The following is a 72,089-nucleotide window of genomic DNA, read 5'->3' as shown; positions in this document are numbered from 1 at the left end:
ATCTTTAAATTTAGTTAAATGTAGTGAACTGTTACGCCAAATCCTGCAATTAGTGGCTTCAGTGTTTCATCCTCGTTTGAATTGAAAGAAATGGCGCAGGCGTGTTGAATTATTATCAAAACAAACTAAAGAATACAAACCAAAAGCAAAGGGACAACAAGAAGGAATTTTTTTCCAGTGATAGCCGAGGAAGCATTCAACAAACGCCAAGATTTTATTTCACTTTCTTCGATATAAAATACTAGACTATTTTAAAAGAAATCAATTCATCTGTGTTCTGAACAATTTCCTCATGAGAAATAAAACCATAATGAATTTGTAAAAAATGGATATGTGACACCTATCATTCAGAATTCTCAATTTGAATTACACTACTATTACATTAACATTTTAAATCCTTGGTAACTGAATATTTACCTCCTTATGTGCAGCAAATGCTATTCTCACCTCCAGTTTCAAAGTATACTACAAGCATTGAACTGATGGTCTGGAAAGATGGATTTTTCATCCATTTTCTGATTGATGCCTTTGTTTTTCATTGTTCGCCCCTGAGCCATCATATCAAAAACTCAATGAAACCTGTCACCAGCAGATGCCCTGATTTCAGAGTAAAATCAGAGAGATCCCTGGTTGGATTGAGTATGGTTTTACTGCTAATAATCCCCATTCCTGACTGAGTTCCTCCTGGAAGCAGAAGCTCTTTTTTGTTACAACAGTTCCATGTCTGTTTTCCAATGCATGGTGTGGAAAGATGTTCCAGCCATGAAAGTATGTCTCTAGGACACATCTTTTCAATTCCATAGGTCTGTCTGAAAGAGCCGGGGTGATTGGGAGAGAATTAAAATAGATAGAATAGAATAGAATTATGGTTGACAGAAATTTACTGCAATTGCTTTTCTGCCTTTTTGCCTTTTCACTGCAAAATGTTCAGTGTCACTATTACTGATTACTGATAATAAGCCAGATAAGCAGAAAGGAACTTTAAAAACAAGGTAATACTTTGATGTACACCAAGTGCTTGATGGACAATAGCAGAGGATCAATTCAAGAAAGGGTTGATGGTGAATAACTGTGAAAATAACACCTTTAGTGCTTTCTTATAGGAATTTCTTATTCTTATGGAAAAGAAATTAAAATTCCCATCAACCACATAATTGTATATTATATATGTAATTTTATAATAATAATAATTACATAATATTATGCTAACAGCTATTCTGTCAGCTCTTGAAAATTATTAGAAAGAATTTAAGTTCCTATTCAATTTTACACCTTCATTACCTTAATTTTGAAATTAAAGTGAAGTTTTGAGACCTTTTATATTCCTTGTTTACTTGTTTCTAAAATGTCTATTTTGCATATTTTATACAATAGTTCAAATTCTCAGTTATTATACAATCGATTAAAATCATAATCAGACAGGGGGAGACAATGAATATATCTTTATTTTATATATAAAAAACAGCATTACTATGTTACAGTATCTTTGCTGTGATAGAATACCTTTTGTTGGAATTTTATTGAGCTGTGGCCATTGTCTTTAACATATAGAGTAGCTTGTTGACAAACATACTTGGTAAAACATTCTGTAAGGACAGATGTACAGTACACAAACTGCGCGGTTCTTGAAACTCAAAATTTTCAAGACTAATTAAGTTATGCTCCAAAAATCTCTAGGTGTCTCTTGGATTAAGTACAGCTCTTGCTTAATTAGAGTTGGAATAATTTTACTTCGAAAAGAGAAGAGAGAATTTTTGTTTATTACAGCAAAAATGACTAATCACTTTTTGTTTTACATAGGCTCATGATTTCCATTGGTATAAAGAACTAATCTTGGAGTGCAGATGTGATAAAACACTGAAGACTTAAAAATCCCAATGTTATTGTTACACACTAATTGCTCATGCGTGTTTGTTTAAACGAAAGGTTTTATAAAATTATTTGAGTGGGCTGATTTTTTTATGCCAGCCAGAACTTTTTAACACTAACTTTTAAGGTAACTTTGTCACTTAGTATGATTTCAACTGACTACAGATAGCTTTTTTGGTTAGTTATTATAAATAAATGAAACAAATATCAGAAAATGAAAAAGGTCAGGGAGCTAAAAACAAAGTGGGCTTTTGCATATAAGAAAATTAATTTTCCTAGTAAAGGAGATAGTAGAATTGGCAACTCAATTTTCCTTTTATAATATAATCCAATTCTCAACATTTGTTGTGTTTGTCATTAACAGATGGGCTGACATTTTTAACTACCTTGGAACAGGGCACAGTTTGTATAGGATTTTGGAGTGGGTGGTTCCATTCTCTACAGGCACATTTTGTTCAGTTGAACCACACTTCACTCCACGGACCAGTCTTAGAAGAAGAACAATCAGAAAAGCATGAGAAACATAAAAACAAAGCGTTTTCAAATAAGAAAAGGTAAGGGTTTTGACAGGTTTTCTTTGTGTGTTCACAACAATGTCTAAAGCTCAGTAGACAGAGATGCACTGATATGATGAAGATGTACCATTTGTGTATTACTTTCTTATATTTTTACTGAAACATTTTGCATACTGTGCCTTCACTCACAGTAATAACTTGTCTACCCAGTATTCAAGGCTCCAGGTTATAAAGAACTCATCGCCCATCTGGGAAAGAATAGGTCCCCCTTGAGCTCATGAGCTTGGTAGGAGGAGAGTTGACTATCCCCTGTGCATGAAGTAATCTATGGTCTTGGCATTGGAAGGGTTGTGTGAAGTCATCATTGGAATTTTCCCTGGTCCAATGATTTGAGCCCTGCCTGTACCAATACAGATGAAGAAGGGCAGACAGACTCCTCTGTTCCCCCCCCCATCTGTTCAGCCATTAACATATTTAATATGTGACAAGCTCTCTGGTGACTTACACAAGGGCGGGTACTGAATAGAGGAGTGGCCGCTCGCTGATACTACTGTAAGCCAGTGTGCACCTGAGAAACAAGAGCTGACACAGCTGGCACAATAATCTCAAACCCTTCCCTGCTGAGCCAAATAAATGCTGCCCTATTACAGGCTGCTAGTGTTCGGACTCCAAGTCTCAACATCTGGATCAGAGCTCATCTCAAGAATAATAGCCTGAAAAGCTTAACATATCAATACGAGACTGTTTATTTTAGTAGATGCTATTAATACTGTAGGGCGACACAATGGCTAGCATTGCTGCCTTGACGAATTGGGATCCTGGGATCAATTCTGGCCCTGGAGTGCTATCTGCTTGGAGTTTGAATTTTCTTCCTGTATTCATATGGGTTTCCTCCAGGTGCTCCGGTTTCCTCCCGCAGTCCAAAAATATACTGGTCGGTCAATGGGCTGCTGGGAAAATTGGCCTTGGTGCAAGTGTGTGTGTGCCCTGCAATGGAGTGACATCCCATCGAGGGAGTAGCCTGCCTTCACATGTTTCTTTCCGAGAAAGGTTCCAGCTCCCCTGCCACCCTGAATTGGATGACGCTGTTAGAAAAAGAATGAATTCATACAGCATCTCGTTTGTTTGTTTTTTCATTCAGTAACTGATGTTTTTTGCCACTGTATAGAGGTGACCAGCAAATGATCATTCTCTACACCTAAGTTCTTTGTTTTGCTGTAATAAAATGAATGCTTCTTAAAACCGAACAATAGTGACTGTGTCCACAGACATTCTTGTTCAGTGTGCGGTCATCAGTAATCCAGTGATTATGTCATGTGCTTTTGTTTTATGCATTTTGCCAGAGAATCAGAGAATCAGAAAAAGTGTTTAATGAGCAAGTGAACTTTGCATATTGCAAGTTTGCTCAGCAACTGTGAGCCCCGAGTTTGAACAAGAGTACTTGTGATCTTTGTATTCCTCGCGTCGACAAAAAACTGCTTTACATAAATCATTTGTAGATTGCCTTGGCTTTCATGTGGACAAGACAAAGAAAACAAATTCAAGAGCTATTTACTACTGATATTCTACGAAGCACTGTTTAACTTCTGATTTGATAGAATTCAAGTGTGCCACAATAACTAGGTGTAAGTATGTGTTGTGCCCATTATTCGTGTAATATTGCAGTAAGATTCTGTGTGTTTTGTAAGTATAATAAAAGTATTTATGCAGGTATAAATAGCTGTACAGAGAATAAACCAACACAGAAATATATATAATGTTTTGTGTCTCCAGGTAAACTTTCCCCAGTTAAAAAGATGTCAATAAAAGCAATACAATGTAGAAAAAAATATTTTCTGCTGAAATATTTCGAAGAGAAAATAGTTTCACGTAGAACACAGTGTGGTGTATTCTACAACAAAGACCTTTTAATTTGAAACATAATATTACCACGCATGCAAAGTCTGCACCACACCTGAAAACGTACTGTAGCACTACAAAGAAACCCACAATTCCACACTTTTATACAAACCGAACATTTGATACAGAATTTTGTATACGATATTATAGGCCTTATGTTAATGAAACAAGCAACACATATGGCAACATTTCACACTTTTGTCATGCAAATGCAACATGAAATCATGTCTATGCCTTTTGAAATAAAATCTATTATTGTGACAATGACAAATAAATATAATGACATTAGCCATGACATGCAAAACAAGACAAGGGTATTTCTAACAATACTTTGGGGTTGATTTATCTTGAAACATACAGTAACTTGTTTTCCAAATTTTATTAAGATACATTATTATTATTTGGCATGTAAGAAAATGCCCATTATTGTAGCAAAAAATAATTAGCAAAGTGCATACATGTTATATAAGAATAAATAGAACTCGATGCATTTTTACACTACATAAGGAGTGTATGGAAAAGAGAATATATGAACGTGGAATGTCAGATTTGTTAATAGGCTGGTCACTTGTGTTTTATGCATTTTTCCAGTAGACCTTTGAAGGGGGGGGGGAGGGGCAGGTTTTAAGCCATTTGCATTCCACCTTGTGTGGCCCTGCTCCCAGGTAAGTAATGAGTGACAAAGTAAAAGTGCTGGAAAAGGTTAATCACAGGGTGTTTATCTCAGAAGGGATATGGGCTCTTCAGTCTGACAGATCTCCCTATTGTTCATCAAGGCAAAAAGAGAGGGCTGCAGTTTTGTGTCTAAAGGTGGCCTGCTGTAAAACATTAATCCATGCGGTAGGTAAGGGCTGTCTTAAAGTGAGGTGATTTCATGAATTGTGTGATTCAATCAAGCTTTTTTTTGTTCCAGTAATCAGTGTGAGCCACTCTATCCAACAACAAAAGAAAGGTTTCCCATCTATGCATTCAGTGCTTAGAGTCTTCCATGTAGGATCTGCTGGAAATTGAGTTTGCTCAAAACAAGTGGGTTCTGAAATGCAGATAAAAAATAATAGATTTTTAAAGCTCTTTTGTCAGAAAAGAAATAAAAGAGCCGGGCTGACTGTTTTGAATATGCTGTGTTTAAAAGTAGAAAACTCATAATGATAATGCATATTAGCAATAATGACAATAACGATTATATATATTGTTACAAAATGGGAGCTGAGTTGTTAAATAAAATGTTGTACCCAAGAAGCAGGCACAAATGTTGAGGCACATGAGGAATGGCATATGCAGTCACTTCATTATGTTCTCTGGTACAATCCAGTAAGAAAATCAGAGTCAAATGTGGACAAACAAACGGATATTAATTAACAGTAATTGACACACGACATGAAATGATAACACATACAAATCAATGTGTTTCCAACACCTATAGGTATGTCCTGCAAACCCAGAAGCACAGAAGTCTACCCCTGTAACTGAAAGGGAAATACATCCTAAATTAAAGAATACGACTCCCCTTTCCTGCAACTTTCCTGGGAATTCCAAAAGGGAATCAATCTCTCTATTATCAACATGCATTACTAAACAAGAGAACATTTTTAAACAAGGTTTGAATTACCTAGCTATAATCTGGTCTCAAAGATCAATCAGAACAAGGTCCTTTTATGTCAAAAAGGCTAAAAAGCAGATGGGGTGATGGTGCTTCTTCTTTTCTTGGTGTCTTTTCCTCTGTTTCATTGTCTCCCTTCCATTTCCTTCCTATCTCCTAACTGCTGTGTTTGTCTTTTTTATGTAGTGTTTCTATGAAGGCTCTATTGATTTAATATGAAGTTAATCATTTAGAGTAATTCACCAGAAAACCCCCTTCATCAACTGTATCAGCCTGCTCCGTGCTCACCTGTAGGTACCAAACACCTCAAATGATACCCATTGCCTGAATAAAGTTTGTCATGTATTCTGTAATACAATGTAAAAAACTGTAAATGTTATATCCTACCAGCTCACAATAAAATTTTAGTCTGACTTTAATGTAGAGACTAAAAAGTGAAATAAAAAGCTTTAAAGGACTTTCTGTAATCATGGTGATGTCTGAGAGTAAAATGTTGTCATGCACTACTAATGTGGAAAATGTAGTATACATCGGATTACAAACTAGAATGAACCATTTAAAACCTCTATATGTCAGTCTAACATATATATATAACACAATACTGTACATAAAAACTGAAATTATTTATAGCTATTTAATTAACATTTACAATATATATTTCTAATATATACATATTAATATATTTTAGGGCTGGAGGAAAGAAATAATTAGCTCTTCACCATATTATAATGCAACTATATCTCATTAATGAGCTGTAATAAAGGCAAAACTGGCTGCTAACTTTGACTTTAGATTTGTAAAAAGGTTGGAATGCTAAGTCACGAGACAGTTTTATCTCTTGTAGCATCATGATTGGATGAAGGGCTAATCAATATTCATACCCATCCACCTGTTTTCTAATTCAGGGTCGTGGGGGAGCCAGACAGAGCCTATCCCGGTAAACACTTCATATATAAATATGCATATTATTGGTAAAACTAAACAATCTATATTCTTTCTTTAAAGTAATGTAAACATCTACATATTTATAATCTATTTTCTGGACATTAACCTGTAATTGTATGAAACCTGCAATATTTATGCTTTTTTTAAGTACTGTACAAGACAATTTCTTGCCATGAAGCGATGAGCTAGAAAAATATAGACTGATAAATGAAAATGCCATGAAATGTTGTTTGTTTTGCTGGTGCCTCCTGGAGTCCTCATTAAAAATTAAATGTTGTGTCTCATTAAGTTATTATAGGCATCGGGAGACAAATAAACACTGTGTTTATTTACAAAGAATTTGTGTGTCTCTCAGTGCGCATACACACATTTGAGGTTATTTACTTAGCACTTGCTTATTACTGTGCAGCTTGTTTTCTTACCAGATTATAAAGGTTTTCATGCATCAGGTTTGTGACCGCAATTTATTTAGCATGTTATTTCACCTCTCCCTAATGCATCCTGTACTGAACGTAGACTTGCCTCAATATTATTTTGTGACACTGTGAAAACCTAACAGATGATACTCTACACTTTTTCAAACAATTATCAACAATAATAAAATCCACAATACATGCAGATTATGCATTATACCATATATTTACATATTGTAGTATGTATATAAAAATATAGCGTTCTTCACCGGTTGAGGGTGTATGGCAATCCACATGGCATTATAGCAGATCAAGGTGTGATGCTGTGGGGTTTGGTCTGAAATACAGCAATGTCCCAGAGCAATATCCACCATGGAACCCCATACTGTGATCATGCAATATGTAAAGATAAAATATGCAAATACTGTAGGTATAGATATCATACATCCCAAATAAACATTTATTTTCATAAAAACTATTCTATTAACAAATATATTCTAGGCACATAATAAACAGCAATTATACTGTAAATCAAATGATTAAGATGTGGAACAGAGGTGGTGAATTTTTGTGTATCTCCTTGGTCTACATGATATAGTTTCTGCTCTGAAATGCACTGTAGACTGAGGTATCTTATGTAGACAGGTGTATTTCTTCCTAAATCTTTCAACTTAATTCATGTTTTAGTGTGCTCTCACAATGAAATTAGATGCACCTGGGCTCAATTTGGAGTTTCAAAACAAAGAGGATGGATACTTATCAAATCAAGACATGTCAGTGTTTTCTTTTAAATTATATGTAAAATATAATATAAAATCGCCACAGCTTTCATTCCACTTTGACATTATAGAATAATTTGCATAGAACAGTGACAAAAATTCCATATAAATGTATATTTGATTTTGCAACATAAAAGTGCAAAAATCCACCAAAGGTGATGAATGCTTTCTGAAGGCACTGTACCTACTGTACATGCTGCACACTTTCTGGGTCTTCTAAAACTGTAACTTGATTATTTCTATGAAGTTCCAGTCCTAGATCTGCAGGTTCACCACACTCTGGCACAGATTAACTTGAAATGTTACATTACCACAATTCAACGTGTTAGCTGGGGAAGTGAGTTGAAAATTCTTATCAATGGCCCTGGATCTCAGTAGATTTTCCCCTATCTCTGGATAAAGTATGCACAGCACTGGGAACCAAAGAACCAGCAAAGCTGTCTCAACATTGAAAGAAAGAAGCTGAAATGGATCCCAAAAATCCAGCTGTGAGAAGCTTAATTTTAATATCCTTTTCTTCTGGAACTGCTAGAAGGGTAGATATGCCCAACTGAACAACATAATTGAGCAAGATACCTGAACCATTTTAAGTGAGTGTTGTGTCAGCTTTTTACACTTTATTTTTAGAAAGGAAATTGCATTTTTTACTATATTGTCATGATATAGTAATGAATAAGGATTTCCAATAGAGATGCTTAATACCTTAATTATGCAATGTGATCCAGCTGATTGAATGTGTAACTTTTCAATTTAAGGACCTCGTTTGGTGGTTTTGTTTAAAGAGATGAAAAGGTTTGGATTAGACTAAAGCTTGATCACACCCATTTTTGCCAATTCTAAACCCATTACTTAATGGCAAGTTTCCATTAGATAAAAGGGAAGGAGTCTCTAGGAAAATAAAATCTCAATTATTTACGAAAGTTTATCATTTTCACTTAGTGGGTGGGGGTCAAGGCTTTGACTTAATCAAGTCCCCGATTGTCAAAACGTTGGTTTGCTGCTGAACAACAATTTTAAATAAACTAATTTTGTAGAACATTGTCTCTTAAAAACATGAATGAAATGTGACTCTGTAATTTAAGGATAAATAACAGGACTGACGCCAGAAGTACAAGTCTTCAGGGTATTAATTTGAGATTGAGTAAAGTACCTTTATAGCCATGTAAATGATGTATGATTAATTGCTATTATTGTATTACGACAGTCAGCCAGCCCGATTGACATAACACTTTAAGACAAAACATCCTTTTCACATTACCTCTAACATAAAATGCATTCATTTATAAATTATAAATAATAGATACAAACTATCATACATTATAAACTTGGAGCCTGAAAACCCTAATTAAGAAAAAGACGTAGGTGTTTATGTTGACACATCATTTACATCTTCTAGACAATGTGCGGGGAAGCACAAAAACATCCAACAAAATGCTCAAACATATAAAGCTAAAATTTAACCAAGAATGTTACTTTAAATTGTACAATGCACTAGTAAGACCTCATTTAGAATATTATGTATAATTTTGGTCACCACATAAGATATATTGCTGCTCCTAATCAGTCCAGAGAAGAGTGACCAGATATATTTCCTTAATATATTGTAACGCAACGGGGTTCAGGTGGGCGCCCTTGCCACATTAGGTCGGCCCCGCACCGTCGGGGGCTCGAACCCGGGACTCCCGCGTAACTCAACAGGGACCCAGCCCTGTGAGCTAAAGAGAGATCTCACTACAGCCCAGTAGCTGTAGTCCTGCTATCACAGGGAAGGGCGGTGACGTCACTGCTCTGGTAAGCCGGCTCTTACACAGTACCTGTCGGCCGTAAGCGTTACACTCTTCCCCGCTTAACTCGCCGTCACCGGCGAAGAGCTATCCCACCCCGCTTCTGACACCAATGTAACGTAACGGGGTTAAGGTGGGCGCCCTTGCCGCATTAGGTCGGCCCCGCACCATCAGGGGCTCGAACCCGGGACTCCCGCGTCACTCAACAGGGACCTTAAAAAGGTATACAAGAAGCAGGCTTTTCTATAAAACTGATATTTGTCTGATACATTTGTTATTTCTCACACATGCAAAAGCTTCATATTTCCAATATTTTAGCATCATTTAGAGCGATTATGCAACGCTAACTTACAACAATGCAAACTGACAAAAACCTAGCCAGTTGAAAAGGTCACCATTGTACAGAAAACTGAGGATACTTTGGTCAAATCAAGTCCCCCAAATCTCAGGCAGTAACTGTCCATTAGTACAGTATTTTCACATTTAGGCAATCCCACTTAAAGCCAGGGGGGGTGATGTTTGTTTTTATTTTTACTTCATATTCAAAACAGCCAGAGGGCGTGAATGATCAAATATAATAGGTAAATTAAAATAATAATTATAATTACTTATACTTACTGTACATAGAGCTTTTCTGGACACTCCACTCAAAGCGCTTTACAGGTAATGGGGACTCCCCTCCACCACCAATGTGCATCCACCTGGATGATGCGACGGCAGCCATAGTGCGCCAGAACGCTCACCACACATCAGCTATCAGTGGGGAGGAGAGCAGAGTAAGGAAGCCAATTCATAGATGGGGATTATTAGGAGGCCATTATTGATAAGGGCCAATGGGAAATTTTGGCCAGGACGCCGGGGTTACACCCCTACTCTTTTTGAGAAGCACCCTGGGATTTTTAATGACCACAGAGAGTCAGGACCGCGGTTTTACGTCTCATCCGAAGGACGGCGCCTGTTTACAGTATAGTGTCCCTGTCATTATACTGGGGCATTAGGACACACATGGACCGCAAGGTTAGCGCCCCCTGCTGGCCCCACTAACACCTCTTCCAGCAGCAACCTTAGTTTTTCCCAGGAGGTCTCCTATCCAGGTACTGACCAGGCTCACACCTGCTTAGCTTCAGTGGGTTGCCAGTTGTAAGTTGCAGAGTGATATGGCTAGTTGAATCAGGATGTGACACATGCTTGCAAGGCAAAGTGATCAAAGTGATCAACTACCATGAGGGAATACCAAAAAATAAAAGACCAATAGTTAATATTTTTTAAAATGTCTCAAAGAACAAATTTGCGAGAATAAAAAAATGCAACCTTCAGAATTACCCTCAAAGAGATTTGTGAGAAGAAATTGAGTCACAGTTAATCTTCTGATCATAGGATGAGCTGATGCCTTCAGATGTTGTGGAAGAACCTGAAGTGAGCTTTGCTTGCAAGGGAGCCCTCAAATGTCAGGGAGGAACTGGCCAAAATTCCTCAAGACCAATGAGAGAAACTGATCAATGGTTACAGGAAATATTTAGTAAATATCAAAGAGGTACCAGCAGTTACTTAATCTAAAGTTCCATGAAGTTTGACACATGTACATATTGAATGTTGCATCATTTGAGGGTAAATAAATCTTGAAAGACTATCACGTTTAGTGGTTCCATCAGGTTAACTTTATCTATTTTTAGGAATTAGGAGAAGATCTAGAAACATTTCCGTTTGAAATATGCAAATTATAGAAAAATCTTAAGGGGTTCACAATTTTTTTCTCGACATTGTCCTTGTTTCACAATTAACTAATATTTGAAAATTCCAGGGAATTGTTGGTTTTTGCACATAACTGTGTTTGATCATAGTGCATCATAGTACTGCATTAAAAATGCAAAATTAAATTGAACATTATATTCCATATTTTTATAATCAATATATTAATTTAGCATTGTTCCAAAGAAGCAAACTTTTTATTTTAACAATTTATTAGGCATGTACAAACTGTTTATACTGTATATCAGATCAGTGTACCTTTTTATTGATAATGTGAAATCACTCATAGCGAATCGCATGCAGTCCAACGTGGTTCTGAAGATTTTGCAGATGTCACATCTATTGGCACTACTACCGCACTTTTTCACAGTGGAGAATCTACACTGAAAGTCTTGCTTAGGTGACCAAACCTGTCAGCCTCTGGCCCTGTTTTGCAGCAGTTGGTGAAAAGCTCTCGCCATGCTTTGCATGCAGCTTATATGTCTGGCCATCATTTACATCACAGAGCACAGCTGGGTCACCGAATTACAGCAGCAACACAAACAGCTGCCCCGAGAAATACACTTTGGAGGTAACATTACTTAAATGAGTGCTTTAATTAATAAAAGAAAAACCTTTTGACAGAAAGTATGTTGGTGGCTAATGAAATTCTATCCATCTTTTTATTCATTTTCTATTCATTTCCCCACTTTTTCCAATTCAGATTCACAGTAGAGCCAAAGAGTGCAATTACCCTGGATGGGACACCAATCCATCGCAGAGCACACACAGAACACAAACACAGACATGCACACGCTCACACCAGGGGCAATTTTCCCAAAATCCAATTAACCTACCAGTATGTCTTCAGACTATGGGAGAAAACTAGGTCAACCAGAGGGAACCCATGTGAACACGGGGAGAACATACAAACTCAACACAGACAGTACCTCAGGTACAGAATTGAACCAAGAGCCCCAGCTGTAAGGTGCTAATAAAGTTATTCCTAAATAATAATATTTCCAATAAAAATGAAAATAAAAAAACATTATCCAGAATATAGTTCAAATAGGTATCTGCATCAGCATGCGTAGGCTGCTAAGGAACAAGTAAAGGTTTATTCCATGCTGAAAAAAGAAGAAAAGAAACACATCGCTTCAGCTGTGGAGCCTTCTTCGGGTGACACATTGTTGTGTTGTGTTTCTTTTCACAATTACAGAATTACAGAAGTGCATTGCTGCCACCAAGAAAAAAAAATCCTCACCATTATCTTGTAATTACGAGAAACATATCTCATAATTAAGAGAAAACTATCTCGTAATTATGATTTAGTAATTCTTGTGTAGGTAATGTGCTCACGCGATAGCACAATTGTCATATAATACCTATATCACGTAGGTAGCTACGTCAGCGTTGCGTAGATTGCAAAGAAACACATTAAAGGTTTATTCCATGCTGAAAAGAGAAGAAGAGAAACACAACATTTTGGCTGTGAGGGCTTCACAGCCGAAATGTTGTGTTACTTTTTTTTCTCTTTATTTATTCCATGCTTTTTTCTCTTTATTTATTCCATGTTTATTCCATACGGAAGTGCATTTCTGCCAATAAGGAAAAAAAATCACCCCTACGATACCCCTACATATCTCGTAATTATGAGTTAACGAATTATCTTGTAATTCCGAGATAATTGTCTCGTAATTATGAGATACGTTTCTCGCAATTACGAGAAAAGGGTGAGGATTTATTTTTTCCTTGTGGCAGCAATGCACTTCCGTAATATACAATGCCATACAATTAAGTTAAGAACCGAGAACTCCATTCCATGGTGAAGTACACCTGAAGTCAACACCTACTGTAAATAACAGAAACAGAATTGAAAGTTCCGTCAATCCATTTTCTAACCTGTTCATCCAGTTCAGGGTTGCAGGGGAGCTGGAGCCTATCCCAGCAAGCAATGGCAGTAAGGCAAGGTGCGCTCTGTATTGGACACCATTCTATCGCAGGGCTGGACACACACAGATACAGCGACACACTAAGACCGGAGTCAGTTTTCTCATAGGCAAATTAACTTGCCAGTTTGTCTTTGAACAGTGGAGAAAACTGGAGCAACAACAGGAAACCCCATGAACATAGGGAGAACATACAAACTCCATGCAGATAGGTCTAGGATTGCACCTGGAGCCTTAGTGCTGAGAGGCGGCAGTGTTAACAACTGTGATACCATGCCACCCAGAATTTAAAGATATTAATAATATATTTTTGTTTCTATGTTCATATATTTTTAAATTTCATCAGGTCCAGCATTTTGCATTTTCACACTAAACATCAATTTGAAGGCCAAGTTTTTTTTCTCGGTGTAAAGTGAGACAACTAAGTTCACTGAAATCTAAATTAAATTCAGCAGGAAAATAAAATAAATAATCCATGAAAGCATAGGCATTGAGCAACCTCTCTGTAAGAAGACATAAAAAATAATTGCTACAAGGGTAAATCAGTACATTGGTTGCAAATAATCCTGACCCAGGAGCTCAGGAACATTATCAGAAGCTGCTGGATGGAAGCATCCTGTATATCATTGCCTAACAGAAATGGATAAGAAGGGAAAGTGTGGTTTGAACATTTAATTAAAAAACAATCTTTGTTTGGCCCAAAAGCTACTGGGCACTGCAGTTTGAAAAGGTGAGATTTGTTTAAAGAAATAGTTGCATTTTTTTCAAATTGCAAATGCAAGTTTAGCACACAGCATTTACTTAAGCAGTGCTTACAGTATGTCAATGATACCCGATAGAATCAGGTTCCTTTGGACTAGCTGTAGTAAGCATATTTTCCACCTGGAATACATGTAAGTGAGCAGCTGATATCCATTGCCATTCATTAAATAATACAAAACAATTCTTTCCAAAAGTATTCACACCCTATGCACCATAGGAATTGTAATTCTGTAACTGAGAAATTTTACAATACACATGGTTAAATTGAATATTGTATTCAAAACCTGACTGCTCAAACTGAAGACTTCTAAGAGTAAGAAATTAGACATGTCAAAAACTAAAGAGCACGATAACTGAAATATGTTGACTGTTGACTGAAATATTCAGACCAGTGAAATCAAAATTTGACAAAAGGACATTTGCTAGCAATTACAGCCACGACAGTCTTTTTTGGTATGTCTGTACCAGCTTTTCACACTGGCTGGGTGCAATTTGTACTCATTCTTCTTGGCAGATTTGTTCAAGCTCTCTCAAATTGGAATCATGTATAGACAGCAGTTTTCAAGACTTTCCGCAGATTTTTAATAGGATTGAAGTCAGGACTTTGACTTAGTCACTCCATAACATTCATTTTCTTATTCTGAAGCCACTCCAGTGTAGCCTTGGTCTTGTGCTGTAAATCTTACACCTAAAAGGGATAATGATGGGTGATACACAGTGTTTTTATCACTAGGCATCGTAATAGATAAGGCACTAAGTCAGCCTTGATTCATAGATAATTTTTCCCCATCTTAACCAATGAAATCTGAAGGTTTATCTAAGTTGCTGGCCTCACAGTTGCATCTCTAACCAGTTTCTTATTTTCCCAACTGCTCAGTTTGGAGAGACAGCCTGATCTAAGCAGTGTCTGGGTAGAACAATACCTTCACATCTTAATGGTCAAGTTGACCGTACCAAAAACTATATTTGATGTCTTACCGCACAGTTTTGAAAGTCTTCATGATTGAATTTTTGTTGGAATTTGACAACTTTCTGGAAGGACCAGAAAAAGATATTTTTGTTCAGACATCATGCGAACCATGATTATTGTTCACAGACAGAGACCACTCAACTACTACTACCTCACTTCTCTAGAAAAACATGGCAAATGGTATCTTAAACACACTTAGACAATGATATCTTAGCTTTAACAGATTCGTAAAAAAACATTTATATAGCATGCATACATTTTTATAGTACTCTTCTAGAAACTCCATTCAAAGCGCTTTACAGGTAATGGGGAGTCCTCTTCACCACCACCAATGTGCAGCATCCACCTGGATGATGCAACAGCAGCCATAGTGCGCCAGTATGCTCATCAGTGGGGAGGAGAACAGAGTAATGAAGCCAATTAATAGATGAATTATTAGGGGATTATTAGGAGGCCTTGACTGGAAGGGAAGAAATTCGGCCAAGACACTGGGGTAATACCCCTACTCTTCTTGAAAAATGCCCTGGGATTTTTAATGACCACAGAGAATCAGAACTTCAGTTTTACATCTAATCCGAAAGACAGTGCCTTTTTACAGTAGAGTGTTCCAGTAAGTAACCTGCTAACACCCACTAACACCTCTTCCAGCAGCAACCTTCATTTTTCCCAGGAAGTATCCCATCCAGGTACTGGTCAGGCTCACACCTGCTGAGCTTCAGTGGCTTGACAGTTGTCAGTTTAAGGATGATATAACTGCTCACTTATTTCTTATAATATCATGTGTGATTTCTTAAAGTGGTTTCATTATTAGTAGTAGTAGTATCATCATCATCAGGCAATAGGGACCTGGGTTCAATTCCTGAGGTACTATCCATGTGGAGTTGATATGTTCTCCCTATGTTCTCAGAAGAAATAGTGGCTGTATAATTTCCTTCTGGGAAAACTGACCCTGGTCTTATTGTGTGTGTCCGTGTGTGTCCTGCCCTGCGATGGAATGGTGCCCATTACAGAGCGCACCCTGCCTTGCTCCCATTGCTTGCTGGGATAGGCTCCAGCTCCCCTGCGACCCTGGACTGGATGAACAGGTCAGAAAATGGATGGACGGTGTTGAATTCTTCCCAGTTAATTGTATGACATGATATACTTCCTTTTTAGGTACCAGTACAAAATCTAAATAAAACAAAATATAACAAACCCACTAACATTAATGTGGATATTAATAAAAATTACAGCAATTTGTTTCATAGTCTGGATAATGCCTTTTTTATTTCTATTTTATTTGAAAAATATTTTTTTGTCAGCTGGGGCTTTGGGTTCAATTCCATACCTAAGGTACTGTCTGTGTGGAGTTTGTATGTTCTCCCCATGGTCTCATGGGATTCCTCTGGGTGCTCCAGTTTCCTGCCACAGTCCAAAGACATACTGGTAGGTTAATTGGCTTCTGGGACAACACTACAAAGGGAAATCATCTTGGTTCCAATATTCATTGTGATATTGACTTTGTATTCACCATGTAAGGCTTACATCAGCACCCCTCCACTACCCTCTGAACACACTAAATGATAGTTCTGGAATAATATAATGTGATGGGTTTGTTTGTTTTTTTTATTTGTAACACTGAGAGTAGATGTCCCTTTTCTCATTAAAAATGTTCAGACAACAGAAGCATGCTTTATAAATATGGACCACGTACTGTAAATTAAAATACACAACAGTACATGTATCCCATGAGTGCTAATCCTATTATGAGAAATACTGTAGACAAAGAAGGAACCTGTGTTTTTTTTCCTTCAGGTTGTGCATTCAGTAAGCATCCCAAATGTTTGTTTGTCTCATCAAATAGTCCCAGCAGACCATGTTAGTCTTCAAATTCAGTATTCCCCGCAGGTGTTGTCTGGTGAACTTTTAGGGTGACTGTTGTGTCCAAACATTTGAGACAAATATTATAACAAGGTGAGGGCAAATATAGGACTTCAGGCTCCAGTGAATCAGAATTTGGATAAGCAATGCAGCACTGAAACGCACTAGTGATTCTTTACAAATATTCTGAGTCTGTTAACCAAATAATTGCATTGTACATTTTCATTTTTGTTTTCTTCTATTTGAATACACCATACCATTGTCATGTGGCCCCTGCAGAAAGACACTAGAGAGACGCAATGCTGATCAGTGGAAGTAAATGTATCCTTTTAGCTTACGAGCCACGTCTTCCTAATGAGAGAAATGGTTAAAAGCTGGTAAGCAATTCAAACCTGGAAGGCTTAATTTGACATCACTTAATGAATGTCTACTTTTTTGTCATTCAGCAAATCAAGACCAGTGTCTTTATTGTTTCATGCTTCCAATCCAAAGGAATCAAACACTACCTTTAGCCCCCAAACCAAATAATCCAAACATCAGATCTGTTATAAAATGTTGTTGTAAGAGCCGCAACAGGTTCAAGACTCATTTTGTGGTGTTCAAGCTGAAAATGTTGTGTTAGGTTCAAAATTACGACTGATCAGAATATACAGTAGAGAAGCTGAGAATGACCATTCAACCCTTTGATACTGTACTCTTTGCGATTGAAACATTCAATTAGATTTTTTTTTTGCTGTTTCTGCACTTAATTGCATCACGGGTGGTTATTACCCCAAGTCACTTATCATCAGTATTTGGTTAACTTGTTGCTGAGGGCTTAATATTTATTAAAAAAAACAGAAGTAGTCCTAGCACTGAGCAGTGTGGGATTCCAATTATCCCTATGTTGAGTATGTTTGTTCATCTCTTGTTTGTGTGGGTTTTGACCTACAGCTCTTTGGTGCAAGAAAAAAGTCTTTAAATTTAGTTTAAATTTTAATATTGCCCAGTTTCCCTGATGCACAGGTATGTAAATCATTACCGTGTTGTGTCCTTTCTATCAGATTTTAATATATTTATCTAAATTTGATCATTTAAATAATTGGGCATTTTTGTTCTGCATTTTAATAGAAATTGGATGTTTGAAATTCTCTTTAATATTTTTGGAAAAATTTGTTTGTGTGGGTATCCTCCAGGTGCTCCAAACACATCCTGAGGGGTTAATTGGCTTCTGTTAAAGCTGGCCCTAGGAGTGAGTGTGTGTATGTCTGTCTGTGTGTGCCCTGCAATGGATTGGTGGCCCATCCTATATTTATATTATTTTTATATTATATAATATATAATTGTTTTGTTATGTAAAGTATACTTTATATTATATAATATTTTATATATATATATTATATTTTGTATATTATTTGTGTTATCTTGAAAATCAAGAAATCTAATATTCTTAATCTGCCTGTCTGCCTGTCACTGTTTCTAGAAACTTCAGGTAACCGAATGTAAGAAGTACAGTACACAACCACCTGGAACCTTAGTATTTTAGAAATCTTTATGCACAGTCCTATCAGTAATTTATGTACGGCAGCTTGAATTGACATCTACAGGTATTAATTTCATAAACGAGCTTAATAGGGGCAAACTCTTATTAACACCGAATACCAGAGCAAAGAAAGTGGCCGTAGACATTCTTTTACTGAAATCTAGTCGCCAAATCCAAATCACTATTGAGATAAATGCCTTTTCAAACTGCAAATACCAGTGAAAGATCTTGTCAAATCAACTTAAGACTATAAAAAAACAATTAATGTTTTATTGCTAAAAACTAAATGACTCCCAAAATCACATGTACCACTCTTTTAACAAAACGAAGCAAGTTGAATGTCTGATTTATTTCATACCACTGTGACTTTGTAAAGAAGCACCACCCACAAACTTTCAGTCCTCATTACACGTCCTTAAAACGTTATGCATGACCCGTAACTGTGTTTCGCTCTATGTGACCTGACAGATACCGAGTTTATCTTCTGTGTGTAAAAGTAGTGAAATGTAAAGTATAAAAATAAAATAACGTTTTTTGTGTAATAGTTTAATGTATTCTAAAATATCAATATCAACCAAGATGTCCAACTTGCCTTTTTAGGCCGCATAGAATTCCTTCGATCAGCGTTTACAAACATGTTTGTGATTAGATAAAAGAAGAAAACATCTCTTGTAGTTGAAATTAATTATACATTATTCATTAATTATATTTTCCTATGTGCAGATCGTTTTTGTAGAATTCTCTTGAACTAGAAGACTTTAAAGGTATTCTTCAGTGTTAAGTATTCCCCTCAACTTCTGAATGCTTAACAATCTGCAAAATGTGTGGTGAATGGTAGGAAACAGACATGTAACGTGGACAATTCCAACTGTTGTTCATACGTCGATAATAACATTATTATTATTAATAATAATAAAATATTATTATTCAAATAGAAAATGCAATTCCATATGGTATACTGTACATTTGATGGTTTTTCGTTATGTTTTGTCTTCAATTGTTTTTATGATGTCTTTGGACAATTATCTGTAACTTTTACACCTCAGAAAAATGTTTGTAATACCTAAAAAATGACCATACGGTGTAACGTAACACTGTTGTACTGAATATCATTTGGATTGTAATTTTAATATGTAATAATATTGTTATATAGCACTGAATATACTTTTAGTCGACTTTTCGTCTTTATTATGGGTTTATAAAGACTCATGGGAGAGAGAAAACGTTTTCTTAATTTTTTAAAGATTTTGTAAAGCCACTCTAAACAGGCAATTTTACATTGTTGCAGTGTAAACAAAACTTAGCGAAGATTTCTCATGCTTATGCGCAAATTTCATTTATTTATTAATTTATCCGAGTATCCGAGATAAACAGGAATATGTGGCAGTATAGAAATACCTGTCTTATGTCTGTGGTTTTCCGAAACACCGACCTCTACCTCTACATCTCAATACAGTTAGTTTTCTAATTAGCAATCGTTTCGTGTTAGTGCTTTTTCACTGAATCGAAACAAAATAGTGAAGTTTATATATGATATACATATGATGGATTTTTAGAGAATTGTGCACTGATATATGTATAAATAATAACACATTCAAGTTGGCCTTGTTCGTTATTTTAGAATTTTACTTAGCTCTACGTTTTTTTCTGTATTGGAATTTTTTAACGGTTCCTTCCGAGAATTCAAACCAAGGTTTGGCCGAGAATATACTTTACAATAGAAATTTAAAATCCCTAATAAAAGATTGCGAATTAAGACTATAAAACCCATATTCCAATGTTCTGACCAAATTAGTCACCTACAAAAATGTGAAGACCTCGATTAGGAAACAAGGTAAATACAGTACTTAAAAAAAGCGTAAATTCATATTATATTGTGCTTTTGGTATCCGACAATAAAAATAACCATGGACGAATAATGTGGAAATATGTGTAATGACAAAATTCACCTTTTATTCTTTATTTTTTATTAGAATAACGTAAATTAAACAGCAACCGTAAAAATAAATTGTTTTATGTATACAGCAATAACAATGTTTCCATTTAACTTTCTCCTACCTTTTGAAGGGTAATTAATATGACTGTGTTTTCTTTTGTCGTCGTTACCCATCCCTTTTGCCAAATCTGCTCTCTCGTCATTGTCCCACACACCTGAATAAAACGGACACAGCAGAAACATTGAAATTTTTGTTCTACTTTCCCATGTGACAAAAAACAGGACTTCCTCATTATATCCTATGCTTGTGCTTGCCCAGGAACTGAGTAGATATCAAGTATACATCATCTTGGTTTTATGTTTGCATATGCTTAACATTAAAGATGTAAATTTGTACAAATATTTTCAGGTGGCCGTCTATAATATAAGGCGTTTAGGCAGCTATAAGAAGATTCATTAAAATTAATTGAAAGAAATTAAATGCATGTCGCTAGCTAAAGTTAATCTTACTGAATGACACGTAGAGTTCTGAAGTTAAATTAAACTGAAATACCCTATAGTTCAATTAATTTGACAAAACTAGCATTTCTTGCGAAATGTGGCGCTACGTTCACTCTATTGATCTGAATAATAATAATAAAGGAACGAAGATAAACGCATCAAGATCACCTTGGGCTTGGTTCGCGTTTACCATATTGTTGTATTGGATTTACTTCTGTTAGTATTTACATAAACATATCCGATAACTAAAAGTTACTTAGAAAACGGCAACAATTATTTGTTTTTATTGTTGGCACTGTAAGTGCTAATGCGCTCTAATAACAAATACAGCACATTATTGTAATAAATATCCCTGTCACTTTAAAGCTTGGTGTTCTCTCTGTGGGTGTGACCAGGCTGAATCCTCAAATCACTCTACACCTCTCTATCGTCACTGCAATCCTTGAATTTCAGAGGGACAGGTATAAGAATAGCTCAAACTGCACACATTCATTTCCACTGATCCTCGCCAAGACGATAGGTTGCTTTGCGCTGAGGCGTGAACATTTAAATTTCCAAATAAACGAAAACAACTGCCAGGAAAACTTGCAACTCTTTCTTTCGGCGTCATAGAGTAATTACAAGTTGTATTACTATTTCATCTAAATGGACTTTTGGAATATGTATCGCATGTAATTAGAGCACGATCCAAGTTCATCTACTTGATTTATCTGCTCATATCTGATGATACTTTTACTGACTATATCCGGCTATTTGGGCGGGGGGACTTCAGTTCGCAGACAGAAGGTTTCAACTGGAATTAATGCGTTTCTAATTCTAAACGTTCCTGACGGCAAGGCATTGCGGAAAAAAAGCTTTTCCACTCCCGGTACTGTTGCACCTACAAGTTAAAACTTGTGACAGTTTACCTAAGTGCGCTCCCTGCGCTTGGAATTAATACAAGCTGACAAGAGGCTAAATGACTGCAGATACACAGCAATCACCCTGCAAGGATTCTTCTGTTCCGTATAATCTTCACCGGTCCCTTGCATTCAGCGGCAAAACAATGCCAGTAGTAAAACTGGAGAAAGACTCATCGTCTGATGTTTCTCTTTCTGCGACCAACACAGAAACAGAAGAACCCCCAAAAGGTCGGCGGAGGAAACGGCCGCTGCAGCGGGGGAAACCCCCTTACAGTTACATTGCCTTGATATCCATGGCTATTGCCAACTCCCCGGACCGGAAACTCACTTTGGGGGGCATCTACAAGTTCATTATGGAAAGGTTTCCCTTCTACCGGGATAACTCCAAGAAGTGGCAGAACTCCATTCGCCACAATTTGACATTGAACGATTGCTTCATCAAGATACCGCGGGAACCCGGGAGACCTGGAAAGGGGAACTACTGGGCGTTGGATCCCAACGCGGAGGACATGTTCGAGAGTGGCAGCTTTCTGAGGAGGAGGAAAAGGTTCAAAAGATGCGACTTGACCACCTACCCCACCTACGTCCACGAGCCCTCCGTGTTCGCCCCTATGCAAGTGACCAGGTCGGCTTATGCCAACTCCGTGTACCCAAACATGACAGTAAACCCCCCGTATACGCAACAGATAGCATCAACCTACTATCCTGCGTCTTCACCGAGCTTCAGCTCAGCTCAGTCTCGGATGTTTAGCATTAATACCATCATAGGGCACCACAGCGGACTCGCCACGGGGGCTGACCTCATTCAACAGCCCAACCGCAGTTTCAGTCCTGATCTGGCTTCAGGGGCTAGTTCCTGTAGCTTCACTGGGGCCAGCTATCAAAGTCAGTCTTGTAGCGGAACAATGTTATCCAGGTCTTCCAATCCGATATCCTTCCCTTACTCTGTGCCGAACGGACACCTGTCCATGAACCAGACATCTTATTCTCAAGGAAACGGACAGATTTATGGGGCGTCAAGCCGTTTGGGGATACCCAGCTCTTCTCCTTCGGTGACAAATGAGACTATGGACCCCTATGGAAGAATGTCACCTGGTCAGTTTACCACTTTAGCACAGTACAATAGCAATACTCCTATCACTGGCACGAATGCCTACCTAAGACACGCATCATACTCCGGTAACATGGAAAGGTTTGTGCCAGCAATTTAATTTTCAAAAGACTTCATATTTAACTAGCCTTTATTGCTGTAGGATAGATACTGATTTCATCATTACGCGCTCTTTCGTGGTTTTGAATTCTGCTTCTTCTCTGTAAACATTTTCATTTGGGCTCAGATAATTCGTGGTCTAACAATACCACCAATGAATGCACTTTTAAACGACCCAGTGTATATATCTATCGTTTTTACAAACGACGATTTAATTCATTGTAACTGATATAGGGTGAATCAGTGATAGCATGCTAGAGCAAATTACTGGAATGAAAATTTCGAAGCCCTATCTGCCTTTGTTTTCAAGCGTGCTAATTATTGATTTCAGAATTGTAAAGGTTCTTTCAATCGCGAGCATGTACATTTGTCTTCTTTTTGCTTTGTTTTGTAAATTATATTGCATTGCTGAATTAACTGTATTTGTAAGGGAATAAACCTGTTTTTCCTTCTTATAATCTACTTATCGATGTTTTTTAAGTTGGGAAAGTGGTGTGCCTTATTACCAAAAGGGGGACGTGTAGAAGTAGTCGGTCACATTTCCAAAACCGTAGTAGTAAATTAATCTTACGATACCAGTAGGCCAATTCGTCCATGAGATGAATTATATAGACAGCAGTAAAGACTATGTGACCGTTTCTTGAACGCGTTTCTGTGAGGACAAAGTGTTGTCCCTATCTACATATTCCCTGCGAATTCAAGAGGTCAGTAATGCATTTTCTTCCCTTTTAATGTAATAGGAGTGCAGTCTTCTTTTGTTAAGATTTTCTCTTTCACTCTTGTTTATGTGTAGAATTAACCCTATAAACGAACATGTGGCATAAAGGTCACTTACTTTTTTTTAAGTAAATAGACTGTGATGTGTGACCACATAAATTATTTGAAATATACTAATTTGTATAGTCACTCGATTGTAGTGTTGTCAAGTAAGCTCGATATTTTAATACTAAAAGTGTTTACAGTACTAATATTGAATTGTAAAATGTTTTATCTGGCTGTTTTGTGTATATATTACACAGTTTTCGGTATGCGAATATATTTATACATTTTCATAAAATATAATATTGATATATTTCATTTGAGCTCCCCATGCTATGATACTTCACGTGACAGCGTTTTCAAGAGAAATCAATAATTTAATGGATGCATAAAATTCGTTTTTCATGAAGAGCAGAACCTGGGACTGCACGGTGCCGCAGTGGCTCTTTTCCGGACCTGGGGTGTACAGTATCTGCGTGGAGTTTGTATGTTCTCCCCGCGGTCGCATGGGTCCCCCCCCCAAAAAAATGGTTTCCTCTGGGTGCACCGGTTTCCTCACACAGTCCAAATACATACTGGTGGGTTAACTGGCTTCTGAGAAAATTGGTCCTGTTGTGAGTGTGCTCTGCAACGATTTGGCGTCCAGTCCACGTTGTATCCCGTCTTGCTCCCGTTGTTTGCCGGCTTAGCGACACTGTGCTCCATAAAGCGATTAAAACGTACAGATGGATAAAACAGACTAAGAAATACATATATACTGAGGCGATCATAACAAAATTGTAATTTTCAGTCTGTACTATCTGTTCATTCCAAATCCTTTAAATTGTCAGTACAGGCTTCAGGTCAAAGATTTGAATGATTTATATATACCGCGAGAAAGGGTAGATAAATCGGAATTAATCTAATAAATTTACAATACGTTGCGCTATTATTGTTTCTTTTAATGTAACTCAATGTTACAATGTTCTCAGTCCTTAAAATAAAGTATTCTTAAAATTCTTCACTAGACGTCGAGAAAATGTAATCATTACTCTTTCAGACTAAATCGCCCATACCAACAGCATTCAAGAATTACTTTCTTGTAAAAAGAACATTCAGTGAGTTCCTCTATGTTATATTGCTCAGACACAAAAAGGGGAAATTAAATAAAAGTGGTCCTACACATTATAGAGCCTATCACAAAGACTGATTTAAATTCTCTCCTAAGCAAAAGTCAATAACGAAGATAGAAACCAAGGTAGTCTGTTCTAATACGTCACATCAAGAAGTCTAAGAAGTAAAATGTTTCTGTTTGTATAGATACCAAGTAATTTGTTTGTATTTTTCCGAAGCGAAAATTTATTGCGAGGCTGTTAAAGGGGTTAAACGAGGGAAAACAAAATTAAAGACCTTGTAAGATCTCGTAATGATCCAGTCAGGCACATTGCTATCACATAGAAAAACCTACCCGTCTTTGAAATAATAGGCTGGTTTTGGACATAAAACACTTATTGTAATTGTCAAGGTAAGTTCTAGAATTCAAAAGGATTTATAGTTCACAATCATTTATAAATTTGTCATTTTAGAAGATTATTCATTTTCCCTTTACACTTGAACTGGTCATAAATATATATATATAACATGTTTTTTTTTTAAAAAGGATGTTTTGGACCAAAAATCACTGAACGATGGTTCACAAAAATACATCGTCGCAGAACTGTATTACAAATAATTGATGGCGATGAGTAACGTTTTATGAAAAATCACTGGCAAAATATGCAAAATTCCAAAGACAATAAAGCAAGATAATAAAATAAATGTTTTATGTCTTAAATTCGTCAATTCATGGGAAACCTTACCTATTCATTCACCCATGTCTTGGATGAATGAGAGCTTACCGAAGAAGAAATAAAATAAACACTTTTAACAAACAACGTCTACATGTACAGTGTATCACTTAGCAATATCCTGAATATTATTAGTTGTTCGTAGCAACTACTTTAAATAAGTGGAAATATTAACTATCTGCCTTACAGATTACAAAATTACAAACCCGCTTTTAATGGCTTTTCTTTATTATAATTATTGTTGTTTTAATAGACGTCCCTATTAAAGTCGACTATTCTCTAAACAATAAATGAATACCTCACATAAACTAAAAGACAATAACATGAAAAATAAAACGAGCAAAAACAGAGAAATGAAAGGTTGGCAGTTGCAAAAATTAAATAATAGGATAAGGATTGGAACATCATACAGATATTGTGAATATGAAGCAGGCACATCAATCCGGACTGTTGCATGTTTCATATTTGCAGTTAATAAGAACAACAGGCAAATCACTTTGGCAGTTTGAAAATGAAGTAGCTACACGTTAAAGACGTACAGTTACTGAGCGCTTTGAAATCACCAGTTTTTGTGGTCTTGGAGGAGTCCTTGATTAATTTTGTCTGAAGGTTTTGTCCAAATCGATTTATACGTGTACCCAATTATACAGATGAGTTATTTTAATCTCAGCATAAAAAAATCCGATGTTCGATGTCTGGACAGTTACGTTTTATTTTAAACCAACAGCCCACCAATTATTCGTGGGTTAATAATGACTGTTGAGATCTCAGACACCTGTGCCTCTATCTTTTCCAATTAGTTGGAAATACCAGCACTTCCAAAACTGTTTCCTTTTATAAAGCATGCGTCCCTTTTGTTTAAAAAGCCAATTTTCATTTTTAAAGTGCTTTTAGTCTCCTGGGCCTTCATTTTGTGTCAGTTGAGTTTAATTTGAAGAGCTTCTGGAGCCGTGGAATTTGTTGGTGTCTGTCTGAAATACGACTATCGTGTCCAGACATCGGCGTCGCGCTTGAAGAAAAAGCTGCTTGCGGTTAATCTTCCCTTAAGAGAGAACAATCAAGAGGAATCCGATATTTTTACCCACGTAATCTCTTTCAAATAAACTAAAACTAAACTGTGGCGGTCACACGATGTTAACTTGCTGATGTGTTGTGGTAAATAAATTCATGGAGATAAAAGAGGTTTAGGGAGTCAACCAAAAAAAAACTTCCATTACCTAACTTACCTTTTGCAACCTGAAAAGATTTTAACAAGATAAAATAGGCCTATATTTTTAATACAGGACATGAACATCGCCTTGTTTTTAAGCAATTTATTTAGGAAGAAAAGGCTTCTATAGGCCTATACCAAAGATAACCAGTTGCGGTGGTATTTATTTAGCAGAGCCCAAATTAGTTTTGATTGCGCTACACTAATGAAATAAAAAAACATATATATATATTATTGTCACTGAGCTGAGCTGGTCAACACCACAAACTGCACGACCTCTAGAAAAGACCTTGCCTAATGCATAATAATGGCATCTCTAATCTACAGTACTTTTGTAAACAAGAGTTTTTCGATTAAACATTTTGTGAAAAAATGTTCGCTTGCTGTTATATTTGAAGACTTTGAGTATTTGCACAGAAACTCCAGGATGCTGAGTTGAGCATTTTTGGAAAAGGACACAAACCATTTAGAGACAACGATTAATTAAAATAATAATTCGAATTAAATAAACATTTTAAGTAAACTAAAAGCTTAGAAAGAAGGAGTGACATACGTATAAAAATAAATACAACAAAATTGACAGCTCATTATAATCTAATTTATTACGAAACCTGTGGAAACTGTTTCCTTTTAATTTCAATTTAAGTATAATAAACAATATTTTAATAATTAGGTGTATCACACCTTTGTTTTTTGGATAATGCTGTGGGGTGTTTAGGAAACTCATTTTGAAGAAAGAATTGCGAGTAAATTATTTTGAATGTGATGTGCAATACTGGTTTTTCAATTGACTTCATTAACACGTATGCCACCGATATAGATTACTATACTATTATATGTTGTAGAAACCTAGTGTTATCAAAGCTTTAAAAATTAATCAGAACGTACATTCGCTCCAAGATTTCATTTTGTGTACAGCACTTACCTAAATCAAGTTAATGGTAATATTAATTTAATAGAGAACAAATTGTACCGTTAACAGCTGTGTATAATCTACACAGTGCAAACCTATAGGCAGCAGATGATTGTCCTATTTCCAGATAAGTGCTGGAACTACAGAATGTTTCTTGCAATGACAAAATGTTCATAAAATTTAATTTTTGGTGAAGACATCTTATACAATATGTGTGCTTAATCCCAAACATTTTATCAAAACAGTTTATTCTTTAACCACTTTGTTTCAATCTTTTGCTTTTTGGGGAATTAGACAACATCCCCATTTAGGGCAAAGCAGTATATAGAACCATATATGCAAAGAAAAATGAAAGTGCAGAGAATATTAAAATATCACTTTTCCTAACATTCACTTCTGTCCTAAAACACAGCCATGCCATCAACTGTCCTCTATGTTTTCTAATAATACTAACCCTAACCCTAGCTAAGGGTTTGGGTAGTTAGGGTTTGGGGTCAGATTTTCTTCAATGCAACCTAACACTCATTTAAGCAGAAAATATCACTCAGGGCATCAAAATATTAGTCTGAAAAGACTTAGCAGCCTTGCCACACCAAGCAAAATGTATCAACTGTGGTACAATTTCATTTCTTGACAAGAATTCTGTTATTGGAAATTTGGTGTCGAATCGTGCTCTCCATGAGCACAGTATCAGCGTTAAATAGGTTAAGAGTCAGGAAAACGCAATACATTTTAGCTACACCTTTGAAAATCCCAGTGCATTCAATGCCAAATGCAACAGTTTGAGACATTTAAAAATCTTTGAAAATTTGTTTTTGTGCTTTTTGTTTAGCATATAACACTGACATACATGACATACAGCCAGCACAGAGGAAGAACAGAGGGGAGCCATGCATACATGGAAATAGTGCTTCTTTCTCCTTATGGCACAAAAGTCACCTTTTGTCACCTTTTTTGAAGATTTCAAACTGAAATTTAAATTTAAAATTAAGAGCATGCATAAAGAGTGACTTTCAGATTACTGGCAATAATTTTAAAATAAAGTTTATCTAGGAAGATCGCAGGGAAGTGTAAGATTAAAATCAGGCCAAAAAGGCTTAACTAAAAATAGGCTTAACCTAATAGAATGAAATCACTGTATTTCTGGTAGCTGATGGTAGTTCTACAGTGTTGCACAATCATAGCAAAATGTTATTTTCCCTTGTTTGCTTTACTCTGAAGGACAGCTGGTCTGAGCTGTTTCTACAACATAGATGTCAACGTTTCTAACAGAAGTCCATAGTATTTTGTGCTAGCCTCCTGCCTCTTCAAGTTTAATCAATTGAGTAGTTATGATTTCACTCCGACTCACAACTTACCAGAAGAATGCTCAACAGTATATAGGCACAACAGTATATAGGTGCTTGAGAAAATGGAATTTGTTTTTCAGATTTATTGAAATACATTATATCTAAGCACAGATATACTGAATATACCAATACTTAGTGAAGCATTTGTGAGGTGTGTGCATTTATACAGTATTTTCACAATGTGTTTGTAGGATAAATACTAACATAGAACTACATAATGTATGTTAGGTCAAGGGTGATGAAGGGATGATTCTTGTTTTCAATTGTTTGCGTAGTCACTAGAATGATATTAACAACATACAGATGTACAGATGTAGTACATTTGTAAAGCAAGAGTTTAGCTTTACAACTCCTATAGTATAGTGCATAACTTTTAATAACTTATATTGATTTTAAAAACTCACAATGACTCAAACTGACACACTGCTGTTGGTTTCTGTTACTTTTGATGCATTGCTGCAGACTGAGCTGTCTGCTAATAGCCATACAGTTCATATTACCTAGAAACAGATTTATCCGTTTATCCATTACTACACCCATGCAGTGTTGTGGATTTTTGGACTCATGCATTCAGATCTGAGCAGTAACAGGAATCATACTCATGAGAATGCAGTTTTCAAGTACATTCCTTTGGTTCCATATACACACAGCTGCTACTAAGATTTTAGACATCTTGTGTTGTGAGACCACTTATTAACAAGGCCACAAGATACTTCTTTCTTAGGAAATCAGGCTATTATAAGGTAAATAGAACTATTTTAACACTTTTCTATGAGTCATTTATTGAGTGTTAGCTAACATATTGTCTTAGTTGTTGGTTTGGCAACATCAGTAACATCAGTCGGAAAATTAAGCAAAACTAATTAACACAATAATGGGGCACAATCTGATGGACAAGTTACACAAGAGGGAAAATCAAATCAACTTAAATATCCTGTACATATAAAGGACTTTAAGAAAGTCCAAGAGCATTATGGATTATTTGTCTCACCCCCCTCCATTGTGAATCCACACTACACCCTGCCTATGTGTCCCCAGGTGTAAAAGTAACAGACTCAGGAAATGTTTCATCCCCACTGCAATATTTCTCTCAGACAATGTCTCTTATCACCTGTAGTACAGTTATACCATGTTGTACCATCTTCTCCATTGGTAAAGTTTGTCTTCCTTCTTGTATTGTTGTATTGGAATGTGCCGTAAATTATTTTTTCTCAGAGGATAATTAAGCTTGAATGGAATCTTTTCTAATATAAGGAGTTACAATGCATAAAGGTATTTATGAACATCAACAATTTACTCAAAGCCTCTGCTCGTGCTTCCTACCATTGCAATGACTGTATGATACCAAGTTACCTTAGTGAGAAAGGTAAGCCCAGCCTGTCAGTTAACAATGCACTCATCTACTATTAAACAATTAGTCAAAATGATAAAAAAATGTCAACATCTTGATCAGTGCAGCTCAAGATGAGTTATTCATTACTAACCTGAGGTGTTAGCAGTTTATCAATCACACTTACTAATGAATCTATTAAATTGGATTTTCAGGTGTGTACTTTGCCATTATTTGTTCCTCACTGAACTTCCATAAAACTAAAAGATTACTTTTGGTGTACAAAATGCACTACTGTAAGGATTAACTATTAGTTTAAAGCACAATGGCTACACCTTCAGTAGAAGAACAACAGAGAAGTTGTACTTGCGTAAAGAAGGTAAAACATTGAAAAGAGCAGAACAATGCAAAATGTCTAAAACTTCTGCACGGCGGAGTACATGAATGTACATATCTGTCTGTCGTCCTCTTCAGCAATCCTCCTGGCTCTTTTCAATCCCTTAATCCAATATCAGACAACAGTAAATGACAGGCACATCTTTTAAATTATATTCATACCAAGCAATCCATCAGAATTTGCACAATCCAGTCAAGACAAGATCCATAATAGCTTGTTTAACCCTTTGAGACCCGAGTATACATTTTCTTTCTCAACTGGATAAAACACACTTTGAATGACATAATATAGAGGGAGGTAGTGAATCATACAAAACCACAAAGACAGGATCCCATGGTAATCAGGAGAGAGGCGGTGTATGGAATGTTGTAGCTGTCGAGAGGGTTTTAGGACTTGTGTATATAGCTGTCTTTCTGGGACAAACCATACTAAGCCATTTGCTAGCTCTGACATTAAAAAGGGATGTCTAATTATCCTTCATAATTGATCCTCAAACCCATTTTATTTGAGATGGCAATCCACTATTCTGAGACTAACTTGTTAACTAGAAGTGTTAAGAGATACTGCAATTAAAATTTGTCTTAGATGTTTATTACTATTGGTCCTGCTTTTCACTGTAATTGAATTCTTTTTTTTTTTGTACGTGAACTGTTTGTTCGATTATACACTTTTGTTGTCTGTTATCAGGTTTACAAACTGGCACTAACTTTGTACATACTGTATGCTTATACCAGGATTGAAAAAACTGGTCTCATCTCATTTCAGTCAGAAACTTTGCAATCTCTCCTGACTACCATGGGATTGTTGGTAGAATACCAGTAGTGTGGGAATGTTTACAGTTTTATTATAATAATAATTCCTCACACTTAAATAGTGTATTTCTGGACACAACTCAAAATGTTTTACTGTTAATGGGGACTCCCCTCCAACACTACCAATGTATAGCCCTACCTGGATGAGTTGGTGGCAGCAATAGTGCTCCAGTACCCTCACCACACATCAGCTATCGGGGGGAGAACAGAGTGATGAAGCCAGTTCTTAGATGGGGATTATTAGGAGGCCATGACTGGTAAAGGCCAATGGGAAATTTGGCCAGGACGCCAGGGTAACACTCCTACTGTTTTCGAGAAACACCCTGGGATTTCTAATGACCACAGAGGGTCAGGACCTCGGTTTTACATATCATCCAAAGGATGGCACCTTTTAAACTATAGTGTCCCTGTCACTATACTGGGGCATTAGTACCTACTTAGACCACATGGTGAGTGCCCCCTATTGGCCCCACTGACATCTCTTCCAGCAGCAACCTTAGTTTTTCTCAGGAGGTCTCCAGGTACTGACCAGGCTCACATCTGCTTAGCTTCAGTGGGTTGCCAGTCGTGAGTTACTGGGTGATATGGCTGCAAGGGTTATGGGATTAATAATATTTGGTAATTAGGAGCTTGATTCCAGCAAAATCAAAACGGGGACAATTGTAGTCTTCTAGTTACCAGTGACTAATGTGAGTGGGGACTTACAGGCTGACTTGCTCCCTACCCTTCCCCTCCACGACTGGTGTCCAACTACTACAGTGTTGGCTCTTCCCCCCCCCCTCCCTAACTGATGGCCTTCTCAAGCGCACCAGACTAGAGCTCAGCTCCTACCTGAGTTCCCTGATCACTGATGCTCTCTCCACACTATGAATGTGGAGGCACATCATTCTGCACCATTCTGGCTGGGTGTTCTCGTTTACAGCTCTCGCTGCTCCAAGGCATGGTGCTAATGACTTCCCAACTCTCTGGACTCCTCCATGTCTTCACCCACCCAAGTCTTCAGAGGAGATCCCTTCAAGCATACTGGGCTACTATCTACCCTTTACATTCATCATTCTATTCACTAATATTTGGAGATTTTGTTGGAATATTCATCCATTCACAGTGAAAGACCCCAGAAGTTTTTATTGTCAGCACATTAGACTAAAATTCCTGTATTAGCTGAACATGTCACAGTTCTTATCACTCTTCTCTCTTCTCTCTCAATCTTCCTGCTTCCCAAAGAGCATCAGCAAGTTATTTCTCACTACAGCCTCCTACACCACTTCTGTGTCAATAAATAAAACTCAGCGCAGCTAGCCTTGGGCTATTCTTTCCACATCAGCTCAGCATCTTCCAAGCTCCTGAATTTCTGCCTGATTTGGAAAATGGAGATCATCCATGATTTATCTGAATGAATGTACCCTAAGCTCAATGCTGGCAGTTGGAGAAACCTGGACCCCCAAAGGTTTAGCTTCTCCCATCTGTGGTGTTTTTGTTTTCCTCTCCTCTCTGCCCACATGGTCAACTGTGGCTACATAATGTAACACATACGGCCTCCATTGCTTGTGAGAGCCAGCTTACCAACGCGGTGTCGTCACCGCCCTTCCCTGTGAATAGCAGGGACCGCAGCCATCGGGCTGACAGGAGATTTCCCTTTTGCTCAAGTGGCTGGGTCCCTGTTGAGTGACGCTGGAGGCCCAGGTTCGAGTCCCCAACGGTGGGAGGCCGACCTGCGGCGGCAGTGGCAAGGGCGCCCACGTGAACCCTGTAGTGTTACAATAATTTGTTAACCTTTGTAAATATATCAAAGGCTTTCAGGTTATTTCTTCAGTTACTGCAGTCTCCCTGAGTGCTTATCAAAATTAAGCATTAAATCACAATCACAAATTTGATTTTACGTTAATTTTTTATCCCAATCCACTTTAGTGATACCCACCATGGTACACAATTAAGGCTTCTGCTTCCATGTTATGGGGTGATGTTCCCTTATTTACCCTCATTCAAAAACACTATTCTCATCATGTCCCAAGCGTCTTCTCTCCTTGTTCAATTGGAAATGCTGCTAAAACTTCATTCAAACTTTTCTGTGCCCTTATTACCTTTTGGAGCTGAAGAATGATGCATCCGTGTTATGGGGTTTCTTTTATCTCTCCTGGGGGTTCTATCAGCCATGTCCTCACAGGCAGGCTGCAATTCCCTCATATTTAATACATCCATCCAATACATCGATATACAGTATAATACATCCAAAACCTCATATTTAATACATCCATCCATCTTCTTAATCTTCTTTTCATCCAATTTCATCCAATTCAAGGCCTAGGGGGAGTTGGAGTCAATAAAGGCAATATACCATGATGTACAGTACTATACCTGTCTCTATTTTTTTTCCTTAGTGTTTTTTGTGCCTTGAAATGATGTGTCATGACAAGGAGCTCTATAAAGATACGATGATGCTATTGATATTAATTCATTCTGTGTGAAGGATAATGAATACAATTGGGCAGATAGCGGACAAGAAACGGTGTGACATTGATCCTCTCAGGAGAGGAAGTGTGAAATTACCTCAAGATATCTTTGCTGTAAATCCAAGATAAATCTAGTTAAGCAGTTACTGTGCTTTTGGAAGACGAATGAGATATTGATTGCTCCGTGCTGTGTTTCTTCAGACAAAAGGCAAATTAGGAAGAGTTTTCTTTCCATTTTTAAGAGCACAATTACTGCCAAACAAAAATGACACAAAAAAAACAACAACAGAAAATGCGTTAATTCGTTGGATTCATTAGGAAACACGAACATAAAGTTTTACAAAATATATTTCGAATCTTCTGTTATTGTGTTAAAGTCGACATAACTATAATGTTCATGCAAGGAATCGCGCGCGTTTCAAAGTGGCTTCCGTAAAAAAAACATGTTCGCGCTTGTGTTTCTGCACATTGTATTGAAGGTTTAGTCTTTGCTGTTTTGTTTGCCTAAATGCCTTCCACTAATGCTACAAGGTAAAGCCTACAATTACAAGATTACATTACAGGTAACAATTTAATGACAGAACGGCCAAAAGAAGCAGAACGACTGTGTTAGCTGATAAATGGATAAGGTGGAAGGTTAATTGCATTTCAGTGCTGTGGAGGACGCGTCATACAGTACATGCACATCCTCGTTATGTTAAACCTACAGTATCATCGAACAATCAAACTACGCTGATTTAACGTATGTTAGTGTTTGTTCCAGCTAATTAAATTCGTATTGGAGTTCATCACATAATTAGGACACTTTAATTTGGGGAGCAGCAAATCCAATTTTGTTGTTGGGATTGGTGGGAAAAGAACGCAATACGAATACTAGAAGCACGACAGTTGACTGTTAAAGTCTTACAGTACATTGAAGTCAGTTCTTGTGTTAAAGCTGGGTAATGATTCATTACATAATTCTAAGAAGATGTTGACAATGTTACAAAACTGCTAAACATGTACAGTAGCATATAAAATCTGGTAAAATTTGTTCTGAATTGTAAATCTGCTTAAGCACACATTTCTTGCTATTTTTTAAATATTATTTAACATTATTTACTATGCTATTGCTGTTTTAAAACATATATCCTGGAAAACATCTAATTTAAAACAACAAAATATAATGTTTAGAATGATGACTCCTTTTAAAAGATGTTATTAATTTCAAATGTTTTTAGTGAAGACAGGAGCAAATGAATTATGTGCAACATGTGAGGTATTCATACTGACCTAGAATTGTTCTGTGTCAGCATGATTAAATTATTAGCAGCAACAATAATTATACCAATTATCACTAATAAAAAGTTAATTGCTACGTAAACAGTATATAGTTTCAACAATTTGTGTAGCACTGAGATTATTCAGATTATAATGTTTGCATTTACCATCCCTAAAAATCAAAATACAGATATATTAATTACAGTGTATTAAAACTGTAATTAGCTTGTGAATGTGGAGTACATGTTCCATTCTATATTTGTACCTGATCTTTTTTAAGTAATACATGTAATCATAACATAACAACATAACAACACAACATAACCTTTGTGGAATAATCAGTTGGCATGTTGATCATGTCTCTGTTGTCTTCTGTTATCAATGGCCTATCAAACTGTTTATTCCCACTTTTACTGTACTTTTACTGTTGAAGTACTGAAAAAAAGTGCTTTACATTATTTTCACCTCTGTTGCAATATTCATTTCTTTATCAAACAAAACAAAGACAGCTGGATAAGGCAAAGACAAAGAAAAATAATCCGATCATTTTACTGTAAAAATAGATCCTTTTATGTCATTCTGCAGAACAGCACCGAATAGACAAGAACATCAGAACAGTTACAGATGAGAGGAGGCTATTCAGACCATTTTAGTAATAGGTAGTAAGTAGTAGTTAATTGATCCAAGGATCTCTTCCAGACACGGCTAAGTATGTTGTTCCATACTCCCACAGCCCTTTCGGTAAATACGATCCTCCTGTTCTCGGTTTTAAATGCTCTTGCACATACAGTAGCTTCCACTTGTGTCATCTGATTTGTGTTTCATTGTTTGTTCTAAAGAAATTCACTGTGTTGATTTTTCTGGTGAAACTGAGGATTTTGAACACTTGTTGTTAGCTCCCCTCTTAGAGTTCTGCGCTCAAGACTAGAAAGTTTCTGTCCTTTCGGCCTGTCGGTGTAGTCCAGTCTCTGCTCCTTAAGTGGTCAATGTACAGCAAGTTTTATAGTTCTTTTTAAATTATCGGTTGCTTTAGGACAAGAAAAAAGTGTAATCTAGTCTGTTTAAGCAAATAATAAAGTCAATTTTAGAATTTTAGGTAATCAGAGGCTGGAAGTGGAGTTTTGTACAACTGGTGCAAGAATTTCCCTTAAACTGTGGAATGTATCTTGTTGCTCTTCCTGAATGGATTCCAGAGTGGCAATATCTTTTCTATAACGTGGTCACTGAAATTGCACACAATTTTCTAAATAAGGACTTACCAGTGCAGCACACAATTTTAACATAACATTTCTTGTTTCATATTCTATACTTTTAACTATGTATCTTACCATTTGGTCTCTTTATTGCTTGCCCACTGTGTCTGGGTGATGTAAATGGTGTGTCAACATTAATGACAGTGATGTGTTGTTTACAGAAGTAGTCTCTTCTGTCTCAGTGTTTTCCCTTTTGTATTTAGTTTGTTTTGCTGGCAAAACCCTGCACTTGTCCACAAATGCCAAAAGCAATCTGCATTATTGAATAATTAAGCACAAGAAAATTGCTGGCATTTTATATGGTCTTTTCTATCAAAACAATCAGGATTTTTTCAGAAACTTGGGCATTTTGCTTGTTTCTCTTTTCACAAGTGCAGTATGTTACTGTGGTGGTGAATGCTACAGCCTCACAGCTCTTGTTTCCTGGGTTCCATTTCAAACTGTGGTGCCTGTTGTGTAGAGTTTACCCCTCAAGTGTTTTTTTTCTACAGTATATGCTCTGGTTTGCTTCTACCTTCCAAAAGGCACACTGGCTAGGTTAAATGGTGTCTCTTAATTGCGTTTTTGTGTCCTGTGATGGACTGGAGTGTGTGATCAAGGAATAGTTCTGGTTTGTGCTCTAAACTTCTGTCATAAACTCCAGAGTGAGACAACCCTTACTAATCATAATAAGCTTTTTGATGGTGAATGGGAGCTTTTGGAAATGAAATATAATAGGATGCACAAAAGACACAGGCAAAACCCAAACAAGCCAATCTTTCAAGCCTTATATTCATGTGATTCCTTAATACTAGAAAAGCAAAATCCAAATTCAAAGAATCCTCAGTTTTGCCGGGAAGTTTCAATGTCGAAACAGCTCAATGGAGAACAAACAGCAAGGAAGAAATGGAACTTGGACAATCATCGTCAATCCATAACAGTTTATATCTGTTTATTTTATTTGGGCCTGTGGCCTTGTCTAATATCGCCTGTAGGTCACCGATGTGCTGGCTGTGGGCACACATTTAAACTAGGAGTTTGAAGCCCTGGTCCTGCTGGTTTTCATCAAAACTGAGCTCTCATTTACTTATCTGAACTTAAAGCTGAACTAAACATTTACAAATGAGACCTTCTAAATTGTTTTCAAAGTTCAAAACAAAAGATTCTAAATGTTGCCAGGCAGAGGCAAAGAGAAGGAGGAATGAGGGGGCAAAGAGAAACTATGAAGCACTATGTGGGTTGGGGTTACTGGTGACATATTTGATCAGAGTGACAGTTCTCCTACAGAATAACAGCAGAGAATGAAAACAATTTCTTGATTCTGCCTCAAAGGAAAAAGACAGACAGAAAATGAAATGATTGGGCAGAGTAGTGAACTCCAGCACATTGTGAACTCGTGCCTAAAGGCACTACTCTATAATATATCTGATAAGGCAAAGGTAGGAGCTAACACATTATACAAGAACAGCCATTTACAGGTATGACTCACTGTGCTGGAAAAAATATAAAGGAATGTAAAAGAAGCTCAGCAACATATTAGTGGTTACAATCTAATCTTAGTCCACATGATGTGCAATTTTCTATTCTTAAATAATTCAAACAAAAAGTGCAGAGGTTTAAGATATATAAGTTCAACAGAGACCTTTGAAATGGATGGTGATTAAGCAGGAACAGGATTTTAAGTTTAAGGCAAGGAGTTTATGTAGGGAAGAGTTTATATCCAAAATGTGAATTTGGGCCATGGGGTTGATAGTCAAAAATACTAGCACATTGCTCTCCATTACAACTGGGATCTGGTTTTGAATGTCTGGTGCAGCTGGTCACTCTACATCACTACCTGGTGCTCATTTTCAACAGATGTCTCCCATACAAGGGCTGCTCAGACCCATCATCGCTGCACATTTGAGAAGTGACAAGACTGGTTTCAAGCTGGTGAATGGGTTGTGAAATACTTGCTCCTGAATGCTGAATGCTGAGATTGTTACGGAACATTTAAACTATATCAACCAAAACTGAACTGTCCTCCAAGGTGAAGACGGAGACAAAATGTGTTTTGGAAGTAAATGGAGATCGAGGAGCCGCCATGTTTCTTTAATGTACTATAAATGTACAATGTACTGTGCAGTCATTTTGGCTTATTACTCCCATTCTGTCAGAAGACAAGAGTGTTCAGGGAAAGAAATCCTGAACACGATAATTCTCACTGTAAGTGAAAAAAGGTAGTAGAAACTAACATGCAGTGCTATATGCATTTTATTAAACACATATTCATAAACATAAAATCCAGTGCTTTTTAAAGATAAATAATGATGACATTTCTTTATTTCTTGTTATTTATACAGTAAACACAATGCTTTCGAATATTATAATACTTATTTGCGCTTGTGCTGAGTTAAGTTTGGAAAAATAATGGCTTAGTTTGCAAATCCTGTGATGAGTTTCTTAATTAAATATCTTCCGGTGTTTTTTCTCTTTCGTTTTTCAGTTTCGTCATTAAACCTCAGCATATCGAAGTAATGAGATTACAGCAAACCTTAATGGATTACTCTAAACACTGTTCCTTTGCTTCCACCCAGTGGGCAAGACCTGACATTGCAATTGCGCAGAAGAGCAGCGTAAGTAGAAAATCGAAACTTTATTAGTATTAAAGAATATCAATTAATGGTCATTTTTCATCCATCCATTTTCTAACCACTTCTTCCACTTCAGGGTCAAAGGGGAGCCAGAGCCTATCCCATCAAGCAACAGACACAAGGCAGGGTTCACCCTGGACAGGAAGCCAGTCCATCACATGGTACACGCAGACACAGACATGCACACACTCACACCTGGAGCCAATTTTCCCCCGCAAAAACCTGTGCAAACAGAGGGAGAACATACAAACTCCATGCAGACAGCACCCCATGTCCAGAACTGGACCCAGGGATCTAGCACTGCAAGGCAGCCATGCTAACCACTGCTCCACCATGCCGTCTTTATTTTTCACATTTTAACTATTACTAGTCAAAGAAGCAGGAGTAATAGCAACACTGTTACAATAATGGGCAATATTATTCATTTGGTTAGAAGGCCCCCTTATTTGGGTGGTGTGTAGGAAATGTATTCTGAGTGTAATACCAAGAACAATCTTGCAAGCATAATAAAACAAAAGTAGATAAATAAAACAACAGTAAGTTTAACATAAGCTACTGTAGAAGAGAGGTGACAGGACATAGTGAAATACTGACATAGGAAGAACTAAGACATTATGTAAATTCCCTGTTAGTATGCATTCCATCTTTACAACACAATTAGCAACTTACAGTATCATTGTAAGAGTTATTAAAGAATAATGAGTATTAATATACTTAATTCTGAATATATTGAAGTATACTAAGAATTAGGCGCAATCTAACAGTACTTTCACAAAATGATGGCTTGTGCAAAGAAAGAAGACCTGAAATTTATTTTATTCGGTGTATTTCAATATGAGGTTTCTGATTTGAATTTGTCTGTCAGCGATAAGACAGTGCTGCATTTAGGGTATTGTAGTGTGATTGAAGGTAAAATGTTTGAGTGGCGTGTACTACTGTATATCGTATGACTCTGACTAAAAAGCAAAACTGTTCATTTTTTTAAATTAGCAATATCAGGAGTAATCCTTTTGCTTGTACAAAAAATTGATTATGGAGGCAAGGCAGCATGCTTCAGTACTAGAGATTGCATGTTCTCTCTATGTTTTTGTGAATGTTTTTCTAGGTATTCCAGTTTCATTTCAAACTGTCTCCGAATTGACCCTGTATGCGTGTGTGTGTGTGTGAGACATGCAATGTCCCACACACAGTATAGGTCCACCTCATACCTTCTTCCATCTTATGTCACCTGTCCTGCTCACTGTGACCCTCTAGGTGAGGAAGTAATTTCAGATAATGCCTGGAATGACACATTAGTGTACACAGACTAACAGCATGATTCCAAAGGTCTTTGGTCCTGTGAATACATACAGTTCAAATCATTCAGTCAAACATTCATTTTTGTTTCTCTTTTCCACGCCTTGTGTCATCTTCTGTACATCAAGACCATTTGCAGTAGGTTTGTATACTGTACAATGCGGAATTACTGTATTTAACAAGAGCAAATATTGTAAGCGAAAGTTTAAGATTAGAGATGACACACCTTTGAACAAATAATCAAATAGCAATATCCTTTTACAATGGATACCCAATTGGACTGCATTAAACAGGTCGTTTTGATTTCCCCCTTCATAGGTTAATAATTGTTATTAGAAACACAACTGCTGGAAGTGTAAAAGGTCAAAGTTACTTGACTTAGTAGTAGTATGTTCAAGTCTATTAAAGTGTAGAGGAAAAAAATAGCCTTTGGTTGTCTTCTACTATTTCCAGAGAACAGCTGTGCCACAAAACCAAGCTGTCTAACTGCAGTTATGCACAAGGACTTTGCTATTTTACTTACAGTACCTCATGTATGCAGGAAGATAATTATGCTTTATGTGTAAACATGCAGTAATTTGGATGTCCTCTCGAATGAGGTTTACAAAAACGGAGATTTTAGGTCACATACATAGTACTTGCTAGAACAATCATGAGCTTCTTTTCAATCCATCTATTTTCTAACTGCTTCATCCAATACAGGTCGAGAAGGGAGATGGAGCCAATTCTGGCAAGCAACAGGTGCAAGGCAGGATACACCCTGGACAGGATGCCAGGCTATCGCAGGGCACACTTTCCCCAAACGTTCATGTCTTCGGACTCTGGCAGGACATACAAACTCCACTAAGAGAGTACCCCAGGAACTGAACCCTGGGTCCCAACACTTCAGGACTGCAATGCTACACCACCATTCTACCCATTAACTTATTTTTTTCAGTGAAAAATAACAAAGGCAGAAAAAAACATGTACCCTAGTACACTGAAGATTGTAAATCTTCAGCCCACACATATTCAGAAGTGACTCACTTTGCTTCAAGCAGTTTCAGTAGATTATGTGGATCATATGTATGTATATATATGTGTGTGTGTTTAAAGCTTTAAAGAATGCTGGAAGATTTGTTTAGAAATGATTTATTGTTGGAATAGTTGATAGTGAAATTCCTTAACCTTTAGCTTTGGAAATATAACTACAGAGACTTACATAAGCAAAAGGCAAAAGAAAACATTAAAACACATTAATGCTACATTAAAAGACAGGCCAAGAATAAAAATTCAGATTTGTACATACATAAATTATACTCTTTTCCTCAGATTTCACTTTAAAAAGCAGACAAACAACAACTTCAGGCTGTAAAACAAATCGGAACTAAGCTGACAGATTGGCCCCTCGTTTGTTAACTTTCTTTAGTCCTTTTATTAAATCACTGTATCCCGAATGAATGCCACTTTTCAAAATATATTTTATTAATTGCCTGTGTTTTACTTCCTCGGTTACATATACATGTTATGAGAGCTTTAGTTACATACAGTATAATGATAGTGTAAAAGCACAATGCCACCAGTTCATACCAAATTTAAATGATTGTGGTAAACCATGCTCTGACTGAAATAAAATGCAGTTCAGGGGTACATACTGGAATAACAACATATGTATATGTATATGTGACATTATTTCCCTTAATATATACTTATATATAATTACCTATACTTGAAGTTCTTAATGTAATTGTTCTTCATTAATAATATATTACATGTTGACTGTGATGAGACTGTGTGTAATTGTTTTCCAATAAATCCCATCCATTTTTTAACCATTTTCTTCCAATCCAGAGTCACAGGGGAGCTGGAGCTGATCCCAGCAAGCAATAGGCACATGGCAGGGTACACCCTGGACAGGCTGCCAGTCCATCACAGAAACTTGGGAAGAACATGCAAACTCCACATAGATAGCACCCTAGGGTTGGAATTTAATCCAGGCCCCTGTGCTGACCACTGTGTCATTGTGCTGTCCTTTTCTATTAATATTAAGGAGAATTTCCCAAACATGCTAATTCTGTTAAAATGCCCATGGATTTCTTGTGAAATGGCATAAAACTGTAGAGAATGAACCCTGTCAGCTTCTTATGCTTTTTCTCAAGAAATTATTTCTAATTTTTGTTTTGCCTGGTCAGGCTGAGGAGACTGCTAACAGGTTACTGTAACTGGAGCAAAGGAGTATGCCCATTCTGTATATAAATGTATCACTCAATTTCATACTCTCGCTATTAAGAGTAACAGAGCTGCTGTGTGTTGCTAATCGTAGTTTCCTCACCAGTTATCTTTCTATTTTTTGCGCTTGCTTTGCTGTTTCAGCACTTCTCCTGTTCCTAGTCGCTACTGCTTTTCAGCCCTGAGTGCTGGGTTTAGTTTGCGTGTTTTTATTGAATTTTTTGCCACCTCTTTGTTCCAGTCCCCCACCACCTCACCGCTGCCTGAGACCTGCTTGTGAGCTCTCAGTCAGATGCAGCTATTTTTCAGCTTGCTGCGTTATTACAAAAAGGGATGCGAGAAGTAAGCTTTCAGTTTAGATAAATATATTCAAATCTTACAGAAAGGACAGAGCACTTACTGTAACTGCAATCATTTAACAGTCATCTGCATCAAGGGAACTGGACAATGTTAAAATCGAAAGACCAAAGTTAAACTTTCGCCGTGGCTTTTCCCAGGGATGTTAGACTCTTCTTGTCCTCTGCTCCATTCTCTGAGCTATGGGCGCTGTGGCGCCGGCGAGCGCTGAGCCGAATGAGGGGGATGACCGCTACGCTGCACCTGCGCCGAAACGTCTTCTTGGACAGGCTGTCCTGAAGCAGGGCATCGCTGATGGCATCGAAAGACATCTTCCTGCCCTTCCCCCGCCTCTGCTGGAGGAGGGCATCTAGACGGCAGTCGAGGTGCAGGTTTCTCCTGCGTGTCTGCTGCAAAGGGGGCAGGGGCTTGGCCAGAGAGCGGTACGAAGGACTGATCTGATTTTGTAGGGCTTCGGTCAGACTCCTCATATCTGATCTCCAGTCTCTGGTGGGCCTTGGAGAGACAGGGGCCTCCTTCCCTTTCTTCTTCTCTGGATGTGCTATCGTGGGCAACGTCTTGGGTTGCGGAAGCTGTCCGTGCCCGAGACCTTTATAAAACTTCTCTCGCTTCTCCCAGAGGTCCTTGGGCAAGGTCTTGTAAGGTAGGTATCTCCTAAACCCTAGCTTTTGAGTCCCCAAGTGCAGCTCCCAGTCTTTTGCAGTCTTCCCATGAATCTTGTCTTTGATGGAGTCCGAGGCTTGGCCTAGGCTTCGGAGATCGGCAGCGCACTGCTTGTGACCCAGACGGCAGGAGAGAATGAGCGGGGTGACACCTTCCTTGTCAGGTTTGTCGACCTCCAAGCCGTACCTCTTCATGGCTTTCAGCAGCATCCTGGTGAGGGAGGAGTTGCCCACTTTGGCGGCGTACAACAGGGCTGTGCAGCCCTCCCTGTCTGTGTAGTTCAAGTCGTAGTCCAGAGCCTCCAGAAAAAGCTTGGTTATGCCCAGTCGTTCGTAAAGCACACTGTACATGAGTGCATTGCGGCCCTGTCCATCACAGAGACCTACACGGGCTCCATGCATCAGCAGGATTCTTGCCACTGCCAGAGCCCTTGATTCCCCATCATGCAGGCAGCAAACCATTAAAGGAGTCCTTCTCTCATTATCGATCACATTAACATCGGCTCCCGCCTCTACTAATCTCCTCGTAAGCAAAAAGTCTCCCTTGATTATGGCTTGATGGAGATCCATCTATGCCTCTTGCTCAAGATGGGGGTACAATCTGTCTTTAAAGTCGATGTTTGAGTTTCCAAGGTTCTCAGCCTCAGTAGTCCCAGTAGATCTTACCTTATTCTTCTTTTTACTTCTTATCTACAGTCCTGTTCTCTGTGCTATGCTGTAGCTTTTTGTAGTGGTTTCATAACTCTTAAACACCCTGTTTTGTACACCTCTGCCATCGTGAAAGATGAACTTCATAAGGACCAAAGCTCTACCTCGTTTGCAATCCAGACACACAGCTGGGGCCAGGGTGTGATTTGTAGTTGCTAATGGGAGGGGACATGGCCTTTGTAGCAAATCAACAGTGGGCTTTGAAAGCGGCAGCCACAGGCAACAAAGCAATGCTGGTTAATCCTTCACTTGGTTGTCACTGAGAATAAAAAGACAGCATCTCAGTGGCAGGAAAGATCATTCCTCAGACCAACACAAAAACACAATGGGGCCATGCAAACATAAGCTTCTGGTGGATGATCATCTTTTAAAGCATGTTAACATTTGCTTTTTTGCCTGGAAAATTAAGGGATTTTCATTTTTTTTTAATTAATAACTAGCTATTTTTAAATGATGTGACTAAAAAAATAGCAAGCTTTGTCAAATTTAGTTGCAATTTTACAAATGTTGCCTTTAATGAGGTCAACACATGATTTTTCTAGTGCAAATGCTCTGCTGTGTTTCATTTTCTTTTGCAGTTAAGTATTTTTTCAAAAGTAGAATGTAGTGCTCAGTTCAGTATTGAACTGTCAAACTAATTTGTGATTTCATAAAATCACAGTATGTGGTTTAAGGAATTTGTCACTGTTTAAACACTTTAGGTTGTTTGTGTTGCTTGAAACACGTCTACTTGATAACTTAGTTCTTAATTGAATTCTTGGTTCTTGATTTAACTCTTTTCAAATCAGTGATAAATCACACTTCTCTGTAATTTAAAAGTATATGGATGTCCTAAACCAAATACTTTATTATTGTTTATATTATTGTTATAAAAACTTCACAAACTGTCATTCTGAAGAAAATAAAAGTAAAACAGTAAATCATCACTTTCCGTTGATTTAATTTCCTTTTTTATGGCTTAACATTTCTGAAAAGTTAAACATTTTGACACTCATGCATGTCAAAAGCATAACTTTAGAAAAACTGCACTATAAGCAGTGTCAGTGTTCTATATCCTAAGAAAAGGCAATAAAATAAATAGGGGAAAAAACACTCTCTGCATCAGTGTTTTTCTGCACACTCTGACAGCACACAGTAATTTGTAACCTTTGGTACTGCAACCCAGACGCAAAATAATATCTTATGTTTGAGTGATTATTGTTTAAAATAATAATAATAGTAAGACAGTAAAGTGATGAAGTATTGAGCCGGATTTTCTTAAGAATTTGGACCACTTAGAAAATAACAAAAGCTAATACAAAGCAGTGCTATAAGAATATATACTGTATGTGTATATAGAAATAATATATTAAAATGATCTTTATTTTCTTTATTTACTTTTTCTTATATAGGAACAAAATGTAACAGGAATTTTCACATCTGAGAGAGAGTTGGGCTTTACTATAGAAAAATGCCACTTGAAACAGTGAAACATTTTGAAATGAAACCACTTGACTTGCTGTTGTTTTGGCAGTGGACTTCGGAAATGTTAGCATGACAAAGAGAAAATGTTGTTTTGCGGCTTTAAGAAGGTTCAGACAGACACAATACTGCAGGTAAGGAAGATCATAGTAACCTAATTCTCCCTGGAGACAAATTCCCATACAAATCTAAAAATCACAGAAGATAGAAAATTTAAAAAAAATATGTGTGTGAAACTTGGGAACCATTTTGGTTCTCCAGTAATATTTAGTGCAAAATCCATGGATTTATGGGTGATCCTAAATAATTTATCTACTAGTGGGTGTAGTGGGTGGATTTTCTAGCCTTAAAAATCATGAATCCATATAGTCCATATACCATTTTATAAATCTAATGTGGTTATATATACATTTTGAATTGCAGTAGTGTAATACTCAAAGTGTAAACATGCAACAGACATCAAATAGATCTGCACATTATGTTTATGTCATTTTAAGTTTGTATCAAAGAACATTTTTCTAGAAATATATTTAAATCATACACATTATTCTGATTTGTTTTGGAAACATCAGTTTGTTTCTAGATACAGTTACACTATATCATGCAATCTCATATCTGCAAGAGATTTGTATGTTTAAAATGATAAAGTGCAATTATGCTAAAGGTGGACAGCACTAAGTAAATAACCAGCATACCAGTAGTTTCTAAGGCACACAGATACTGTACACTAACACCCTCAATAAAATATAAAAATTATGTACTCTGTACAAGACTTTAGAATTTGCTCTAATGTAAAATATAGAGTATAAAATATTTACCACAGAATACGCTTAATTATCAATCCTAAATGAAATAAGAATGGATCCTTTTTAAGGCAAGTAAAACACTGAAGATAAAACTTATTTCACACAATTAATGTTTTTAATTTTCTTAAAACATTCTGAAAAATAATTATTTTGTAAGTGCTGTCAATTACAATGTGATTCCTAAAATATTAAATACCAGCTTATGTAATATTTTTTACATCACTGCAAACTTTAGAAGTACTCTGAAGAATTGTGCTGTATTCTTATTCACATACTGTAACAATGACTTATTTTAAAAACAGCCCTAACTAAAATAAGATTTAATGCATAGTGGGATCCCTTCCACAAATACTTTTCAATGTTATGCCCTGGACACATATGTACACCTGGTTTATTTGACATTTAAAAGAGTTAACATTTATTATTTATTATAAAACTGAGATGGTATTTCTATCCAGAAGCCATATCACCTTGCAGCTCTCAATTGGCAACCCACTTAGGCTAAGCAGGGTTGAGCCTGGTCAGTACCTGGGTGTAAGACCTCCCAGAAAGTTTTGGTTGCTGCTGGAAGTGGTGCTAGTGGGACAAGCAGGGGGTGCCCACCCTGCGGTCTGTGTGGGTCCTAATGCCCCAGTATAGGGGCGGAGACACTGTACTGTTCTGGATGCCGTTAAACCGAGTGGTCATTAAAGACTTTCTTGATAATAGTAGGGAGTTATCCCGGTGTCCGGACCAAATTTCCCCCCTCGGCCGTTACCGTGGCCTCCAAATTGTCCCCATGTCTGATTGGCTTGCACTTGCCCTGCGATGGACTGACGCCCTGTTCACGGTGTACCCTGCCTCGTTGCTTACCAGGTAGGCTCTGGCTTCCCGCAACACCATATGGTATGAAGTGGTTTGGCAAATGACATGACATGGTATTACATAACATACTGTACATTTACCATCATGTTTCACTGAGGGACAGTCATTGATTTTGTAATCTAGAAATGAAAATAAATCTATCACATTTAGACTGTCTTCTGTGGCAAGATAAGAGGTTCACAAGGAGTGGAAATCATTTCTACCCCCTAAAATAATATTAATCCACTACATTATCCCAGGTAAAGATAATAGGCTTTGATTTGTCCCAGACTGAAGAAGAAACTGAACTGCAAACACCCTGAGCTTTTATCTTTATTATTTAGTTAGTGGTACTTTATGCTGAATATAAAAAGCTTCAAACGTGCATCCAGCATAGCTGACTCACAGCCCTGGGGCCCTGGGTTCAATTCTGGACCTAGGGTGCTATCTGTGTGGAGTCTGTATGTTCTCCCTACATGGGTTTCCTTCCACAGTCCAAAAACACACTGGTACTGTATGTCAATACTGTACATCTCTGGGAAAACTGGCCCTAGTGTGAGTGTGTGTCAGTGTTTGTGATGTGTCTGCCCTGCAATGGACTGACATCCCGTCCAACGGATATGCAGCCTTGCATCTGTTTATTGCCAGCACGGGCTCTGGCTCTTCTGCAACTCTGTATTGGATAAAGAGGTTAGAAAATGGATGGTTGGAAAAGTTAGCAGTCCAAAAATGGTCAGCCTTTGATAAAAAAAACCCAAGTAAATCTGCAGTGCATCTGCTTCTGTACAATCTTGCAATGTAGCCAGCTTGGAATTGGGTTGTTGTTACCAAAGAAAAAAAGAACATATGTGATTTTATCAGATGTCCGCATAATACAGTATGTGTAACAAGGCTGCGCAAAGAAACCCTAATGTCTTTGCTTTGATGCTGTGACCCTCTAAGGAAATCAAATTACAATCCAGTACACATTTAATTTTTAGATTAACTTATGTAATTTTCAGACCCAAAAAAATTGTGTTAAAGGGGAATTCCAAACCTATTTTCGTATTTCGGGGTTTTGAAAGAATCAGCATTGATGAGTGCATTTCAAACCACAATAATAGTAAAATGTACATCATAACTTGTAAAACCTCCAACTTACACCATAAAATAGATTAATTTTCCAGGTATGTGCAGTGCCATGTTCTGCAATTCAGAACGAGGCAACAAAACTTCTGATGACGTGTGTGGCCTCATTACATTGTAAACAAGCAGGATTGTGAAAACATCTCTTTTAATCCGATAGAAATATCGCTTTCGATTTTGAGATGGTATTGCAGACAAATACTGCTTACTTGTTAACTCTGCATGCAGATCGCACATTGGAATATATCTGCAGTGAAATGTCTGCTGCACAACCTAAATTTATTCACTTGTACATCACAGTACATTAGTCAATTTGGAGGCTAGTGAGCAGGAAGGGCCAAATAATGTCACAATTGGTGGGAACTCGAATGTGAGGAGTTAGCGACGACATGGAACTTACAGGGCTTTCACAAAGTTCATGATTTAGTGCTTTATTCGGAAACTGTATTTCTTTAACATCAATTAATTTAGTTACTCTTTAGTTTAGTTAACCGGTCTGAGAAATTGGGACTGCAGTTCCACTTTAATATTTAATGATTTTTGGGAATCAGTAATTTCAGATGAACAATAATACATTTAAAAGTCAGTGGTAATAACTGTTGGTACATAAATCTACTAAATGTTCTTGATGGTTAGTAAACAAACAAGACGGATGTAAAAATGAGAGTGCCAGGGAGTGATTGTTCATTTATCAAGTTTGCCTGTGCTTACTTATAAAAACCCATCTAGTTGGTCAGTGTAACAGAACAGAACAAACAGAAACGAAGGGTGATTTTTCCAGCACACATGCAGTAGCAGTGAGGGAAACCTGGGTTATCATTATGGTAAGAGTCGAATGCCAGCAGGAAGGTATGTGTGAGCAGCACAGTTTGCACATAAAGTCTAACTGGCAAGATGAAACACGCATACCAAGCATCTCCAAAAGAGGGTATGCAAACAAAGAAACTGAGTAACTGATGATAACCTCGATTTGCTCTGCCAAGAGAGTCCAGTTCAAACAGCACTCCCCTGGCTTTTCAAAACACATTATTTATACCGCAGAAGCTGAAGATCAACCTGTTGCCACACTGCACCTCAGGAAACTTTGTTTTGAACAACTACTGGAGCCTGTGTGCTAACAAACAACACTAAGCCTCGAGGCATCTGTGAAAAGCAGAGACTCTGTGAAATTCAGAGTGGACTTTCAGGCTCTTCTGCTCATGGAGATGGCAGTGAATAGCCTAGCTCCAGACTATCATAGGAACATGCTGCAAGTCCAGCTCTTCAGGTCTTCTTCTTCAGACCTGGCTGAAAAGCAGGATCCACAGTGTGGGCGGCAGTCACACCCTTCACTGTGGAGCTCACTGCTCAGATACACTAGACTGCGACTGTGGACAATTTAATATACAGGATATTTTCAGTAAAGTTTTAAATGCAGAATTTAAAGAAATATTAACGATTGAGTAAAATGTTATCTGGGACAAAAACTGGAAAGATTTAGACAATGAATGGGAAACTGACAGCTGCTGTGCTAAATGTTCATTAAGGAAGATATCAATAACATGCCTCAGGCAGTGAAAGGACAAAGCTCTTTATTAAATAGTATCAGCATAGAAGAGTTAGAGGTGTTTCAGGTACTTGAAACACTCAAGTTTAATAAATCTTCTAGGCCCAATATTGTCCAGTTGTACTTAGGTAAACAATGGAAGCAATTGTACTCAAGTAAACAACAGAAGTTATCGGAAGCTATTGATCTTCCAACAAAGACACAAGACAGCGGGAGATACAATCTCGTCCTCATTCATTAGGGTGAAGGATGACAAAACTGAACCAAATAATTATAGACCAATAGCTATGACCTTATTAGATGTAAAGTTAAGGAAATAAATATTTGAACAATACCATGTATATGGATCACATATGTTATATGGAAATATGGAATATTTCGATTTTCAGCAGGCATTTCATAAAGTTCCTAATAAAACATTCTCAAATTACAAGCAGTAGGCATATGGGGAAATGCTTGTGTTTAGAATTGGTTAATTAGAAAACAGAGTACAGAAGGGTGAATGCTTAAATGGGGCAGGAGTAATGAGAGAAGTACAAAAGAGATCTGCACTTGAACCACTGCTTTTCCAAATTCAGATTAATGAACTTGATTCTATTATAGTTAGTACTCTGGTTCAGTTTGCAGATGATACCAATAGGGGAAGATTAGCAAACACTGTAGAAGCAGCAAAAGAAATTCCAAGTTTTAAATAAAATTCAATACATGGAACATGAAGATAACTCCCATGAAAGGAAAGCCACAAGGTATTCCAGGGACAGAATTCCTGATACACCTTCAGGTTCAAGCCGAAATAAATCAATTTATAGAATTAGGCACGTAGTGTCCACTCGAGGTACCCTAAATGCACTTTGGTTGCTGTACAGTTAAAGAACAATGTGAATGAAAACAATTAAAAAAAACATACCCATATTTATATATGCACTATTAACATTCTGTTGGCTACAACTGTGAAGTGAGTATTGCCATGAAATGTGGACCCACACAACTTTACTCTGATTTTTTTCTGAGGAATCCCTGAGTGAGATTTCTATGACAGAATGCTCATCCCTGAACACAAACTCTAGCAATCAGGTACTTGGCTTGCCAATACAAATCTTTTGAAATAAATTACTTAGCCCGTTATCTATGAAGGTAACAGGTTGGCTGAGGTTTTTATTCTGGGCTATAGACACCATTACTGTATTTGTAGTTCAGGGCTGGGGTTGGCATTAAAATTGAAAATTTCCCAAAAATCTACAGTAATTGATAAATACGTTGTCTCTGTGAATAGACTGGCAAATGTGAAACTAAAAAAGAATGAAGTAGAGACTATCTAACCAGTTAAGAGTAAGGATTCTACAATGCGATCCATAACCCGTGGTGAAGTCTCTTAGGAAAGTGAAAATGTGAGGTAACACCAGCAGCCTTTCACATGAGGATATATAAAGTAGTTAGCTATTAAACCACGGAGACAAATTAATCAATATATTCCCCACAGCAGTGATTCCAAACGCCACCTGTAGACGGGCACAGACAGGTGCTGGCTTTACAGCCTGCCTTTGCTGCAGCACTCAGAGGACTGAACGGGTCTGACTCTGAGGACCTCTGCAAAGCCCTCTCCAAACCAGCAGGTGATGTGCGCGGTGTCCAGGGTGAAGTGGAACAGCTGGTCCTGACAGCGTGTGCGGCGGTACACAGAGCGTGGGTCAGCAGACAGCACCCCCCTGATGGCGGCGGCGGCGTCCTCTGTGGACTGCAGAAACTGGAAGGAGGGCTTCCCTGGCACTAGACAACAACACAGAGAGATTCCAAGGTCACTGCCATTGGCTTCAAGGAATTACACTACCTCTCCATCCCTGTCTTTAAAACATCGTCCTGTTTAACATCAGGACTGTTTTACAATCTAACCTTAACTCAAATTGAAACATACTTCTACATAATTGTTAGACTGTATATAGATATTGGATCATACATATGAGAGACAATAGAGAAATGGTACGAAACAAGCATTATGTGTCAAACAGCCACCTTGCCTTTGTGGATCTGATGATTCTTTGATTATGTACAGTACTTATTACAGGGAGGTTTTGTGGATCAAGATCAGACTTTGCCACTGACTTGTTGTGTCAAGTCACTTCACCTCCATGTGCTCCACTCTTTGAAAGGGAGGTAAATCTGGATTAGTCTTATAACTGTGCAGAACACAAAAACTCATGATTCAGTACAGAGGCATCATCTATACCCTTTTGCCTTATGAAAATGTTGAAAAACCAGATTTCTAATAATGGAAGATCTGGTTTTGAGGCTTACCTTTTTATTTACAGAGGGTATAATGCAATATAACTGTAGTGCATAATCACACTCATTAGCTATCTCGTGGATACTCAAAGAAACCTGAAAATCTGGTCTCCAAAAGGACTGAGTTCACTGGTTCATCACCCAGTCATCCTGGTGAATATCAGTCAGGACTGAACACAGTTCACTGAACTCTGGTTGAAAAAACTAAAAATTGTTGTCAAACACCAGGTCTTTCAATTACTTCTACTGTATGCCCACATTACTCATTGTTTTTAAACAATTACATTATTAGGCAGCTAGTTGTACCTAATAGCTGGTATGGACTAAAATATCTAGTGCTGAATGATCTCTCACAAAAACATATTCATGTTCTTACATATACTGAAATGCTGTGGTCGAACACTAGACTCCTTTCCCTAAGTATTTTATAACGAATGCCTTGAATGTATACCTGCTTGTCCTGGTGGTTGAAACTCCTTAAGATCCCTCTCAGCATGTGGAGTAAAGCGCACGCTGAGACTGGACACAGGTGGCTCTCTGATCCAAGAGGCTATGGTGGTGTAGGAATCTGCGTCAAACTGTACCTCTTCACTGGACTGAAGCTGTTCATCCTCACAGGGCCTGACAGTAGAGCTGTTTGCCTGCAGGACATTTTCTTCTGTAGCCAAGTTGGTGAAAATATTTTTGTGACTGACATAGCTTTTAATTTCTGCTAAAACAGAAGGAACGTCTTTCTCCCTGGGGATCTGGCAAGGCCTGTTTGGTTTGGAGTCACCGAGAGCACCAGTGGAGGTCATCAAAAAAGCCTTTGATTTATCTTCAGAGAACATAATCTTTGAATGTGAGCTGGCATGTTGTCCTTCTTCCTGCAGGCCTCTGCCATCCTCCAAAGCCAACGGATTCCCAGACAAATCTTCAGTCTTTGTATTTTGCTGTTTCAGAGCATCAGTTTCCTCATCTGAAGATATGCATTCTGACATATGCTGTTCAGTGCTGGCTGAGCCTACAGTGTCCAGAGCTCTGCTGTGTGGTGCATCATAGTCTGGTATATAGGGTTTGATGTCCAGTACAGGGGTACCTTCTATCATATCAATTCCAGATAAATGCACTGTGTCATCTGTATACAAAAACAGGTTCTGTTAAAGTCTGCAGCATTTTCTCAATGCATTTTTCCTGCGCTAACTAACATTTCTTTTAAGGAACAAGTAAAGGTTTATTCCATGCTGAAAAGAGAGGAAAAGAAATACAACGTTTCAGCTGTGGAGCCTTCTTTGGGTGAAGGATTAAAGAAGACCTGAAGAAAGCTCCACAGCCAGGATGTTGTGTTTCTTCTTGTGTTTTGTTGAAGAAACAACGAAGATACAACGATACAATGAAGATACAACGATACAACACGTTACTTGTTCCTTTGCAGGCTACGCATGCTGATACAGCTACCCTCTTGAACTACATTTCATTTATTTGACAACATAACTTATTATTGACTTTTGGAAAACACAGCAAGGCAACTGATTATATCTGCGTTAAACCTTCACAACCCAAATCACAAAGAACAAGTGTCCTAAATTGTTTTGGTGAATGTTGGTGTTTGCTCTATTCAACTGTCATTTTAAAACAACAGCCATTAAAGAACACTATCATATATTCTATATAACAGATATGACTATACTAACTATTAGTGTTTTTATTAACCAAATTTCGGTAATGTTCCATCAGTGATGCAGCTATTAGTGTAATAATATTGAAGATATGCCCTTTAATGCTGCGGCTTTATTTTAAACAAAATTCACTCCCGGTTTAATTTTGAGAAAGCACAAGCCTAAAATCATTTACAATATTTTGTTTCAGAACGATATTTGCAATGTTATTTTTTTACAGATTACAAAAAATATATGTTGTAATATCTGTAAAGTTATTTTAGTCTTAATATTTACCAACTGAAATTAAATAACCTTTTAGAACTGAAACATATGACTGTTTTGACACTTTTATACTATACTATTTCAGTAAAAGTTTATGCTTCTGGTCCTGGACTACTGCTACATAACAAATTTAGAAAAAGGATTCATTCACACATAAATTCTCACTCCTTGGGGAAAACCTTTGAACAAACTAATTTAAGCCTCTATGTACCACGTACTCTTCCGAGACATTACCAGCAATCTTCTCCAGCCTTGCGAGAGTCAGCCCTATAGCATTGGGGCGATGAGGGCTCCGCGTAGAGAAAACCCCAGTCTTTAGGCCATTCAGTCTGGGAGGCTTCACCTTTGCCTTGTAGCTCTGGTGCCCATTTTTGTGGAAAATAAAAATAATCCTGTATGCGGGAGACATTATAGGATGCTAGCATCGTCCAAAATTCAGCTGTAGTAGAAACACTACTAGAAAAATGTGAGACTGAGGCTTTACTAACTGAATACCAGCTCTTGGCATTAAACAGGGCCTAAACTGAGGTTTACATCCAAAAGTGCCAATCCTTGAGAACATATTGCTCTGACATACTGATTAGGTATTGATTTTGATTTCTGTTGATATTCTAGGAAAAATAATGTCAGTTCAAAACAAAAAGCATCCGATTCATTTTTTTGTTCAAAGCTTTTAGACACAAACATTACTATTACTTCCTTGAGAATGTGCATAATTTGTGTTACATTCTGAAGAGTAAAACAAAAAATTAATGCAATACCCATCTTTCCTTTTCCTTACTTTGTCAACTGGAGGATCTGGAGCCTATCCCAACAAGCAACGACGGGTGCAAGGCAGGGTGCAAGGCAGGGTACACCCTGGATAGGACAACGGTGCATCCCAGGGTAGACAGACACAAACATGCAAACATGCATTCACATCCGGGCAAACCTTCCCAGAAGCCAGTTAATCTACAGTACCAATTTGTCTTTGGACAGTGGGAAGAAACGGGAGCACCCAGAGGAAACCCACTCAAACACTGGAAGAACATGCAATCTCCACACAGACAACACCTGAGGTCTGAAATTGAACCCAGGGCCCCAGCACTGTAAGGAAATGCTGTTAGCTGTTAGCAAAACAACTATGTCACAGTGCCACCCATTAATGCAACAGGAAAATGGAAATTCAGAATTCCAAAGAATTTAAATCTTATTTAAATATATGATGACTGAGAAAAAGGCTATAGTTCAGAATGAAAACACAGAGAGTATCTATTCATACAGTGGGGGCATTTACTGGATCAGTTATAAGCCGATTAACATGCTCAAGAGTACAACAGCACTATTCAACCCAGGATTTGAAACCCCAGCACTCCAGAGGCCTAACAACTGTCCCACTCTATTGAGCACCACATATTACACTGTGTATAATCATACTGGAGTTTCGTTGCTCAATAACAAAGACCTAGCTATAAAGGTAAAAGTCATCTTGTGCTCAAAATAAAATATTCTCTTAGATGAGTGCACATACTTTTTTCTGCTGTATAATACATTTTATTTTTACAGCAGACAGAAAACACGAGGACAGAAAAAGGAAAAATAAATGAATGGCTCCCTAAAAATTAATATAAAATCCTATATTCCTTGCATTGTATGAATCAAGTAAATAAAATGTTGCCACTTTTCTTCCTTACCAAACATGGGAATACTGGTCCAAGCCTACCAGAGAATGCTCTGGATTGTTAAACACCGCCTTCCTGATACGCAAGGTTGCTCGAGACGGGGTGCAGATGGTAGGCTGCCTTGGGGTGCCAGTTTTTGTAGCAAAGCAAGACTCAATATACCCAATTGGAACAGTCTGAATAATTCCTAGGGAAAAAAAAGAAACAAAGATTTTTTTCACTTTCAGTTCCGTTTTTTAACTTCTTCCCATGGAAGGCCACTGTGTTTTTCAGCAGCTTTTCTGCACACTGAAAATACTGCACAGTTCCATTTAATCATCATTGATAGTCAAATCTTTAAGTCAATTTTTTGTGCTAATACGTTTTAGTTAGATTTTTGTGCAGGTTTTGCAAACCAATAGAATAGGGAGAAAAGAGCTTCCTCAACATCTTTTGACTTCCACCTCAACTTTTGACTGAATAACTATGCATGTACTGTAACTAAGAGCAAATAATAAATAACTTAAAATTTAATGAAGTTACTAAAGGTATATCCAGGTGTAACTTCAGCAATACATTGGTTCCATTCTATACCACGGTTTCCATGGATAATCTCCAGATTGCTATGACCCTTAATAGGAATAATGGCTTTCTGGTGATGATCCCCATTTTTATTATTAATATATCAGTCTATGGAGATCATCCCAGGCAAACAGCCAATATGGAATGTGACAGAAGACAGAATGAAAAAATGGGAATATGTTATATTGATGTACATGTGTATATCAATGAAACAGATTCTTATAATTCAACAAGCATCTACACTTGTTGTAAATAAAACATAGTGATATTCTACTGTTCCAAATTGATGTGTTCTGTAAATTGCTAACCATGATATTATTCAATGGGATTTTTACTCTAAAGGGCTCACGGTTGTTCTCATCAGAAAACAACTGTTTCAACTTTCTTCATGAAGGTGAAATGGTTCTACTATTGAAAATATTACCACAAATGTTTCAGGTTCAAAGTTCTTTAGAATCTTTTTCTCTACAAACTATTGCATTTAGAATTGAAGGCGGAGAACATAGCAATATTGCTCTAAGCTGTCAAGTCATCATCTCCAAAGGAGTACCCTTAAAATAAGTACTAATACGTTAACAAGTTTCAATACAGGGCCCTTTCAGCTTTATGGATCTGTACAAGCCATTCTAACTTGGCTAAAGGAAGACCTAAAAGTTATACTCTATACAAAAACTGGCTGTGTTCTGTTGGTCTAAATCCATGGTTATTACTATGGAATCCAAGTACACAGACAATTTCTTGGGGAGGGTTCTTTGTTAAGAAGAGTTTGAATGCAGAGTGACACATACCTTGCTCCAAAGACAGGACTGAAGGCTCTCTGTCTGACTGCGGTACAGCCACCCGAGTCCTGTCCTCCTTGATGCTTGTCAGAACTGACTCGAGGGAGCTCAGGTTTTTCCTGTGTGAGCGAACTGCGCCATCAGTGAGTTGCCTGTAAGTGGAACAAAAATGAGGTCCCTTGCTAAAACAAAGATATACTCTTTTCAAATGTCACTGTCAATGTCCTGTGCATGCGACAAGGGATTAAAGACTCAAACGGTTCATTTACCCTGTTACAGAAGGGCTATTTTGTGCATGGTTAATATAAATCAAGAAACACTGTTAATCTAGACAATTATGGAACTTTTTGCTTCAATTAAGAAATTAAGAATCTTTTGAAGAAGGGAAAGTCCAGCCTTTCAGGGAATTACATTTTCCTTGAACTGTAAATACAACTTGTGTTAAAGAATAAGGAATTAAAAATATATATATACTAGTCAGACACCCAGTATTATCTCCGTTACAGTGTATCATAACCTTCTTTCTAGCTTACTTAAATCTTAACTAAAATTCCCTTTCAAAGTTGACCAAAATGATTCTGGCCCCTGGAGCACCGGAACTTTTAAACAGGATGGCATTGAAGTTGAACGGCCTCTTAACAGCGTTACACCAGGTTTTTTAGTGTACATCTGAGAGGCAACTACTGTATTTAATTGTACTTAAACTGTGATATTGGCAGGATAGTTTCGTTTCTGCATACACGTTTGAAGTAATGTTTCTGCGAGAAAGGGAAATGGCTTCAGTATCAGAGCAGAATTAATTACTATTTACCAAAAATGAATCGGGCTACAGTTAAAAAAATACATATGTTTCTGATGTGTTAAAAATAAAATTAGAATTCATTACGTTCTTGTGTTAAATCTGAGAAGTGTACCTCGTGGGAAATATATTTTAATACATTACCTCAGATTTTTTATTTCTTTCCTCATTACCGATACTTGCTGCTGGAGTTTTTGCACATGCTGTCCACAGTTGCACGACTCAGACATTATAGACGTTTTATATTTTTCCTTTTCTTGTACCTGCAAGTTACTTCAAGTATTGTCAAAATGAAACCAAAGTATTCTGTTCATGCACTGCAAGATATAACGTGTTTACCAGAAGGGTGACACTATTTGCTGCTGGCCAACTAAAAACTTGCCCTGTGTCAGCGAACGAAGACGTCGATTGCATGAAAATAAGAAAATGGTTCTATGAAAATATTAGAGCAACGTTATTATAAGATTGATTAAGATTTCTGTGTGAATCGGGGTATTTATGATTATTGACTTGATTTTGCAAATGAGTATTTAGCAAATATAATAAAAAAAACATTTATTTAACTGCAGGCGTTCTAAATCCGTGGATAAGTTCTAAATCCGTGGAACCAAATTATATGCAGGACACCGTCGACTCCAATATTTCAAAATGCACAGTTGTTAGTGCCCTTTCAGAATAAAGCTTGGTAAGGTTAAAGTTGTTTTGCTGAAAGCTAGTTTAGTATCTATTGGTGGCCAAAATTGTTTAAGCAGTCCTGTGCAGTTTATGATAATAATGATGATGATGATAATAATAATATTTTTCATCACCCAAAGTGCTTTACGTTTATACATATATACTATGTAGGAGAGAACCTGCTTCCTCTATCAAACACACAACAAGATATTTCATATTCCAGCAAACCCAACACACAGATTTGTTGAAAGTAAGTTAGTGTTTATGTCATTAGGAGGAACTTTATTGAGGCCAGACCGTGCAAACCACGAGTGGAATTTAGTCAACACCCTGGGGTTAACACTTCTAGTAGACAACATGGCATGAATAAGATAGGATCACTTTATTGGCCATATACAATTTCTTGTATTAGGCATTTGTGTTTTCATATACCCCAATGCTCTCCATGAGACACACAGACAGGGAGAGAAGCTTTGGGCTCAGAGCGCAGGGTCATCCATTTATACAGCACCCCTGGAGCAGTTGGGGTTAAGGGCCTTGCTCTGGGTGTCAACAGAGTAGGATTCCACTACCTGCCATGGGATACAAACCGGCCACCATCCAGCCACAGGTGCAGATCCTTAGCCACAGAGAAACTGCACATAATCATTGGGGATTCCTTCTTTCTATTTGTAATGATACACAATATCACTCTCAAGCCATGGCTGTCATTAATTTTGTCATCAATCGGTGTCTCTTTAAAGACAGCTCTTTCAATTGGAATCAAAACCAAAATACCTTAATATTTAGGAAAGTATGTTCTCCTTTGACATATACAGTTATGTTGACAAACAATGGTGAGAGCACATGAAAAGTGGCCTACAGGTTCGAAAGCTGTTTCATGGTTCGTGTTCGTGACTCATCACAAATATTCATGCAGTGTGGGTCTTTAAAAGTCAGCAGGAGGACCTACACTTGGTGTCTGAAAAGAAAGGGTGTCTAAAACACATTAGATTAGGCAGTCCTTCTCTGTAACACCCTCCTTGTGTAGTGCACAGTTCCAGTGGCTTTTATATACAGTACCTCCTGTACTGTAACATACTAAGGATGTCTATCAAAGCAGTAAGGATATGCTAACTTCAATTGTCAGTATTGTTTTCTTGCAAATTGTCTGTCTGAACCATGTGAAGATTGATTAAATATACCCAGCATTATACTAATAATGCATGTTAAAAAGCAGTACACGTGACAGAATTGGGGGGGGGGGGAGTTTCACTTCCTATTAAGAAACTGTACAGCACTTAAATACATGTCTAGATGTCAAAAGTGTTAGAATTAAAGGAGTGAAACCAAAGAAGCAAACATACAGTATATCCCCGGCTTTAAAATTCGAATGAATCTTCTCTTTTCTTATCTCAATTTAAATGGAAAATAATATATAAATAAAGGAGGTAGCATTTCTCAAAATATCCAAAAATTAAAACTGCAGGGGAGATCTGTGAGATCTGGTGGTCAACTGAATGGCTTTAAATATACTTCTACCAAAGAAAATGGAATCTTGTCAAAGCATATAGAGAATATGGTCCTGTTAAAGCAAAGAAGGAGTCAAGCCCTCCAAGATAAGTTAGCATTCACTTGTGTGCAGCCACAGCCACAATGAGAAGTTGGTCACTTTGAGATCAGCCTGCTGACACCATAGGTGGAGATAATACAATAATAATCAGAGTTTTGTGAGAAACACTAAATTTTATTGCAAATTCTTCTCAATAAAACAAGCAGTAACATTTGCTTATAGGTTCACCTTCATTGTTAACAGCAATTCAATCAGAAGCACAGCCCGTGATTAAAATGGATGTGTCTGACCTCAAGTGCTACCTGTAAGGTTTTTTCACACTACTAGCTCATATAGGGGTTTCCTGTGTGTAATCCTCTATATAACAATTAACAACATGTTGTATTTAATTACTAGCTTATCCAGTTAGTTTATCTCATTTTAGTGGAAAACTGGGAAAAGTGGCTTTTCCCATAATAAGAAAAAATGGAATCAATGATGAATGAAATACCAAACAGACCAAACTTTGTGTTATACACAGTATTTTTTTTTTTGTGGAAAATCCCCATATACTCCAAAATAAACACATGCCATGGTGCACTATGAAAAAAGGGGGGCATAATTCAATGAGTAAGGTGGATTATATTAGGTATCATATTAACTATTCAAAACATTGTATATTTGTATGTATTGTATGCCTGAATTCAAAGAGCATTTGGTAACATCAGTGTCTCCTTTCTGCACAGCCTATGAATTTTTATCACTGATCTGTATCACAGGAGTTTTTAAGGAAGAGGATCGGAATAGAGAGAAGACTCTTCAGAAGTATACTGTGGAGAAGTACTCATGTTCCAACGTGTGAAAGCTTGTCATAGGTGCTGCTTCTCCTCCGGAGTCTGTGAAAGAAAGTGAATATTAATTGTTATTACTCTGGCAGTCCTGTGCAAGAAATTTACAAAGATTAAAATGGTATTTTTTAGTCAGCATTTATTCAACTGCGTGTGCTAGAGTTATTTGTGTGAAGTACCTGTCTCAGGGAGACAACTGGATCCCATTCTGGGAATTGAACCAAGTCCTAATCACTACTCAGCAATCAGGTTATTTAACTCCATTAAAAATAATATTGGAAACAAAAAGATTTTGGGACATTATTCTCCCTTCTCTAAGCTGTCATTACCCTGTTTTTCAGCAAGAAATCAACTGTTTTGTGAAATAGGCTTTATAATTGAATACAACAAAGCAACAGTGTATACTTTTATTTTATACATTTTATCTATTTATTTTTATATTTATACCCCTCAATTGAATAAACTGCACTCGTAGGAACATGAGAAAAGTTACAAATGAAATGAAGCCATTTGGTCCACCAAGCCAGTTTGGTAGTAGCTAATTGATCTCATCTCATCCCATCATTTCCTGAAAGAAGCCAACAGCCAACTTGTTCCAGTCATAAACCATACAGTTTTTGGTCACTCTTAGTCAACATTCATTCAAATGTGTGTGCTAGAGCAATCTGTGTGAAGTACCTCTCTCAAGGAGACAACTGGGTCCCTTTCTGGGAACTGAACCTTCAATCCTTTATTTAGGAGTCCAGCTCAACATTGAGATTATATTTATACAGCAGGAGATTATGCCCGTGTTAAAATTTACACTGCCAGATATGCCATGGCATCATTTCATGCAGTGACTATGGTTTATCATACTTTTGTTATGATTTTCTGTTTATAACAAGCTATCACTAGCTTGAAAGCTGAACAAAGCTATTGCAAAGTTTTACTTTTCCACACCACGCCGTGACAGGCATTAATAATGGTACTGATAGTGGAGTCAGCTTCGAGAGGTAAATGCAACATAGAAACATGGCTGTGGGGTATGAACAATCTTGCATTTAAGTAAGAATCGTCTCACGATGAAGTTTTCAAAAGTTTAAAAATCCATCCCACTGTTTTCTAACTGCTGCATCCAATTCGGGGTCAGGGTCACATTCAGGGTCACAGGGGAGCTGTCTCAGCAAGCAACGGACACAAGGCAGGCACAGTCCTGAACAGGATGCCAGGCCATTGCATGGCACACACAGACACAAACACGCACACACACACTACAGGGCCAATTTTCCCAGAACTACCCAGCGCTGCGAGGCGACAATGCTAAGCCCCTGCCTCCCGTGTGTAAAAATCAATCCTTTAAAAAAATGAACCAAGAATAACAATTCAGAAATGAAAACATTGATGTGCAGTCTGCTTCACCTCCGAGGCTAAATAATACAGCATTGTAATTAGTTACTCATCAGTGCGTAATCTGAGCATCTTTCTACCTGAAACAGTGGACAGGTCCTCCGCAGCTTTTGGCACGTCCTCTTTCTCATCTGGCCCCAAGTCTTCGATCACCACTACTTCCTCCGGCTGGCCGCTCGGGAGCTCTGTCAACGTGCTGTCTGTCTGAGAGGGACCAGGGAGCATCTCTTCCTGTCCTTGGACCGGGTCTTGCCCGATGTGGACCTTGGCAGGCTGGTCTTGGACAGGAACGGTGCTGGGGACTTCCTCTCCAGCTGCTCCCTCCCCTGTCAAAGGCGCTTCTTCGATGGGTTGGGTGTCTGGGTCGGCCTCCTTTCTCCTTGGTCTTCCTTTCCGGCTGGAAGTGCTCTTCTCCTCCTTCCTCTCCCTCTTCTTCCTACTCTTCTCTCTGCAGTCGGAGCGAAAGGGATCAGGAAGCAGGTCAGCGTGAACCTTAAGAGTGATTTCATTGCTCAACGGCTACGTTGTCAGAGCCAGAAGAGTAAAAGAAATTGTACTTCTTGTTGGCTGAATGCTCAACGCTTGTAAAGGTTGTAAGCTGTTCAATATAGCAAGGGCAAACGCAGATATTAAAAAAATAAATGAATAAAATTTTAAAAAAGCTGCCAGAAGAAAGTTTAATGGAAAACATTTTGATTGTTAAATGTGCTGTGTTTCTTCTGTTCCATACCCCTGACCCTTTCTATTTTAAATTGGTCTTTCCAGTTACATTTTACCATCACATTATTGTCACTTTCAATCAGCACTTATCCAATTCACGGTCAAGAAAGCCTGGAGCCCTTCCCAGGAAGAATTGTGTGCAAGGCAGGATACAACCTGGATGGGATGCCAGTCCTTCACAGGGCACACACAACTCATATCGGGGTCAGTTTTCTCTGAAGCCAACTAACCCATCAGTATGTTTTTGCAATGTGGAAGGAAACTGGAGCGTTCAGAGGAAACCCACCCAGAAACAGGGAAAACATGCAAACTCCACGCAGATAGCACCCCAGATATTGAATCCAGGGCCCCTACAAAGCATCAATGCTAATCACTGCACCACCATGTTGCCCCCAATACATTAGCAATAAAATGTAATGTAGTCATCTAGTTATTCCACTGAATTTCGAGACAGTTTGACCTGAGGAAGTTGATCAGTACATGACATTAAGCATCTGAGTTTAAAAAGTTAAAAAGAAGTCAGTCTTTTTGGGTTTTGATCATCCTTCTTTACACCAAAGGGTATTGGGGTCTGGAGCAAGAAACCATATTGTTGAGAAGCCAATACAGATTCCTATTAAAATAGTTGGGTGAGATCCTCTGATCATCAAATATTAGCAAACAAACAAGCAATAAGAGCCAGAGGTCTACTCTCATTTTCTTATATTGACAAAATGAGTCAAATTTTGTTAGGAGCAGAAAATAGTATTTACTTAGCCTCTCTTGATTTGATTATTTTTAAGTAGTCCTTTGAGGTGTATTTCGCAGTCAAATCTTCTTTTTTGAGAAACAGAACAAGTTGTTTTGGAAGCTAAACCTTGATGTGGCTGATTTCAAGTTTTTTTTTATTTCAAGGCACATTGAATAAGAAAACATTATAATGTTTGTAATATCTATAGTATTAATTATGTCTTATCATTATTGAAAAGTTAGAGAAAAGTGGAACTACAAAAAGTAGTCTACAGTTTGAAAAATAACACCTTTTAGGAGCTGAAAAAATATTAATTTACTTTGTACACAAGCCATATAACATTTCCTTGACAAATAATTTGGTATCAACATCTTGATTCCCAACTTCCAACTTCCAACTATAGGAACCGCTGAAGGTTCATGGATCTCAGTCATTAAGTTCTATTGTGGTGCAGTACCCAAGGTAAACAGCAGATGGTGACATTTTGGTGTTTATCAACATGGTTTTTACTAAAAGTTATATGCAATGTTTTGGCTTTGGCTTTTTTATTTGTCACAATTTACCGATGAACCCACTGGTAAGTTTCCTTCTCCTGCGCCTCTGCCTTCCTCTTGCGGAGAAGATCTCTGTCTCTCAGCCGGTGACGTATCCCATCTGAAAAACAAGCCATTAGGGCCTACCATGACTACCATGACTTTCAGCAGAGACTGACCATTAACTAGATGTTTATAAAGCTGGAATAATGTTTGAGTTGTGAATTGAGCTACTTGTTATGTTTTTAAAATCTCAGTTATTTTGTGTATTCTACAGTATGTGAAGGACGGTGATTTTTTTTACTGTATAGTGTCTCCATCTCTATACTGGGGCATTAAGACCCTCACAGACCACAGGGTGAGTACTCCCTAGTGGCCACACTAACACCTCTTCCAGTAGCAACTTTGTCTTTTCCAGGAGTTCTCCCATCCAGATACTGGCCAGGCTCACACCTGCTTAGTTTCAGTGGTTGCTAGTTGTGAGTTGCAGGGTGATATAGCTGCTATACCCTGATGTCCTGGCCAAATTTCCCATTGGCCTTTACCAATCATGACCCCTTAATAATCCCCATTAATGAATTGGATTTATTCATCTGTTCTGCTCCCCACTGATAGCTGGTGTGTGGTGAGAGTACTGGCGCACTATGGCTGCCGTCGCATCATCCAGGTGGGGGCTACACATTGGTGGTGGTGGAGGGGAGTCCCCATTACCTGTAAAGAGCTTTGAGTGGAGTGTCCAGAAAGAGATGTGTAAGTGTAAGGAATTATTATTAAACTCTGAATTGTTGATCATCCTTACATAATTTTTTGTCTTCAAGTATTTTAGGTTTTTTTCTAAAACAAGCATGCTTATTTCCCTCTCATTACCTTGTTTTAAGTTAAACTTGTGTCCAATTGCATTGCTTTCTGCACTCTTACACTGCAGTTAACACCCCAACTCTTTAGAAATCACAATGTTAACAATGCTAACCACGCACCACCGTGCTGCCATAATTAACATTCATGAAGTTTTAAAAAAATATTCAATAACCAGAAAAACGTTTGTGCTGAATATCCCCCTACATATCTCTATTGACCTGAAAGTGTCAAAGTGACCAATGTGAATTAAAAGAAGAGACACATCAAACAAAACAAAATAGTAAAAACTACTGTGCATGTGCTGAAATGCAAAAACAAATCTCAAAGACTTTAAGATTGCTTAATTACTACTAGTTCTACTGGTACCACTACTAATAATAGTAATAATTTGTATTATTTCTATTACTGAATAGTAATGTTTCCAGAACTTTCTGCCTGCACCTAGGTTGCAGGTACCTGCCATTTTATGCCATTACTCAGTATGCTACCAGTCCCACTACACATAAGATCAGATAGAGAACTGAGTAATTACTGCTTCGGTTAAAGGGGGCATTGTATCGGAAGACTAAATTGCACAATTGGGAGACCAGAGTGGAATTTAGCCTAGATACTGGGATACACACTCCTATTCTTTTGAAAAGTCCCATGGGATATTTTAATGACCAAGTAGTAAGGAACTGGGTTTAACATCCCATCCCCAGGATAGCATCTCCTATAGTGCAATGTTCCTTAGTAACTATCTTGGGACATCAGTTTAGAAATTAAAATCCGGAGGGAACCTACAGTACTGACATCCTACTGGTCAACCAATACTACCTTCAAACCTGCCTGTTTAGTGGTCTGAACACATTGCACACATTGTCCAGAGTCCACAAGTGTTCAATGTAGCTCAAGTCTGGTAGATAGGGCATCCATAAAATTACTGTCACATTCTCCTCTAACAGAAAATAATTATAATTCCTTACACTTATATACTGTAGCACTTTTCTGGACACTCCACTTAAAGCACCCCCTCCACCACCACCAATGTGTAGCCCACACCTGGATGATGCAATGGCAGCCATAGTGTGCCAGTACACTCCCCACACACCAGCTGTCAGTGGGGAGGAGAACAGAGTCAGAGCCAATTCATAGATGGGGATTATTAGGAGGGCAATGGGAAATTTGGCCAGGATGCCGGGGTAACATCCCTACTCTTTTCAAGAATCGTCTTGGAATTTCTAATGGCCACAGAGAGTCAGAACCTTGGTTTTACGTCACATCTGAAGGACGGCGCTGTTATCACTGTATATGAGCAGCGTGACAGCATTTTGTGTCCTGTGGGAATGTTGTCACATCAGGATAAGCCCACAGGAAGGGCAGTTAGTGAGTTACTGCTCAAACCATCACACTTTCTGTGTTTATGTTTCTGGTGTTTCCTTAATGTCTTTGTATTCTTTACATTGGAGCATACATGCAAATACACATTTAATTGTATTTGTGCATATGACAATAAACTGAACTGAACTGAACGTGGATTTTCCCATTACTAGTTTTGTTGTAAACAGCAACAATTAGCGTATCATTCTGCACTAGACTCTGTGACATCGATCAATCTATGCAAAACTTTGAGGATTTTATGCATCAAATTCACTTAAGCGTATCATAGTCAATCACAAAAGATCCATTTATTAATATACACCAAAAACAATCATCAATAATCACATTCCAGATACTTCATTTTTACAGTTTTCACTTTTTGTTGCTTCAAAGCTTGCTGTGACACCTGAATTTTTGAATGATACTTTAAATTTGCAATGAGTATTTGTTGTATACACAAACTACTCCACACAAAGTAAAACAGAAAAAGAACTACACAGATGATTAACATGAAAAAATTCTAAAGTAATGATTAAAAAGGTATTTCATGATTTCAGAATCAAAAACAACTTTCTGCATATGGTCCTTCGGTCAGGTAGGCAAATGTCAGCAAAGATTCGATCATGAAGACTAAGGACCATTAAAAACAACTAAGAGATAAAGTTGGGGAAAAACACAGACCCTGAGAAGGTTATAAGAAAACTAAATTCTAAAAAAGACACATAATATTCGTTTGAGCACAGTGAAGTGGATCATTAGGGGGTGGAAGGTTTATCATACTGTCCAGACTGTCTACATCAGGCTGTCCCTCCAAACTGAGCAGCTGGGTGAGAGCAATGGCGACTCTGAAAAAGCTTCAGATTTCAATTGCTGAGATGGGAGAAAATGTCCACAAGTCAAAGCTGACATGCAGTAAGGAGAAAGACATTACTAAAAGCACATCTCAAATCCTGCATAGATGTTGTAACATTGTATTTATGTAATACTCCAAACATTTGGCAAAATTAGTTTTGTAGTCAGGCAACAAAACTGGAACGTTCTGGAGTAAATGCATAATGTTACATCTTAGTGACAATAACACAGTGTATTGTCATCCTGTCAACACGATCTCTACTGTCAAGCATAGCATTGACAATATTATGTTATGATGTTATGGGGCTGCTCGTCATGTGAGAAGCTTGATGGGACTGAGGGAAAATGTATGGCATAGGCAAATACAAGGAGAAAACCTGTTTCATTCTGCTGAAGGAAAAAGAGTGAAAATTAACCTTTCAATCGGATTCAAATCATAAGGCCCAAGCTACACTGCAGTGGTTTAATGAATAAGGAAGTCAATGTCCTTGAGTGGCCTAGTCAAAGTAATGACTTGAATCCTTTTGTGATTCTGTGAAAAGACTTGAAAACTGCTGTTTATACATAATACCCAAGAAACTTCAAAGAGAGCATGAACAAATGAGTCAAGGAAAATGGGAAAAACTTGCATTATTCCAAAGAACAAAATGCATAGAGACTTAAGATACATCCAGCAAATATTGAATTCGCAGGTCTGATTTCTTATTACCGTCAACATATTTATTTTTTTCTTTTTAGTTTTAGATGACATTTACTGTATCCCTAGAAGTGTCCAGTCTGAGCTTTCAGATTCTGAATTAAAAATGTGTGCGCTCAGTTTGTTGCAAGGTATAATACACATTCAATATATACAGAGACTTTCAAAGGTGCTGGAGCAACACAAGTCAAAACTGTTATTTCTGCAGTGACAGTCTGCAGATTCATTTCTGGATTGTATGGTGATGTGGCTATTGCATAATGGCTGCCACATGTCACTTCAATGGTGGATGAAGAGAAATACCTGTTATGAATGAAATGCAATCTATTCTATTTATTTATTGTATTCATCTAATCTATTTAAGGATTTTTTAAAATTTTTAATAAACGAAAATGCATTTCCAATAGATTTAGTTTAATTCATTTAACTGCACAGGCTGACTAATAATAACTTAAACTCTAATTAACCAATAAATTAAGATGAAATATGTTACTATATTGTACTGATCTGAATATGTGCAGTAATATATTAAAGAATGTATTATTAAAATATTTTTCTCTTCAGCAGTCAGTACCTTGCATGAAAACATTCTTGACACAAGAGCATCTAATCGGGTATGAAATTATCCCTATATGCAGAACTAAAGTGATTTTCTGCTTTTGAATTAAGTTAAAGACCGTGAGGTTTCAAAATTCACTTTTATGTGTACAGTAAATAACTATGTATTTATATTTCAAGAAAAGGGCTGTTTCTTGTCTTAATTGTAAAATTGTGAATGAAGTCCATGTTATGGATTCAAATACAACAAATAAAGCTGTGATGCACGATACTGTTTTACATAAACATTTACATACCAGTATGTAGTATGTACATACATAGTATGTAGGATGCCAGGCTGTCATTTTTCATCTTACATTGTTACTCTGCATTGCTAAAATTACATTGCTGCCATCATTTATTATTGTTTGGTTTACAAGCACATTTCATTTCTGCTTTCTATAAGAATCAAATCCACATGATACTCCTGACTATTTCACATTACTGCACGTTTCATTTAAAAAATGAAGATAATTTTCTGGATAAAACAATTTGCACTGTTTGTGAACAACATGGAGAAAAACAGAAAAAAACAGAAGCCAGTTTCTGTTTTACCTACACAAAATTGTTTTGCACCCCAATAATAGATTCTTAGTTTAAACAGGATACTGTATCAGTTTTCTTTTATGAGCAAGGGGTAAGTACATAGACTTTTTTGTAATACACAGATGATGTAGATGGTGCTGTTCATATTACTCATTTGCTACACTTAGTAATATTTACATAGAAGAATGTCCTGAGACGAGTTATTGTGTTTCAAATGAGATGATTTTCACTGTCTGTTCAGTATTATTTTAATGGTTTTACAAGCAGCTCTGATTCTCAAAATATCATTCAAATACCTAACTTTTTGTCATGGTGATGAATATACATGGCAGCATACATTTTGTGCTACAATAAAAAATAAAGGAACTGATGACTTCAGCGTGTACTATGTAACAGCATAAGTGTCATAATGATGTTAAAATTCCACTAAATATCACATATGCCTTAAAACCCAGTATTGATTCAGTAATATACATGAACACAGCTAGTCAAAATCAGGATAAATGAATGTATACTTTTAATATTAAACTTTGAAATTTCTAAATAAAATACAATATGTCTCTAATCACAATGATTATTAATGGTTGTGACTGCAATTCTCATTGTAAAAATAGGTCTGCATCCTGAATTTAAGGAAATCCTCTGCATATTAAGTAGCTCAATAGCACCCTTTTCAGTATGCTTTATTCTATGTTATTTAGAAATGTATAAAATGCACACATAACAGTATCATATTGGTTAAGATTAAGTTAATCTAATTTGTGTTGTTCAGCCATTTAAAAAATTAAAATAGAAGCAAAGGCACAAAAACAAAAATGTCTCTGAATTGTAGGTCATTGTCTAGAGTACTCGTCCTCCCCCTAACTCGGTGACTACAACAGTGTTTGCCTTGCATTTGTCTATCCCCTCATTGCCAAGACTACATTTCTTGTTAGTACAGGAAATACCTTCATTGTCATTTGTGTCCTTTTTTTCCGAGCGTGGATAGTTCTCACCTCGATCCTCCATGTTGCTTCCCCCCCAGAAAAAAAAAGAGAAACTTCACTTTTGGCGAGGAGAGGAAAAAGCAAGTTGTGATCAGTCACTTTTGGCTTCAGATCTGTCAGTTTGCAACTCCCGCCCAAAAAAAAGGGGGTTATCAGGCTTAAACATTAACAGGGTATGTGGAGAGCAGTGGCACATTTTCCCTTATCATATTTGTAAAGGCGGAGGTCTTGGCATCAGTCAAAAAAAAAGGCCCATAGTCTTTCTATCGCCTCTGAAATAATGCACACTACACTCTTCTGCCTTGCTGTTACCACAGCACTTGGGCCGTAGCTACAGGCACAGCCTGAAGCCAGGGACATGAAACTTTACTAAGGTGTCTGTTTGTGCTGTTCAAGTTCCAGCTCCATACACAAGATAACTACGAAGATGCAGCACATTTTGTTCTGTTGCGTCGCTGTATTTCTGCTGGGATGGACTTGTGCTAAAGGGCACAATGCTGTTTGCTCTGTATGTGCGACTTTCAATTGTGTCAATTTAATTCGGTCAGTGCTCGCCAGTGGTAAAACTAAGAATGCTTATGTTTGGCCAAAACACACTTACAAAAACAAAAAAAATAGCAAAACGTGGCTCAGTTACCTTTGATGTCCAGTTTGTTTCATGAATACCACCTTTGTTGACAGTTGTTTTTAAAAATGAATACGAGCTTTGTCTGTTTAGCACAGACATACATCCTTACCTTCGATGCATTTTATATAAAGTTTAATTTGGGGGCAACACAACAAAGAGCAGAGAATCAATTGAGAAGAGGTGAGACGAAATGTTGTGTGGAAGGAGCAGAAGGAACTTCTTCACAGAGGCACCGACAGAGTCACCGAGCTAGTCTGAACTCTGAGCACATCCCAGTGGCCCACTCACCTAATGATGTGTAAACTACTTAATCATAATATTTAGCTTCTTGTACTAAGTTCCCTGGAACCTGGGGTTACACGGGTAATGAGCTGTGTATGGTTTGCACCAGGCATAGTGCTTTGCATTGAGGCGAGGGGTTCGATTTTCGTTTAATCAGACCAGAAGATCTTTCGTGCCTTTTTGCAGATTCTAGTTATGCTATTATGCGGCCTTTGGCTCACACTCCCATAGAGTCTAAATCTGTGTAGTGCTGAATAGATTGTCGTACTCTGAGAAGGTTCTCCCATCAGGACCATGTAATTCTGACAAGGTGGTCATTGTGTTCTTGGTCATTTCTCTGACTAAGGTCCTTCTTGCCCAATTGCACAGTTTGGGTAGACAGTCTGCTTTAGGAAGAGTCTGGGAGGGTCTGTATTTTTTCCTTTTCCCTAATAATGAAAGACCTGAATGTGCTCCGGGGAACTTCCAACATCCTAGATATGTTTTCATACTGCATCTTTGCTTCCTCACAGTTGTATCCAGGAGTTGTACG

At 37.5% G+C, this 72,089-nt stretch overlaps 3 protein-coding genes across 6 annotated transcripts; 1 reads left to right on the top strand and 2 right to left on the bottom strand.

Annotated features, from left to right (window-relative positions):
* Positions 1-21,546: 21,546 nt before the first annotated feature.
* foxe1 (forkhead box E1) lies at positions 21,547-23,620 on the top strand. Its single transcript, XM_088918119.1, has one exon. The coding sequence runs from the start codon at positions 21,991-21,993 to the stop codon at positions 23,143-23,145; it is 1,155 nt and encodes a 384-aa protein (XP_088774245.1). The 5' UTR covers positions 21,547-21,990; the 3' UTR covers positions 23,146-23,620.
* Positions 23,621-50,330: 26,710 nt separating this feature from the next.
* Positions 50,331-58,675, bottom strand: trmo (tRNA methyltransferase O). The gene is made up of 6 exons (XM_088913192.1): positions 58,474-58,675; positions 57,540-57,682; positions 56,203-56,377; positions 54,764-54,921; positions 53,059-53,724; positions 50,331-52,094 (listed from the first exon to the last, which is right to left on the bottom strand). The coding sequence occupies exons 1-6, from the start codon at positions 58,557-58,559 to the stop codon at positions 51,856-51,858; spliced, it is 1,467 nt and encodes a 488-aa protein (XP_088769318.1). The 5' UTR covers positions 58,560-58,675; the 3' UTR covers positions 50,331-51,855.
* A 2,034-nt stretch (positions 58,676-60,709) lies between these two features.
* On the bottom strand, positions 60,710-70,826 carry hemgn (hemogen). Of its 4 annotated transcripts, none has more exons than XM_088910365.1 (4): positions 70,609-70,826; positions 64,795-64,873; positions 62,850-63,217; positions 60,710-61,431 (listed from the first exon to the last, which is right to left on the bottom strand). In XM_088910365.1, exons 1-4 carry the CDS (start codon positions 70,667-70,669, stop codon positions 61,355-61,357), a joined length of 585 nt encoding a protein of 194 aa, XP_088766491.1. In that variant the 5' UTR covers positions 70,670-70,826; the 3' UTR covers positions 60,710-61,354. The 4 variants fall into 4 exon arrangements, with proteins under 4 accessions (XP_088766491.1, XP_088766501.1, XP_088766509.1 ...); XM_088910375.1 differs by having other exon boundaries at positions 64,783-64,873; positions 70,657-70,826; XM_088910383.1 differs by having other exon boundaries at positions 70,657-70,826.
* Positions 70,827-72,089: the final 1,263 nt, after the last annotated feature.

Source organism: Atractosteus spatula, chromosome 1 (assembly GCF_055471065.1).
Source record: "Atractosteus spatula isolate fAtrSpa1 chromosome 1, fAtrSpa1.hap1, whole genome shotgun sequence".
Lineage (NCBI taxonomy): Eukaryota > Metazoa > Chordata > Actinopteri > Semionotiformes > Lepisosteidae > Atractosteus > Atractosteus spatula.
Note: the sequence above shows the minus strand (reverse complement) of the source record. Positions and strands in the feature narration are given on the sequence as shown.

Excerpts from the sequence above, each read along its gene's own strand:
- foxe1 (XM_088918119.1), top strand. The coding sequence starts at position 21,991 with ATGACTGCAGATACACAGCAATCACCCTGCAAGGATTCTTCTGTTCCG.
- trmo (XM_088913192.1), bottom strand. The coding sequence starts at position 58,559 with ATGTCTGAGTCGTGCAACTGTGGACAGCATGTGCAAAAACTCCAGCAG. Across the intron at positions 57,683-58,473 it reads AAAGAAATAAAAAATCTGAG|GCAACTCACTGATGGCGCAG; the intron begins GTAATGTATTAA and ends TTCCACTTACAG. Across the intron at positions 56,378-57,539 it reads AGTCCTGTCTTTGGAGCAAG|GAATTATTCAGACTGTTCCA; the intron begins GTATGTGTCACT and ends TTTTTTCCCTAG.
- hemgn (XM_088910358.1), bottom strand. The coding sequence starts at position 70,669 with ATGGAGGATCGAGGTGAGAACTATCCACGCTCGGAAAAAAAGGACACA. Across the intron at positions 64,874-70,608 it reads GGACACAAATGACAATGAAG|ATGGGATACGTCACCGGCTG; the intron begins GTATTTCCTGTA and ends CTTGTTTTTCAG. Across the intron at positions 61,432-62,849 it reads GGACCTGTCCACTGTTTCAG|ACTCCGGAGGAGAAGCAGCA; the intron begins GTAGAAAGATGC and ends TTTCTTTCACAG.